Here is a 51,889-nt window from a genome sequence, read left to right as displayed (position 1 = left end):
AGTTCTTCTATAAAATCTATAACGAAATACACTCGACATCTTATTTACCAACGATCGGTTACATCTAACAAGGAAAATGACTTTGACAACAAATATGAATGTTATTTAAGAAAGCAATAATTTGAATAATTTGCTCAAAACTTTATTCGACACAAACATCAGGAGAAAATATGATTGTAACATACACGATTAAAAAAAAAACATTGTTTTACAAGTTAAACAGAAACGTAATAGAAATTAAGATTTTAATTGTTTGATCTGCAGTGGCTTTAAACTTTTCAAGTAGTGCAGTTCACCCTTCGGGTGTTGATGTTCCATTCGACACATCGGTCTTCCATTCATTTTTAAAATTTCCGGATCGTTTCGCATAAAATCTTTGGATGAAGTTGTGCCGGCGTATGACGTAAGCGGCTCGGTACCGCTGCGTTAATCACGCGCCGAGAGCGTGAACACTTATACCGCGCGCTTTGGCGATAGAAATAGAAGCCGCGATAGAATATGACCGAATACGTTTCTTTTCTTTTCTCGCGATCAGCTGATCGTGAATTCGCGTTGTTTTAACGTTAACGAGATTCTCTGCGATGGAAGAGCTCGCGTAGCGGTCCGGTGCACCCCCGAGCCGGTTAGCCTTTGGTTTGTTTGACCGGTGATTCGTGGTCCAGCGTCCTCCTCGCATCCGTAGTCACCTGGGGGATCTTGTACTTGTCGTAGCGCGTGACTTTCGCCTCGCGGGGTGATTGTCCCGAGGTAAACATCGCGATGGAACGCAAGCACGTCTCGCAACGCAGGTGAGAGAATATATGTTTCAATACAGTACATTGCGAATTTCGAGGTTCGCGATGAAGGAACTTTATTTATTTTCGCGAGAATTTCTCCAGCGCAACGGAGGAAGCGGCGCGGCGTTACGCTGATGATGCTCGCCTCTCGCAATTTGCGAGCTCACAATAAATTACAACAAAAATGATGAAATTACAAAGAAAAAGAATTGAAATTTACAAAGAAGGAGGATACTTATTGGGCGTCATCCCAGGGTGCCGCGCACACGAGGAGGACGGTGACTACGCGGACGTGGCCGTCTTCCCCGGGATGCAGCTCCTCGATCCCTAGTGGCTATTTCGTAGGTGGAGTTGTCTCGCTCTCGCAGGAGGCACAATTGTACGGCCTGAATCTCCTCGCCATCGCCAGCCTTCTTGACAATAAAATTAAGAAGTAAAATAAGAGTCTATAAGAGTACACCGCGATTAATAGTGCATGAAAATTAACGTTATAACCTTATATTAATAATTAAAGATTGTTATAATTTACGCACTGCTAACCCCGCGCTGCACTCTCAAAGAGGCCACTTCTTATTTGTAAAAAATGTGTTAATAAGTTTACTGCTGTTTTAAATTTCAAAAATAACGTCCAACAATCAAATGTATACGGATGTCACATTTTAAATTCTTCTATCGTACTATCTACTTTTTTCAAAAAGCAGAAAATTATATCATTATAATTGCGATATAATTATATTATTATAATGCGATATTATTTCAAAAGTAAGAATGTGACGTGAACAAATTACAAATACACATATTCAAATATTGATAAATTTTCTGCTGCTTTAAAATTTAAAAATATTGGAGTTGGATAAGGTAAATTTTAGAAGTTTTACATTAATTTATCTATGTGGTACCGGAAATAGTAACACTATACATTCTGCTGCTGATCATTCTGTTAGTGCCCAAATCCTGCTTCTCGCTAAAAATACAAAGTTAATATCGTTTAATATTTATCATACATATACTTATCTTCTGTTTGAAATGTCGTTCTTTGCAACAATTTAAGTTATTTTTATACCATATTAAATATATTTATGATTTAATTATTACTATTACTATAATGAGAAATACATGTGTAGTATATTTTTATATTTTTATTTTTTGTAGAATTTTTATATTTTCATATTTAATTAAACTGGAATCGCGTTTTGCGATTTACCTTGCACAGTACACCATATCTCAATTTTTAAAAACAAATTTTTGAAATATTTAAATATATACCACAATGCGTAAGTAATCTGTATACACAAATGATTTTATATAATAAAACTTATTGATTATTTGAATTCTGAAAGAGTGACACTCTTTTAGTAAATTTTTATTTAATGACTGAAAACTATGATTGAAAGTATGATTTAAACATTTTACAAAATTAATAGGTTTTATGTATTTCCTATAGTTATTTAAATACTTATAATACACAGATCGGATAGTGTAAATTAAATAGGTAGCAAACGGATTTCGGTACAACTTTGCAAGCGATACGAGAGTCAAGAAGCATCAGCATGATATATTTTTAGTTTTATAAGTTAATTGAGAAACGTTACACGATTATACAGAGACAAAATGCGAAATTATTCAAAAATTAGTTTTTTTCCTTCTTTCCGATTTCTGGCTATACTGCAAGAATGTGGCCAAGAGCAACGAATAGTAAATTCAATCTGACCAGAAGATTGAAGAAAACGATGGTCGAGGTAAGTTTACAATGACCAAATAGAGACAAAGTGTAAATATTTAGAATTTTTATGTAAAATTTTAGTGGTTTCTCTCGAATTTGTCTCCAAAATGCGGCAAACTCCAATATAATATACGCAATCAGGTAACTTTCTTGTAAATGTAACAAAATATACTTTCTGAAATATAGCAATCGTTCTCGTGAAATGATATATTGTCTTAAAATTCAAGAAATTGACATCAGTATGTCAAAGAGTTTTGACTGCGATTAAAATAGTACACTGGTGATATTCGGTACATCTCATAGAAAAGAGCTATGAAAGCAAGGTGAAACATGGAGGATCGTAAACAAGGAAAGTACATCGCGGAAGTAGCATGATGGAATATGAGGACGAGGAAATCTCGTCACTTATGCGCGCCTAATAGAACGTTGTCTTGTCGCTTCGGGTCACCTCTTCAGCCGAGAATTCTTTGCCGAAATGGTCAATCGAAAAAATTAAATCATGAACGTTGGAGGAAAATAGAAACAATAAAGAAAACATACATTTTATTAAATCATTAATTATTACAAGAAGAGAGGGTGGTAGAGGGCGGAAAAAATAGTACCAATTATCAATATTTATATTTTAATAGAAAACAAATTTTCGTATATGACGATACGTCCCTATCTCTCTTTGACCTCCTGTAATCAATGTAAGCACTTATTGTACTGATGTTTATCCAACACCTTAGTACGTGCCCGGCGATCTATAACGACAGTTACAATGGAGAATAAATCGATTTCTTCTGAACAAATCGACGGAGAAATCGACTTATTAGCGGATTGCTAGTAAGTGTACACGCACACACACACGCACACACACACACACACATATATATATATATAATTTAAATAATTTTTGTGTCTAAATGATCTCAATCTATCATTAACAGGTGAAACAATAAGTCTGGAACACCCTGTATATATATATATATATATATATATATATATATATATATATATATATGCGTGTGTGTGTGTGTGCAGACTTATTGTTTCACCTGTTAATGATAGATTGAAATCATTTAGACACAAAAATTTTAATACCAAAATGTCGAGGCTGCGGCTACAGTGTTTGAACGGGAAAAACTTAAAGTTTACCAATGTGCTTGTCGAAATTTTACTCAGGGACATCGCATGTCAAAACGGCTCTTTCACACTTTACTCAACTCGATAGAAATGTGAAATTATTATTCACTTTATTTCTTGTAGACTGTTCGCAAGACCGACAAATATCGGGATATCACAATTTGGCAGCCTCAACATTTTGGCATTAAGATTTTTGTTTCCAAATGATCTCAGGAATTTGCCATACAGAATGTACCAGACCTACCCGTATCATCCGTTAATGTGAGGCTGCCAAATTGTATGTGCCATATGTACGTGTGCTAGCCCGCTAGCCCTAACGTTACGTGATCATAACACATGATTCAATGTAGAATTATTTTTTATTATTCTCTGCTAGCACATCTCCGCAGGACATTACGTATGAGACGTATCCTGAATTAGAATGTTTAGAAACATTAACAACAGGTTCCTTCCAAGACATTCAATTTGTTACGCATCCGCAGCATCTGTCAAGTTGTCCAGAGGAGATAACAAACTATGAGCAAGTGTATATGTACATACATACATACATACATGCATACATACATACATACATACATACATTATATATAACATTGATCTGTTAAAAATTATAAGTTTGGAAATAACGTTTTTTTATCTAATGATAAAAAATATACTTTATTATAACACTTTAAATAAATTTCTCTAATACCGTATTTTCGATTTTTTTAAATCATATTGTAGATGTGCTCCGGGTCCTTCAGGATCAACAAGCCAAGCAGGTTTTCATTCAGATATGGCAGAAGAGCACGTATTACAATCTGGCACGCAAGATCAGATAACTGAATCATCTAAAAAGAAAAGAAAAGCAGGAGCTGATGAGAGGTAATTATTCGTTTTGAATATCTTAAATTCATAGACGTTATTATACAACATTAAAAATTTTTATTAAATATATGTATACTGGATATACTGTTTTGGTCGTATGTGTGTGTGAGGAAATGTGAGAAAATGAAATCTTGGAAAAAGTCTGGCAAAGACGAACGATAATTTATAACACATTAAATAAATTTCTCTAATACCGTATTTTCAATTTTTTAAAATCATATTGCAGATGTGCTCCGGGTCCTTCAGGATCAAGAAGCCAGACAGGTTTTTATTCGGATATGACAGAAGAGCATGTATTACAATGTGGCACGCAAGATCAGACTGAATCATCTAAAAAGAAAAGAAAAGCAGGAGCTGATGAGAGGTAATTATTCGTTTTGAATATCTTCATAGACGTTATTATACAACATTAAAAATTTTTATTAAATATATGTATACTGCATATACCTACTGTTTTGGTCGTATGTGTGTGTGAGGAAAATGTGAGAAAATGAAATCTTGGAAAAAGTCTGGCAAAGACGAACGATAATTTATAACACTTTAAATAAATTTCTCTAATACCGTATTTTCGACTTTTTAAAATTATATTGCAGATGTGCTCCGGGTCCTTCAGGATCAACAAGCCAGGCAGGTTTTTATTCGGATATGACAGAAGAGCATGTATTACAATCTGGCACGCAAGATCAGACCGTATTTTCGACATCTAAAAAGAAAAGAAAAGCAGGAGCTGATAAGAGGTAATTATTCGTTTTGAATATCTTCATAGACATTATTATACACCATTGAAAATTTTTTTCTTATTTCTACTTGTAAAACATATTATATTGGCACAGTTTGGCTGGAAAAACCTGAATCACCCTGTATTTGTACGTTACTCGAATAATCTGAGCAGTTAGATATGTGACAATGCAATCGCTGTATATTCGACGTAGAAAGAAAAAAAATTGACGAAAGATAATAGAAATCTAATAGAAATATTCGCAATTGCTTAATTAACATAAAAATCATTATAATAAAATGATAAAATCAAAGATGACAAAAATATCAACCATCAGTATTTGACAACGATCATTCATTGACGCGTCGATATCAAATCGACGTCGATTCCACTAATCATTTCTAGATAGGTATTAGTTGCTTTCCATTTACACTCAAGTGATCTGAGTCACTCAGTTATGTGAGTATTTTATACTCAGGTAAAATGTGTCATTTTGTATTTACCTGCTTATTTTAGTGACAAAGCTATCGCATAATAATACAGGTCCATAGCCTCACTTTTAATGTGTTTATTAGATTCATTAAAGCACATGATCTCGATTGTGGATAAAAACTCAGTTGAATGAAAACTTGCCAGGATGCAAAAAGAACGTGCATTTAATTGAGTTATGACGTCACAAATGAGAATTATCTGAGTTTAGATGTAAATGGAAAGCAACCATTATATATAATTGTATATAAAAAAAATCATTAAAATTAGTATGTAACATATTTTAGTACTATAGTAATTATCACTGCGTATGTTTGTGCGTATCCTAAGAGAGAAATAGCAAATATATCAGTTAATATTCTTCCTATTTTTATCTGTAGCGCACTGGCATATTTTGGCCATTGAAATCTGAGATATTTTATATAATGGTTATTATGTCACGATCTATAAAATTTATTTCTCAACTGATTAATTAATTATTTGCATATTAACTCAACTCAATCGCAAAATATTTCAATTTTTTTCTAGGTTTCAAAAAATCGAGGAGCTACTGCGGACGCACGAAGCTGTAACATATGATGACATCCGGGATTACTTTATTGAAATGACAGGTGAAGCAAAAATAAAATGTCCCAAATGTAACATGACTTTTAATAATTATGAGCTGAGCCGTTCCTTAAGAGGACATTTAAAGGAACATAAAATATTTCATTCAAACATGGCCATCTCAAATAAAACAGTTCTGGACGAATGTTTTACATTCCATTTAAATATCAATATGGGGGAATGTAAACGTTGTGGTAGATATATTAGTTACACACATTCTACTGAGAGTCTTAACAACCATCGACGAAAATGCGAGCGAAAATGTTATAATATTTGAGATGTTCATGTTTGCATGAAATATTGATAAACCCACGGAAGTGTCCCTCTCTGATTTTGATGAGCTTTTAGTACGTTATTCTCTAGATGAAACAAAAGTTGAATAATTTAAAGAGTACTTTAAAACAATGACAAAAAATTCCTTAAAATTTTATTTTTTAATGAAAATAAAAAGAACATTAAAATAAAACCCTTTATTTTGTTATTATTCTAAAGTGCTCTTTAAACCGTTCAACTTTTGTTTAAAAAATTGTTTATCTATCTTTTATAGTTTCGGAGATATTCGGCTCGAAAAAGAAAAATCGATTCTTTTCCAAGGGGTGTTTCACCCCCTAAACGTACAGGCACGTGTAAAAAATACGTGTCCCTTATTTTCATCTAGAGAACAACATACTAGAAGCTCATCAAAATCGGAGGAATATTTAACAAGGAAAGGCTCAGAACTGAACTCCACCGATTTCGATGAAACTTGGCAGGATTTACAGAGAAAGTTCCACCGAATATAATGTTACCTCTATTTTTGCGTGCAGACAGTCGACCGTTTCATTACATTCTTGGGAACTTTCTTTGTAAATCCTGCAAGTTTCATCGAAATTGGTGGAGTTCAGTTCTGAGCCTTCCCTTATAAGTCTACGACTATACGTTTACACAGCGACTTATACACCGTATGCTATCCGATCCAAAATTTTTCTTTTTATCATAATGATCACTTAAATATGAGCCGTAAAATTTATTTTGTAAATAAACAAACTTGAAATATATATACTTTAGAAATTGTTTAAGTATTAATATTGAGTGTACTCCATACTTGATATCGCAAATCGTTGAATTGACCAATTAGGATAAAGAAATGTTTACTATTTTTGTCCTGTTTTATCAATCAAACGATTTGTAATACCACGTGTGGAATACGCCTATCATTATTAGTATTACAAACATTCTCCTCAATATGTCCTGATCAGTTACCACAATATTCTCTATATATAATATACATACAACATATTGAAATTTATATTCTGTGTGTGTATGTGAACAATATAGTTATAATATATCTAAATGAAATCCTACAAATATATACTTATAAACTAGTGATATCTCTACGTGTTCGTAAGAGTGGACATTAGTGTATTTCTTGAATATTCTGTAGATATCCAGATATATCTTAGACATCTCAATAATATTCTGATTTCTCGGCAAGATATCGTAACGATATTACGCAGATTTATTTTTGCTGTGTCTAAAGATAAACTTAAGACGATCTTATATATATAGATTGATCTGACTATGAATACCGACCTTAGTTCTATTTGCACGATATTATTCCTACATGTTGTCCCTAATGCAATTGGGTGTTATTTTGTATATATAAACTGCAGTATTTTTGTTTAAGCAAATATTGTCGTCAGGTGACAGATGTATGTGCCCAAATTTTTAATTTTTTTTTACGAAAGTACAGGGAATAGGCAGGGGCGGATTTTGGGCTTGTGCCGCCCTAGGCACTAAAATATTTGCCGCCCATGTAAGGCGTGAAAAAAGAAATTTTATTTAAATATTGATTGTACTTATAAATTTTCCCGTCTCGATTTTTTTTCGCAAACTCATTAATTATATCGTCATAATCTAAAGATCTCGATAATTGTGATTCTATGCTGAGTATGGCGAGTGCGTTGAGTCTATCCTCATTCATCGTAGAACGTAAATAGTTTTTAACACGGCGCAACCATGAAAAACTACGTTCTCCCGTACAGTTCGTAACTGGAACACAAGCACATATGCGAAGTGCGATATCGACATTTGGATACACGGTTTGCAGATCTTCTTCTCGAATCCATTTTAATAATTGTTAGTTGATCGACGTGGGATATGTCTGGCGTAGAATCGACAATAATCGAAAAATATTTTCCCGATTTCAATTGAGCAATAATGAGACTTGTCACTTTATCCGCCATTAGATGAATAAATTCTTCGCAAATAGTAGAAGAGAGGTAACTAGTGTGACCACTGCCAGGATTACCATATCGTGAAATGTGATCGGCTAAAAACGGATCAAATTCTGCGATAAGTTCCAAAGACATTAGATAGTTCCCGTTTTTTACAGATCCAAATACTTCATCGTGTCCTCTAAACGAAAGACCACGTGAAGCCAGGGCTTTTACAGTTGCCACCACGCGTTTTAGTACATTCCTCCAGTAATTTATTCTTTCCTCGAGTTGAACTGTCAGTTTGTTATCTAAGCGGCCACAAATATTTCCCCTTCGTTTTAAATTTAGAATGGACAATTTGTGACTTGACGAATTTTCGTGAGATGCTACGCGACTAAAAGCATTTTTCCAGTCGTTAAACCCTTCTTTGCTACCGAATTGAGAACCTCCATTGAATGCAAGACACGGTCCGCAATATACTCTACCAGTACTTTGAGAGTAAATTAGCCACTGACGAAAGGTTTTTTTCGCCATTTAAAAGATTACGTTCGAACAGTGATTTTGATAAGTAACGTGTCACACCGTCCTCATACGTATGTTTACTGTGAGCAAAATCCACATCGACGTTTTGTTCCATACCGTTAATTGCTACGTAATCCCTAGTGCCATCATTAATTGTCCATTCAGCAGGATCTCTACTCACTGAAAATTGGAGCTCAGGTTCAAGTTGTTCTTCAATGATAAACATTGTTTGAGTATCTGCACTTGCACTGCAAGAAGCTTCAGGAGTAGAGATGGGTACTATCTAGTTAAAAATTTTAAACTTCTGTTAAAAAATTAAATAGCTGACTACTAAAGCATTAATAGACCTTTTCATTTCAATTCGGAAATGACACGGACGCCATGATGATTTCCGCGAATTCAAAAGAGTCGGTCCTTTTAGGAAAACTAGTATTAGAAAATGTGAAAAATATATGTTTTAAAATATATGTTGATATGAAAAATTGGTTCATTTTTACAAAATTCATGTAAGTATTGTTTATTCATTATAATTATTTCATCATAATATTTCTCATGACTTTTAATATAGACGTTAATTTTTTTATGTAACTTTACTTATTACAAAACTATGCAAGGAAAAAATGTAATATCTATATTTTGGAATACCTTTAAGTAACTTACCCGACTCTGTTCCGAACTTGAGGGAGGAGGAATAGTTTCATTTTCTTGGTCACTATTTTTATTTTCCTCGCGTTTAACCTCAAAAAACGAGTCAAGTTTACGTGTTTTTTTTAATAGATTATTGTTTCTTTCTAATAATTCCTTAGCACGCTTTCTATACTGAGAGCCACTAAGTTTCTTTCTCCCATCACTCATCTTAGGTTTGAATGTATTGCAGAAGTTCGCAAAAAATCTTCGATATTATTGAAGACAGAATTTTACCGTTACGCTACTGTATATACCATATAAACAAAAGATACGATGCATCGATGTGCGACACAGCGCAAGTGAGTTGTCGAGCTAAACAAATGCAACGCGCTGTTTTATATACAATATCAGAGAGAAAGATGAGAGTGGTCATGCCCGCGTTTTGGCTGTACCCGAATCCTGTCGGTATGTGCACGTTTTTGTGGTTCTCTTCCGTGCTATGTCCACTATTTTGTGGTAATGTCAATGATTTTGGGGTTCTCTTTCATGTTATGTTCATGATTTTTTTATTCTCTTCCGTTAGATTTACGATTTTTTGGTTTTATTTCCAAAGCAAATCAAAAAATCGTGGACATAGCATAGCACGGAAGAGAACCACAAAAACGTGCACATACCGACAGGATTCGGGTACAATCAAAACGCGGGCATGACCACTCTCATCTTTCTCTCTGTATATATCTTGGTAGCAAATCTTGGCAGTTCTTTTGTTTACTTAAAAAAGAAGAAGATATGAATAGAATATTTTTAGATGTATTTAGAAACTTTTTGTACCAAGAAGCAAGAAGTGTTCTATCAATGATAAACAACATTTATGAAAAAATCTTGAAGAAAAAATGTTTTCAGTTGAAATGTCATGTAATGTCATTATAAATTATTAAATTCAAATTTTTTTACGCCCCAAAATTTGCCGCCCCCAAAAATTTGCCGCCCTAGGCAGTTGCCTACTCTGCCTAGTGGTAAATCCGCCCCTGGGAATAGGAACAGAATGCATTGATATACGGCTTCCGATTGGTTGAAAATCTATATTCTGTTGCTATTCCCTATTCCTATTGCCTGTACCTTCGTATTGTGTAGTAGCCTTTAAGCTGGATGCACAATACAAAAGTACAGGTAACAGGAACAGGGAATAACACAGGCAATAGATTTTCAACCTATCGGAAGCCGTGTATCAATGCTACAGTATTGCTGGATGCACAATACAAAGGTACAAGCAACAGTAACAGGGAATAACACAGGCAATAGATTTTCGACCTATCGGAAGTTATGTATCAATACTGTAGCATTGATACACGGCTTCCGATAGATTGGAATCGTCTATCGTCTGTGTTATGTTCCTGTTGCCTGTGTTTTTCATTGTGCATTCAGCTTTAAACGTAGTCAGTGTCAATCATATAACTTTGTCAAATGAGTGAAATCTAATTGGTTAACTACACCCCACTACTTTCGGACGACTGCGCATCCACCGGAATGCTTCACCTTTTATCCTTCCATCAGGAGGTCGATTCTGTATTTTGAGACGAGGTGAAAATTACAAAAGTGAACAGATTTACTAGATTTCGACAAATGAAATTGTAGATTCCCTAGTGAATTTCCTCACTTTTGTAATTTTCACCTCGTCCCAAGATACAGAATCGACCGGCAATTCCACAATGCGCACAACTATCAGCACCAAGTCTGACTCAACACTCAACCTCTTACCTCAATCGGGTTGAATCACTTGAATCGGGTGTGCCAACAGGACAGCCAGGTTCGCAGCAAGCTACGCAAGGACAAATGGCTAGTACTGGTACTCCAACGGGTAAGTGTCTTATATCATTGTAAATCATGTTACTTGTGTAACATCTTTGCTCAATGGAAATTTTATCTAGGCCGTTTAGGTGCAAAACCGACACCTGATCGAGAGACTCAGTATAGAATCATACGGCACGAGTTGTTGCTACTTTTGCATGCACATAAATGTCTACAACGTGAAAGCCAAGCAAACGGCGAGATGAGCCAATGTACCATGCCAAACTGCAAAACCGCCAAAAATGTTTTAAATCACTTGACGAATTGTAAAGTCTTAAGGAATTGCACTGTGCCGCACTGTAATAAGTCGAGAATGATCTTCAGTCATTGGAAACATTGTAATAATCCAAGTGGTTGTCCGGTTTGCTTGCCGATAAAGCAAGAAATTAAGAAAAAGGCAAATTTTGCGCAAGGTAATTGTATAAGAATATATATCTTATATCTTAATGTTTCGGCAATGTATATTTACGTTTACGTGAAAAACAACGAGCAATGAACGTCACATGTGTTTCAGACAATCCTCAAGGTCAAGTCACAGCGACGTCGGTGCAAGGAACAAAGGAGTAACATCTGTCCATGACTCCAGATTAAAAAAAAAAATATTGTTCATAAATTGTTAGTGAGACTTTTATTATACATAATAGCGTTCACTCGTTTGAAACTCGTGTCCCAGCATGCGTGTTTGCTTATTTTCTCAGGGTTCCAACAATATTCCCGACTCCCGATCCACAAGCTATGCTCGATAAAAGAATGCACAAACAAATTCGTCGTGTACGCAAGGAAGGTGGAAGGTAACACGTATGAAATGGCTAACTCTCGGGCGGAATATTATCATCTGCTGGCCGAGAAAATCTTATAACGACATCATAACGAGTTGTATAGAATCGCATTACAGCAGCAATAATAATCGAAACAACAATTCCCAACTGAATTATTGTCAGTTTCTACGCCTAATGATAATGGTATTGTGACATCGACACCACAAACTATATCACCGCCCACTATTTAATGGCCTTATTCACTAATAAAATATGAACCATGACCTATAATGTATACCAATAATACCTCTCCATTCTCGAGCAACATTACTCTGCATATCTGCATTACACGAATTTATTGCTTGACAGATGTAATATTGCAGTTCAGGAAGAGCAACTAAGTTAATATGTATAAATAAGTAGTTTATTTAGAAACAGGGGCTCTCGATTGCGTATCTTGAAACGAGGTAAAAATTACAAAAGTTAGGAAATTCACTAGAGTATCTACGATTTTATTTGTCGAAATCTATAGTAAATCTGTTCACTTTTGTAATTTTCACCTCGTTTCAAGGTACACAATCGACCCCTTGATGAAATAAAAGTTGTGACAAGTTTACGCACATTTCAATCATTCGAAATAAATGTTAACTTCAAGATAACAATAGATTTGTTCCTAATAAATGTTAGCACAGCAAATATTTGTTCGCTCAGGGCTGCGTTCCAAAATTTAATCTCGGTAATTAAAATGCTATAGTCAGAGAGAAGCCTGAAAGAGGTTATCCCGGCCTTTTTTGTGGGACCATCGAAAGCCCCTGCCTGTGCGCTATTGCTAGTATGTATAACATACAACCGATTTGAGAGTGCGTTTAATTTCTTACTAAAATACAGTACAGATATCATTACCAAATAAAATAAATAGATACTTAGGGCCGATATCACAGTCTCCGATTAACGTGATTCTCCGATTAAACTCACTTTTTGTCTCTTTCTAGGGGGACAGTTAGAAAGAGATGCAGAGTGAGTTTAATTACGGAGAATTACGTTAATCGGAGACTGTGATATCGGCCCTATGGGGCCTCCGATTAAACTCACTCTGCATCTCTTTCTAACTGTCCCCCTAGAAAGAGACGAAAAGACAGTTAGAAAGAGATGCAGAGTGAATTTAATCGGAGGATCACGTTAATCGGAGACTGTGATATCGGCCCTTATAGATTATTCTTCGAAATTCGACATAAAAACCAGTAGAAAACGGATGCTATTCAAAATGATACAAATTATTAAAATCTGGTCAGTAAATTTCTTCTTATAACTTATTAATAGGTACCAGCTGATTCTGACTGTTTGATTGAATCTGTTTATATCTAATAGGTAGTTTCTTCTTTGATTATTCTGACTAGACCAACGAAATGTCCTAAAGTCTTTAGAATCTTATTATTGAAACTAATATATGATATATTAATTGGATTTAATCGAGCTCTTTCAGCAGGGTATGTACTATATAATTAATGCACCCCATATATATAGGAAACGATATATCTGATACTCTACTGTACGGGCATCGCACGTACACATTCACTTTAATTGTTTTTTTACACATATTTTTTTTGTTAAGTATCTATAAATAACCAAATTCTGAGAATGGTATATGTTGTTTCTTTATGTAACCCGGCCACTCTTTACGCCCGCGGTCTCATTTCGTAACAACAAATTGTAAATTTTTTTTATATGAAGCAAATATTGTCACGAATTAATGGATTTTATTATTATTCTTAGAGTAAGTAACGAAGATCTGCATTTTTGAAATTATTTTCGTTCTCGGCATAAAATCGATTGGCGTGGAAAGCATTATAGTGCATATGTATATACTTTAACTTTGGAGAAAGATTTTTAAATCCATAAAACCAATAAAAAAATATTCGTATTTTAAAAAAGTCGGTATTAAATCGGTATATCCCAGTGAGAAACCCAAATGTCAACCCGACATCAAATCGACATCGATATACGGGTTCGAAATGGGATCAAAATTGACATCGATATCGATCTCTTTTTGTCTCTCTTGTCGATCTACTATCGACGTCTAGTCGACATCTAGTCGACGTCAAGTCGATATCTATCGGGTCGATCGGGTCAGATAAATGATCAAATAATAATAAATTTAATATACATATATAAATAAAATTTATATAATAATATATATGTATATATATTTATAAATTATATATAATATAATTTATTATCTGGTCCGGTAGAAATCGACTTGGTATATTTTATATAATCAAATAAAATCAATTTTAGAACAATAAAAATAATATCTTTTTATTAGTCTTACATATCTAACATCACAATTGATTTGATCACTAATGGACTAAGTCTAAGTGACGTATAATATGATGGGATCAAACTGTCCTCCCCACAGGTATTATAGGTAAGATAATCTGTCTATAGACGTCGATAGACGTCGATTCGATGGGTCATTTCTCGCTGGGTCTTGCTTCCGCCAGGGGGCATTTCGCAACCAGGACATCACAGAGTTTTTGGCATTTGAGAGATTACTTTCAGGAAATCGCATTTGTATCACACCTAAAAAAAATGATATATAATTATATATTTTCCGCTATATATAGGTCAATTTCTAAAAGTGGATGTATGGCGTTATTGTACGGCCTAGCAATAAAAGCGTGTCCCACGAAAATCGCCGGCAATGCCGGCATTGCGCCTTGCGCCTCTCATTCTTCTCTCTGGTACTGCGTAGCCACGTTCATTTTCCGACACTGCTGATAAAACATCATTCTGGTGCGCGTCCGCGCTACATCTGCAAATGTAATGGTGTTATACATACATATATGTATATGCGTATTTAATATATACGTATCACGTATGTAATATACATATACCAAAAATATATTTTATCTATAGTAGACAAGTTTAAAATTAGAATTAGAACTATTTAGAAATGTACTTAAAATCATGAAAAATAATCTTTATTATAATTAAGATACCTGCTTGACTCCCAGACTTCTCTCTGCTGTCGATGCATTACCAGTTCTTCCATAACAAAATACACTCGACATCTTATTTACCAACGATCGATTACATCAGCTCCGTCTAACAAGGAAAATGACTTTGACAACAAATATGAATTCTATTTAAATCTGCAAAAATAATTGAAAGAATAGAGAACGTATATTATACACATTGATGCCTTTTTTTCTTTTACTTTTGCCGAGGATTCTCCAGTTACGTGTGAGACGAGGACATGTACAGAACGAGAACGAAGCTAGAAATGAAGGACAAGTCTGGTTCCATTATGAGGTGTAGGCATGTCAAAATTATCATACATATTGGCTGGTCAGATGCCGACAGGGAGATACGCTGTACGGCCACTCCGGCCCCGAAAGGTTCGATTATTTAAACAAACCCGAGTGATACGATCGCGGTCACACCCACTACTTTAACGCGTCTTCGTGTAGAGACGATAAGAAATTCTCGTCCAGGTGAGAGGTCTTGTGCGCCAGGACGAGCCCTCGTGCTCCGTGTCGCCTCCTTTTTAATCCTCTCACTCCCGAATTATTTCTAAAATTGACAAAAGCCGCTTAAAGAAATACTTTTTTTTTCAATTACGCATATCTGTTTGCTTCTGCCGATTTAAAAATATAATTTCAACTTTTTTATATTATATTATGAATTTAAAATTTATTGATATATGACTACACTAAATATTGAAAAAGTTGATTATTTATCAGATCACATAAAAACTTACATTACTTTTTAATTGCATACAGTTGTACTTGAAATGAAAAATTAATGTCATCAGACTACATAAAATTTAAATAGCATTTCCAATTTATAGATTTTAAATGTTATAAATTTAAGAATATAAATTGTTAATGTATAAAATTTTATAACACAAGATTAAAGTAGTTAGTCATTTTCTACGAAAGAAATCTCAATATCTTTTTTAATAATATTTATAGAATCTTTTTAAATTATTATATTATGTGCATATTATATTAAACTAATATACAATAAATATTAATTTACATATTGATATATTATTCTTCCAAAGAAATCTCTTTATCAAGTCAAAAATTTTATCTGTTGCTTGAGAAATCAATATTTATCATATCTCTCTCTTTCAGTCTCTCTCTATAATATGCACATAAATTTTCCTCTCTTAATATAAATTGTAGTTTCACTTACATTGAAGTACAATTTCCCGTCAGGCTTCCAACAATCTCATTTAGCGAATATTACTGAGAGCTGCCTACTGGGTGGGCGGGGTGTGCAACCTTACCGCAGGGTGCACAAATGAAACGATTCGACGGGGGGGAGTGAAACGCGTACGTGAGCAACAATTTCCCTGCGTGCACGCGTCGAAACGAAATTCGTGTTGTACGCGCACGGAAATTACGAGTAACATACGCGTGCGCTTAACTCTCACACATGAATAATAAACGAGGCGCTAATGCGCGCCCCTTCGACACCCCTGTTTCTCTTCGTCTTAACCGAGCCGGCGTGTCCGAAAGCACACGGTAATCAGACACCCGCGGTTACATCACTAATTCATTTGCTCATTTATACTCCATCGCCTGATGTATTGATTGCCCAAGTGTCGTGTTCCGGTGTTTCTTTCAACGCATATGACGTGTTAAAACCAAAAATTCTTTATTAAAATATATAAAAATCAAAAATAAAAAACCCAAAATGTACCAAGACAACTTTTGATTTGATTATTGAATAATGAATTGTGAATAAGGATTTCTTTTTTCAAAAAATACGCTTCAGAGGGATTCGATTTTTAGAAATAAAAATATATCTTGCTTTTAAGATTTCATGTACTACTAGTAACATATAAATACGCAGATACGTTGAAACATTTCAATGTTCAGAGGCCATTTAAAAATATTTTTTATATATCTTATATATTAGTTACATATTTTACATCTATCTGTATTTTCATTCACATTTTTATTCACACGTTTGCCATACTATGAAAGTCAGTCAAGAATAAGGACGGAACAAATAATTCAGTTTGACAGGAAACTTACTACTTTAAGAGAGATGAGGGATTTTATTACCGGCTATTTATTTAATATTAAGCATCTGGATATCATATTACGGTAGCTGCGTGCTAAAACCGTGAAGCTCCATTTGACTAAATGGCAAATGGAGAAGCTAAATGGCAAACGAGAGGATATTTGTCCGTGGATCAAAGCGCGGTATCGAGTGGGCGTATCGCCCGGGGGGGGTCAGGCAGTCGATATCTCGGTTTTGCCGCTTAACGAGGATCGCCTCCTCTTTAAATGAGACTCGATGACCGAGCGGAAATCGAAAGCGCGTCGCGATGACACCGTAAGAAAGTTACCGAGTCCGAACGCTCGCCGAACGTTCGCATTTAATCCGCCAATAGATCGTAAGCACTAATAGATTGTGGCGTGTGTCAAGTAAAGATGCGTCTCATCGTAAAAGTGCAACTGAACATGATTTCATGAAACGGACAAGTCATTATCAAATTCTGTTTTTCTTCATACGTTGCGTATTATATCAGTAATTGTTACGTATTAACGTGCTTATACGATTGTCTGGAAGTTTTATTATACATCTTTCAAAATATGCTTAATTCTTTTGACTGTATTACACTTTATATGATTAATATATATGATGATAATATAATATATAATGCATAAATATATTTTTCTTAATATATTTTTAAATAAATCTCTGTACCTTAGAAGTAAAGGATCGTATCTCCAGTTTTTGTCAAAATGGAATTAATACATTTTTCAATATAACAGGAGCTTAAATTATATAATGGTAAAGCGTCTATTATTACTAGTTCCTTAGTTCAATGCATTTTGAATGTTTGCTACATTAAATGGCACTAGTTGAGATCAGAGTCGTATAACGCCAGTCCAGGGATATGTCATCACCGGGGGGCACGCCGGCAATGCGCAAAAAGCCGACAGGGTGGCTTTTCGTGCCACTTCGCCCCCGCGTTCTCGAACGTACTGCCACTAATCGAACGGATGGACCGGACGCGGGATTCCCGTCGCTCAGCGCCTCGCGGGATCCTCTCCTTCGCGTCTTTCTCTCCGCCTGACGAAAGAGGAAACTTCCTGCGGCTGCGGGTCGATCTTTCGGGTGCGGCGGTGCAATAAAAAACAGTCCAGTCAGCGGGGCGTGGATCGCCGATGGCACGGACGGCTACATCGCGCTTGTCGAGTTAGCGATCGCCTCTCGGCCCTATCGCGCGACGCCCGTTTCTTTACCTATTTATTCCCTTGCCGTTCACGTTCTCGGTTTATCGTCACGACTCGTCCGATTGGCATTTGCATCAGCAAGTTTGTCAATTGCCGAGCTTTTTTATACGTGCTACGCAAAATTTACAATGCGTTCTTTTATTTAATAAGACAATTAGGAATCTTTTATTTATAGTAATTTATATATATAAGAGAAAATCTGTTTACACGTGTTCGTTGGATGCTTTATTTATTTCATATATGATCTCGATTAATCAATTTATGTTTGTAATTGATTCAAATTTATGCAGATTGATTTGTATGATGCAGAAATGAATAGAGTGACGTACATGTATCAAAAAGCCACCTGTTATATTATTGACGTCTGTCCTATTTCTTCCGCTACTCTTTGTCTATTATTTTTATTTATATTGCATCAGAAAATTTGAAAAATTGCACGCTTTAATATTTGATCTAATGAAATTAATGTACTTTACTGTTAACTTTTTTAAAATTTGTTTATAACTAATATACGCTTATCGAATTAACAATTTTTTTTACCGTAATAAATAATGTACTTATTAATCTACACTTATCCATCTTTCTGCATGTGTTATTATCTATTTTTTTCGGTATTTTTTATTATCTTTTAAAAGAGAGCACATAATTACTTTCTAAAATTAAAATCAAACAAGCACATACAAACAAAATTCATTTATTCAGTAATTATATTAATACTTTATTTTCTGTCACATAAAATCTTATCCACTAATTTAATTCCAATTAATTCTGTTTTTTTTTTCGTTAAACTCCAAAAATCGAAATTATGTCTGATTGTTCTAATAAGGTCGAGATATTTTAATGTCCTAATAACTCTATCAGTGTAGCCATTGTAGAATGAGCATTGTCAATAATAGCCGTTCAGCATTGCGCAAGAGAAGAGAAGACAGAGAGGAGAAAGTCACCTAAGCCGCGTCGACGAGATTCCGCAGTAGCTGTCATCACGTCGTCGTCGTCGTCGTCGTCGTCGTCGTCGTCGTCTGCGCCAGAACAATCCGGCGCAAGATGCGCGGGGGGAGAGACGGGGTGCCCGAACAGGCTGGATGGAGGAAGTTGGTTAGCCGCTGGTAGCCAGGATATCAGTATCAACGCGGTGTAATCAGCGAACCACGCCCATTGGCGCTATGCTCGCTCCGTTCCGCCCACTACGGCAATTACACCCTCGAGTCACCCACTGGAGGGGAACATTAAACTCTCCCCCGTGCCCCCTCACCGGTATGCCTCACTCGTTTCCCTCCGTTCTGCGTCACCCCTCGACCTCCTTCCTCACCTTCGTTCTCCTTCCCAGCTCTTGTCCCCTCCAAAGTTTCTTTCCTCCTCCTCATCTGTATGATTCTTCTTTTTGTTTTTTATTTCTCTCCTTTCTCTCCTTTGATTTTCTATTTCTAACTGCTGCTTGCCAGAGTGTAGACAAAACAGTATAAAATAATTCCCATTGTCTCATTTTTTTCAATCTTCTTTCAGTTATTTAACAGTGTAGCCGACCTATTAATTATATTTTTGCAGAACAAGTAATCTGGCCTACTTGGGTACCCAGCGAGAAATGACCCATCGAATCGACGTCGATGGGTCATTTCTCGCTAGGTAAAGTAATGTAAAATTCACAGCGTTTAACTTTATACAGGATATTATATTGTACAATTATGCGCAATTATATATTAGTTTCAGGTTTATATTGGTTATCTAATGATTGATTTAGAACGTTATCGATGAGACAAATGAGACTTTGATGGATTTCCAATAATCATGTCTTACTCATCATTCAATTACTTAAAATTAATTTCGGTCTCTGCGATTTGCATCCGTATATTCTCTCACTAATTCACGTATTCTGTAATGCAGCAGTCATCTCATATACAATGCGATATGATAAAACGAGCTAAAGCTGCATGCTCACGATTACTGTGCACCGCATCGCTAAGTGCAGCAAGGTGTAAAGTAATCACGTAAAGTCGTCGTAAACTGCAATAAAATAAAGTTATTCAGCAAGAAATGAGCGCGGAACAAATCATTTTACATCAGCACGTTACGAAAAATATTGAGATTTTTTTCTTCGAAGAAATCTTGAATTATCACGACTAACTGAGATTATTCTAATCATTTGTTTTTACAGACATTTAATTTAAACTTTTCCGCGGTCCTTTTTCACAAATATTGTGAGTTTTTAATTACGTTGATTCTCTTAAGCATACCGTCTTTTTCATATATAAAAATTCAGCTTGATAATAATTTTGCATTGATAATTTGAAACATTATAAAATGCATGAAATGCGGAAATCATTGATTAAGGTCAAGTAAAAAAAACAAACAATAAAAATAGGGGAAAAAGGAAGTACAAATTAATTCAATTTTGAAGAATAAGGATCATATGACTCGTAAGAAAATTTAGATCGGTTTATATTCGATATTGACAGCAAAGTTTGATATTGATAACCTGAACGATTATTGAATATTTAAATATACACCGGAAGATGACTAATTGAGAATGAGCAAAAATAAAAGATAAAAAAAATCATCGGTAACAGAAAGTAAAAAATGTGATTAATGTATTTTATGTTTTAAAATTATTCTGAAACCATATTTAGTTTAATTTTTGTGAAAGCTTGAATATAGTATCGCATGCCTATATTATCATGGAATATCATATGGCCATATATAGTGTCAAATAAATCGTTCAAATATCAGCTCGAGATGCAAATTGAAAATAGAATTCACTGGATTAGAATTTGGCGATTTCAACGCCTGATAAAGTATTTCCTCTATTCGATATGTTTTCTGAGATATATAGAAGGATATATATCGATATAACTTTATTTTTTATTGAGAGAGATTAATTCTAATTAAACTAAATTTAGTTTAATTAAAGTTAGAAATAAAATTTAGTTCACTTAAATTAAATTGAATAAAACTGATCGTTTCTTTGTAAAATTACACAAAATTGTAAATAATAAATTACTTGAATTATAATCAGGATTAACAAAAACTGGTGAAAAATCAGAAATTCATTAATTAATCAGAATTAGCTTAACGTGGCTAAATTTATTGCAATTCCGCGCTTGAAGAATATGAAAAAAAAAAAAACTATACCAAGTATGGATAAAACGACATTCGACAGACGCGTCTGTCTGTTTGCATATAATATCCAAGATATACATACATGTAGTGCTGATATGTAACTGTAAACCGACTAATCTACTTCACAGAAATGCATTTTTATCGTGAGAGCGGAAGAGACGAGCTGTGCGACAATCGCGCCCAGTGAATAATGACAATGGCCGGCCAGTGAAGGTATCAGTTATATGAAGGTGCGCAGATGCTTCTACTATTAATCTTATACCATTTCTGTGAAGTACATTAGTCGGTTTACAGTTACATATCAGCACTACATGTATGTATATCTTGGATATTATATGCTAATGAAATTCGTCCTGTAAGGGAAATCTTAATCTTTCTTGTACTTTAATTACCTTTTTTTTTACTTAGTCATACTTTTCGCGCAAATATGGAAATGTATAAAATGAAACATTCCAAGATTTGCAATATAATATGGGATTCCAATTCAGGTACTACACCGATTAAACACGTCATTGAATACATAAAAAATGCGGAAAATTTAAACGAAAATCATTTACTTCAGATAGAAGAGCAACTTTTAAATAGGTTTTATCCTCTCTACAAGAAAAAATGGAAAATCGTTTATCGAAAAAAAGAGTCATTTCTAGAGAAATTCGCAGATTTTTTAGAACAAGATTTTATAGTAGAGCTACGAGACCACGTTGTATCTGAAAATTTACAAAGAAGTACCTCAACGGATATTGCGACAAAAAGAGGTCGCCCGCTGATATCATACTCTGATGGTTCAGACAGGACGAAAAAGCGACGAACTTGTGAGCTGGCAGGTATGTACAGCAGACAGGAGTTGATTGAAGCTGCTGAATATAGAGACGAAAATTATGAAGAAACCTCAGATTCCGAGATTGACATAGTTTACTCCACTGATGAGAAAAAACGAAGTGATGTGTTAGCTATGTACTTAGACCTACAATTAACATTAAGGACGTATGAGAATATGCGATATCACAACAGAAAAATTAAAGGTACTTCTTATCCAAGCTACCGGACAATCGTAACAGCTAAAGAAGATTGCTATCCCGATCATATACAAGCGTTAGATGTACAGGCAGAAGTCGATTTGATATCTTTATTAGGTCACACCGTTAAACGAATTCTTTTATGTCTTAAAGTGGAGTTGAAAGAATTGTCAACGAAGAAATTACTTTTAATAGGGAAATGGGGCATGGATGGAGCCAGTGGTCAGCAAACTACTCGGCAAAAATGGAAAAATCAATCAGAGGAAGATAAATTTTCAGATAGTGCAGTATTTATAATATCGTTTGCTCCTCTGATGCTAAAAGCAGACGATGATGAAATTTGGAGAAACACATCGCCATCATCTGTACGTTCTTGTCGTGTAATAAAATATGAATTTACTAAGGAAAATAAAATACATGCTCTGAAGGAATTCAACTATTACGAGGACCTTTTACAGAAAGTTCAAACATATTGTTTTGATATCAACGAAATCCCATTTCAGGTAAGCTTTGACATGAAATTCACAATGATTGATGGGAAAATGTGTAATTTTGTCACTAACCAAGATGCCTCAAATCGATGCAATATCTGTAATGTAGGTCCAAAGTTTATAAATGATCTGGATTATGTAAAAAATTTAGAACCGGAATACAACAAAAGTAACTACAGATATGGTCTTTCCACCCTTCATTGCTGGATACGATTCTTGGAATATTCGCTGCATATTGCTTATAACTTAGACTTCAAGGCAAGTGCGTGTGTAACTACCGAGCACAAAATATTGAAGCAAGAGCGAAAACGATCTATTCAGAAGGCATTGCAAGCAAAGCTGTCCTTACCAGTAGACATCGTTAAACAAGGATTCGGTACCTCGAACACTGGAAACGTTGCTCGTACTTTTTTCAGACATGCAAATATCACAGCTGAATGTACAGGCCTTAATATTGACTTCCTCACGAGACTGCACGATATACTACAAGCAATAACTTGTTCGAAATATATCGATTGTGATAAATTTGAGGCATATTGCTTACAAACGGCTGAGATTTGCATTGAGTTGTACGGATGGTATAAGATGCCACCATCAGTCCACAAAGTACTAATACATGGAGCGGACATAGCTAGATCGTTTGAGCTTCCAATCGGTTGGTATTCTGAAGAACCGCAAGAAGGAAATAATAAAACATTTAGAAAGGCAAGAGCAGAACACAGTCGCATGACTGACCGACAATTAACAAACTTAGATACTCTACGACATTTGATAATTTCTTCAGATCCTTTAATAAATCATTCAAGACGCACAGAAAAATCAAAGCCGATCGAACTTACAGAAGGAGCTACAAAATTACTTAAAGAATGATTTTTTGAACATTTAATAACTGTAAGAATTAGAAAAAAACACAGTTAAAAAAATGAAATAAATATAATGTAAAAGTAACGGGAAAAAAATAAATAAAAAGCATAAAAGTAAAAAAAAGGTAAAAAAAAATATAAAAAAATAAAAACATAAAAAGTTAAACAAAAATACAAAAAAAAATAAAAAAACATAAAAGATGTTAAAAAAAAAACTCTTTTCATGGCTGTTACCTTGACGTGGTTAAAGAGCTTAATTATTGTGTTTTAAATTGTATATTACATTAAAATAGAAAAATTAAGTTAAAAATAAAATATTTAATTTGAATTAGATAATTTAAAACATTAATAAAACCAAAGATAGCCGGGCTGCGTACTTGTACATAATTATATCTCATATGAAACGTTCTTTCAATGTTTATTCGATTGGTTTTCAATTTTATGTATACGTTGATTGTGGTATCCCAAGAAATATCGTAATGATTCATGTTTGTGTATTTACTCTTAATCACATAGTTGTACTCTCATGTGGCATTGCTGAAGTAATTTATTGTTTCCGTCTCGGGGTTGTTCTCAATACCAACCTATTTGACGCTCGGAAAATCTCATCACATCAGCACCACATATGATTTTATGGACTGAGAGCAAAATCTTGAATTGTCCATACAATTCCGCACCTTGATAGGGTATGTGCCTTCAATTTAGCACCATCGTTTTATAATTACAACATGCAGTATATCGTTATACTAAGATGAGGTTTCTCAATGTCTATACATCAAAGACCACAAAAACCCCTTCAAAACATTTTCTAAGAAAATGATTCGATTTGTCCACCATATTGGATTTCCCATTTTGAATTTTCAAAATCTGATTTCAGAATCGTTATCAGCGACCAAAGAAATCCCCGATCAACACATTTCAAGCAAAATGCTTCAATTTTTAAAAATTTGTCCGCCATATTGGATTCTCCATTTTGAATTTTCAAAATCTGACTTCAGATTCGTAATCAGCGACCAAAAAAACCCCGAATAGCACATTTTAATCAACATACTTCGATTAATGAAAAAACTTGTCCTCCATATTGGATTCGCCATTTTGTATTTTCAAAATTCGACTACAGATTCGTAATCAGCGACTGAAAAAACTTTTAGATGCCACGTTTCAGTAAAATTAAAAAAAAAATTTTCCGAATTTTTTACCTTCTTTTTTTAAGTATAGCCGCCATTTTGAAAATCTTCTGATACAATTCTCTGCAGTACCTCCGTATTGTTGACGCTTTTACGAGTATTTCTGAGAAAGATTTCTTCAATTCGGTTGAGAATTGCACTGTCCAGAGATTTTTGTCCAAAATGCAGCACTGACAGACGTCCGGAACAGCATGAGAGGGCATTCGCTACGCTCTCTCGTGCCGCGATTTGTCCGCTCAATTTCACGGCCCTTTCGGGAAAAATGGGAAAATCTCTCCTCTCGGCCGCGGCAACGAGTGTGGGAAATAGACCGCGTTATTCTCCCGCGGTTGACTCTGCGACACGCCCATGGCGAACACGCGGATTAAAACGTTCCTTTCAGTCTTACGCTCGTAATGAATGGTTTAATGCCAGCGAATAATCATAGGGGATTGTAGTTTAATTCAATTACGGTATATTTGAGTTGATGGGAAAAACACACAAACAAAATGCGCGCGTATAAAATTAGATACTTAAGTGACGCGTGGTATAAAATGAGATAAGTAATACAAATAATAATGTAAAATTTTTCTGTTTATAGAATTATTAAAAAGGTAACCAGATATCTGGATTTATATTAGATATTCTTATAATATTTTTCGTATTCTTAAATGAGAAAATATTACCATTGTGCCATCACCGATTAATTTGGTGCAGTTAATAATATACATTCATATTCCTGAAATAAATTTTTATCCTTATTTAGGTGACAATTTGATTTTACAATTGTCAGGTTTATATCTGTATTTTCATGTCACGTGTAACTAAATATAGCTGAAGTTTCGATATATACTTAAATTGTTTAATACAGAGATTATATTTGGATAATAAACAAAAAATATAAAACTGTTGAACTCTCTCTTTGTCTAATAAGCTTAGCAAATTAATTAGAAATTACATTATCAATTTCTAAACATTATATACATGTATTATAATATGTCAATAATCAAATTCTAGTAATCTTTCTTTCAGTTTAGTGCCTTCAGCAAATATACAATTATTAAAGCCATCAATTTTTTAACAGCAAAAAGGTGTGTGTGATAGATTCTTTTCTTTATAATAGAATACATAACTATAAGATCAGGAATTTGATTTACCTAAGAAATTAATATTATATGTTTCAAATGGTAACATTTTTTTCATGAATTGTAATTTATTCTATAACATTCTATATCTATTTTATAATTATTTTTTCTTGAGTGACTCTTGTGCGGGCTTTTTAAATGTCTCGAGGATTTGTTAGAGATCTAAGATATAAAAGTTAAAGAAATGTAAGCAGTACATTTAAGTATTAAAGACGTAACGTAAAAAAAACGATTGAGCCCAGAAATTGGTATATCTGTTCCCCTTATCCTCGTTAAACCTGGAGAGTGCCCTCGATCGACTGATTCGTCCTTCGATGGCGGAGATCGCTGTCACCGGCCGCAATCTCGGGGGTCGCCTTCCGGAGCGCGTCCACGGCACGATTATTAGTTTTCCGCCTCTCCCGGAAGCCGTCGGCTCGTTCTCATCGACCGCAAGAGACGCGGTAACATCGCCGTCCACAGCCCGTCGTACGTTACCACGCTCTATAGGGGAGAGTCGCTCTTTCCGCGTCCTCCGGGTAGGCGTGGCAGCGTCGGGAGAGATGATTTATCCCTCGCGCGAGGCGCAGTAACTGCCGAGATCGCCGGCTAAACGACCGCGCTGGTCCTTTTCGTGTATTAACCGTAATGCACTCTGCCTCGCCATTGTGTACACTGTATACGATCCCGATCCCCCCCGTCCCCCTTTGAGCCCCCTTCAACCCCCCCTTTGAACTACCATCTTTCGTTATTTCTCCACCTCTCGTCTCATCTTCTTCTGCATCTTTCTAACACATTCTTGTTGAATATTTCTATTATTTACGAAAAATATTTCTGGCTCTCGAAGAAAGTAGAAAAATGTTACTTTATTGAGATTATCGTTGCCGTAACTTGTTCTATTTTTGCTCCTTGGCGTCAAGGCTAAAATTGGTAGCTAATACACATATATTGTTATTTTATATTGTCGACTCAAATGTGACTTTGTTATTGTTAGAGAATATGTCGCATTGATACAGAAATGGTAAAATAATTTTAATATACATAACGAAATATATTTATACTTGTTTATATTCATTTAATAGTGGTGCATTTTGATAATCATAATATTGTAAAAAAATCCTTGTGTTAAAAAAAAACACGATAATTATTATTGCGCCTTAAAAAATAACGTCGGTGTTTTAACAAGTACAAAACTGGATTATTAAATTTAATAATTGCGTCATTGATGCTACGTATGTACTCGTTACTTACCTAACAGAAGAGATCACCTGTCCTCAATTATCGCGCCGGGAAAAATTCGACGTTCGTGTATTTCCATCGCGCTTCCGCTTCGAAAGTCACGGCTGTTCCGAGTCAAAGGAGGCTAAATCGAATTAGTCGGCTGACACATTGACGTGTTTTGCATCGTGTATCGTCCTACAGTTGCAGCAGCGGCCCGACCGAACCCGGCATATGGGGTCACGCCTACGAGGTGAACGAAGGGGGGCCCCGATTACGGCTGCAGTGGATCCCTTTTAGAGGGCTCGGGGCCCGCACGCGCCGCACAGCCCTTGCGAAAATGCGCAATCCGCCGATTTGGGACGACGGAGGTGATCCCGTGGGAGCACCCGATGACGATGAGTCGACCCGGAACGGCCCCCTCGAGGACCGCGACGAAATTGTCAAAACAAGGCGAACGCGGGAGCCCTCGATTAGCGATCTCTTTCCGAAACTCCGTCGAAAATCGACAAACTAACTTGGAATATGGAATTATTAAAAACCCGTTAGAATAATGCTGGATTTGGGATATAAGACTTTGAGAATCTAACATGGTTTAAGATTTGTTACGTCATCAACGTTGCAACCCTTGATTTCTAAAGATTCTCGTACGCCAAGACGCATCTCCAACAGATCAATTACACAATTTAGCTGTTTGATCCCTTTAAAGCTCAGATATACTTTTCCGATATTTTATTGCAACAATACAATCTGTATAAACTTTTCTTACTGCGTAAACATTTTTAGATGCCGAAGGGCTGCGCAAGTGTCACTCTTCTAACGAGCCGTCTTCTTTGATGGTAGGTCACAGTTGTACCGAGTGGGCATAAGGTATAGAAGGCAAACGATATATATTTCGGATTACACTCGCACGTTTTATTGGCCGACACGATATTACAACGTATGCAAGTCTATAGTCCGACATTTTGTGCGCTTCCGCCTCATTGTGACGTTTCGCCAGTGTAATGCAGCTGCAATGATCGCACGGCTGATCGATACGGGATATCGCTACCACGTAATAGTTGCCCACCGCGCCGAGCTGAAACCCACTGCTTAACGTAAACTATCTACAGCAAGTACAAGCTACGGTTTGTTTATGCGAAGTTACTATCTACGTGTACGTGTATATTTACAACTTCCAGGACTTGTTATTTACAATGCGCGCGACGTGAAGTCTCGGAACCCCTCGGTTTTCGAAGAATCACTCGAGCACTCGAGATACGAGTTGATCGACTTTCGCGTATTTAGAATATCTGGACCGATGCAATAGAAAGCAAATTGAGTAGAGGGGAAACTAACATATCATGGAATAATTACTGAAAATATAAAAAAAGATATTTGTTTCTTATTTTTCACGCACAACGATCTGACTTCAATAAAAAAAACTGTTCAATTCAGTGTCTTTTGTCTCAGCGAGCATTTCAATAGATAAAAGTTATACAAGACAAAGAGAAAGTTTGTGCTTATCTTCTTATAACGTTTCACATTTGTCATTGCTGCTTTTAAACTTTTGATCAACATTATATCCAATTTTACAACGAGAACTCGACTTCGTCTTATCGCGCGCGCGTTTTACACCGGTTATCGATCTACCTCCATTCCTCTCGTGTCCCGCCGTCGCACATCCAAGTTCATCGTCCACGACGTTCACTACCTCCCGGAGGACCCGAGACCGGCCCGATGCGCCGGCACCGCAAAGGCCCTTAAACCACCCCCGACCCCAATTTCTACCCCCATACCGGCGCCCAGAGGTGGCTGTACCTGGCCGGTCAGGTTCACCGATGTATTCACCAGTCCCAAGGTATCGCCCAACACCGACGACGACGCTCCCGAGGACCCACCCTCACCCGAGGACGACGTCGGTCTCGCGCGCGGCGCCCTCGCGCACTTCTCCAGATGATGGTGATGAGATCGAACTGCCAAACGGCTCACGTGCACCGGTATCGGCACTACGATTCTGGTACCGGAAGTATGCTGCCCCGTGGTACCGTTGTGGCGGCCAGAAACGCCGGAGGGCGCCATGGCCGCCGCCGCCGAACCAACGCCGACGCCTCCGCCGCTCAGCCCGGCCTTCACCCGTTTCCACTTGGCACGTCGGTTCTGGAACCAGATCTTCACCTGCGCCAGAGTTGTATCATTGATTTTAAAGTTATGTATGTTATAAGTTCTCTTTAAAAAATTGTACGTACATGATAGTGTAATTGAGATGATGAATAAAGGAACATTAGTGGATTTAAAGAAATCAAAGTCCGTAACATATTGGCCATCTAATTTTAGTACTAGAACTACCAACAATTTCATGTATCTTTATGTATATAAATAAATAAATATATATATATATATATATATAGTGGTAAAGCGCCAGACTCGTAACCACGAAGAATCGGGTTCGAATTCACCTGTGATGACAGGAATTTTCATATTCTAAACTGCACCCCTCCGAACGAGAAATTAATGGGGGAACTCTCGTGGGAGAAACTGAGCTCCGTCTTTCGAAAGAGAGACGTAAAAGCCTCGATCGAGATTAAAGAATTGCACATAAGTGGTGCAACTCGGGGTGTATTGCAGATTCATTTGCTGCAGTGCGCATCAGGTGCTTTATTATATCATCATAATGACGACGCTGGAAATAATTAAGAAATATGAAAAACAATGCTATGTTATGTAACGTGAATTGCGTATGAGTCCGCGGATTCATAGCAATTAGCGATGCATAACAAAGTACCGTTCCTCATATTTTTTTATTATTTATAGTGTATATAGTGATCATAGATCACACTATCTCCATATTGAGTCGCTCTATGTAGCCGATTGAGGCTATATAGATTATATAATATATATTATATGTTATAATAACATATATAATAATACTAAGTATATGTTATATATATATTTATAAATATTTTTTTCGAAGATACATGTATATACTATTAATCCCCCGTGTGCATACATTTTTTCGGTACCTTCTTAGTGCATACGTAAGTCTGTCACGTTTGACGCTATTTTTCCCTATCTTAAAGTATTTTAAAAAGTCCGAAAGAATTCACAAAACATCTGTCTATATTAAAGTTGACGATTTTATAGTCATTTTGATAAACATCGTTTATTTAATATTTTCTGGCAGGCTTGTAAGTTTTACAGTTACAAGCAGATATTATTTTGGCTCGAACGACGTAGACCCACGTGTATAGACGGAGGATTATAAAAAGAGATAAATTTAATCATTTACATATTGCAATAAAAATTTCCTGAAAAAGCATTTTCTAAATTTAAGTAATTAAAAAAACATTAGTAATAAATTATTTTTACTGTTTTGGTAGTTCTAATATTAAAATTGATTGATTATAATAAATTTTAATATTTTTATAAAAATTAAATCTCTTTCGGGATTACAAAATTTGGTTATTTCCAAGATCTGACTTGAATCTTGATTTATCTTACATTCTAACGATTTTAAATTATAATTCATCCCTCGATATTAAGCTCTAACTGTACAGCTCATCGATTATCGCTTTGGTCTGGCACTGACCTGCACCTCCGACAGCTTCAACGCGTGCGCTATGTGCGAGCGTTCTGTTAGGCTCAGGTACTTCTTGGCGTGGAATTCGCGCTCCAGCTCGAGCAGCTGTTCCGAAGTGAACGCGGTACGTCGCCGGCGAGCTTTGTTGCCACCGGCACCCGATGCCGACGAGTTCTGTCCGTTCTCTAAGGGCCTGCTAGGGCTTGGGGCGGCATTGCCGACCCCGCTGACGACACCGTCGGAAACGTCGTGACCCTCGCCGGAACCCGCAGCTCCGCCGACCTCTTCGTCGCTCTCGGCTGATACACGACCGTTTTCAGATCCTGGAACACGTAAAAAACATATAAAAAACCTGTCAAATACAATCTTTCTTTCTATATTTAATAACGAAATAATGTGTTGTTAAATTAATTTACATTACGCTTGCATTCTGTTAGTGAAATTGTTCAGTCGCTCATTACAAGCACAGGTAAAATATAATTCGCTTTCCAATTACAACATTATGTTTGTTAATCCATGACTGATTTTGTCAGCTATAAAAGCAAATAATAATTGTATTCAGTATTTGAAATGTATAGTCGTCAAATAAAGCCGCACAATTCCGAGGATTGAAATCCACGACTAACTTTCGCGACATTAAGTCATCAACGGAGAGTTTGTCGCTATCGAGAGAACATATCGCCGCGGTATGTATAGCCCGGCGGCTATTTAATATGCGGAGCAGATTGGTCGTTCCTTCATAAAAGTTGCGTTCTTCGATCGTCGGCAACGTTTTTCCCGTTCGTAATTTCCCGTACAGTGATGTTTTTTTCCCCCTTCATCCGCGAGACGGTCGAGCGCGGCATGCAATATGCACCGGAGATACGAAACAAAGTTACCCAGAGTTTAATGACTTCGTCGGGTCATTATTTATTGAAAATTATTCCTACATCGCGGTTATAAGTTTCCATTCGAATGGCTCGTGTTCGACTGATTCGACGATCGACTGGATGGGAACGGAAATTTGCGTCAACAAATGTCCACGAGAGAGAGAAACCTTTATCGAGAATTACCTTCGACATCGACATCGACATCGAGGACTTTTATATAAAGGAAACTAAATGGCAATTTTAAACGTTTCGAGCCGAAAATATACCTCGGGAATTTCCAACAGTTTCAAGTAAAGCAGACTAATTTGTTCTCTATAATTTATTAGCCTCGAAATCAATGAGTGAGACACAGTCTGTATTATTTATTTTTATAAATACAGTGATTAATTATTAACTATTAACGCGCTAAAATGACAATTGCAAACATAACAATTGTAAATGCGTTAGTAACTAACGGTTAGTTGAAAAAAAAATATCACAACATAAGATCCAATCAAGATAAATTAACATGAATTAAAATCTATGAAAGGTTATACACGTTTCTCTTAGAAAATTGTATAAATATAGAATGGTAAGTTTCTCCTTGCGCGCTGGATTTTCTCGAGTCGGCAACCGCACAACTTTTCCCACATCGCAACGTGGCCGGGTCGCATGATCAAGAGCCGGTCGTTATTTGCGGGGTGCATTATTTCCTGTTAGAGTTCGTTGTCAACGGTCAACTCGGCTATGGTCAGCCTGACTTATTCATCGGCCGCGATTCACGTCTTTCTTATCCCGAAGTTCGCGGGCTGCGACCGATCGCGCTCGCGCTGCTTATGGCAGCGCGTAACTTTCCTCCACGCCGGCCGGTTTGATGCACTCTCCGGTCGTTGATTTATTCAGAAGGTTTCGATTAGGCGAACGAAACGCTTCCGCGAGCGTATACACGGGCGTTGTCCCCTGCTCTGTGCCGTCTTTACACTTCGCGACGGAATCGAGCGTGCGGATCGATCCGCGAGAATGATATCGTTACATCCTCGTTTAGCGAGCCACAGCGCGGCGAGGCTTTTCCAGCGAATATAGTTATTGGAGCGTGGCTATAACCCGAAACTTAAACACGACATTGTATCGACGGTGTTTTGTTTGCTTGAAGCTAGCAATTCGACTCTTACGTGAATACAGGTTGAACGAGGCGACAAAGAATTGCGCATATATATGACATGAATCGTAAGGAAAGTTAACTTTTCACAATCGAAGAAGAAACCTTCGATATAAATATAACAAATCAAGTACACCAAGGAGAATTTAGTAAAACACGAATCCTAATTCAATATAAAACTTTAATTGCATCAAAATTGATTTGTTTCTCATTTAAATGGTTAATTATATGGACAATATTATGAAAAGAATATTAACTTTTAATTCAGTACGTTAAAAGCGACTTATGCAGTATTAAATAATTTTTTGTTAAATATTTTAACAAATACGAAAAATATCTGTTAATCCACGTAATAGGTAATTAGAAGAATAATAACAGTCGTTCAACATTCAAAAAGTAGAGTAATTTGCTCACTAATCGATTAGTACAAATTTACCCGTCAATTACACGAACACGCAACAGATTAATTGGGTCGCGGCATCTTTATTGATTTCACCTCAAGAAAGCTGCTGGTATCTGTGTCCAAAGTAATATTAAAATGTTATCGATTCGCCGTGCATAATAATAATCGGTGAAAATAGTTTGGCATGGCTCCGGAGCTCATGTTTTATTTAATCGCTGGCAAATGGCAATTATTGAAATCTGTCAATGACGGAGCCAGCCGGAAATCAAATCATTTAACGATCTTCATCACCGATTCACCGGTCATTCATGTCTAATTAATTTTCGCAATCTATTCCATTCTACCGTTTCCATTCTATCAATTGCTTTTGTTCGTCAGCTGACTTCCGACATTTTCTTTTTATTTGGGAAAGAGAGAGAGAGAAAGAGAGAGAGAGAGAGAGAAAGATTTGAATCTTTAACATATATTGAATATCTCTGAACAATTAGAATTGTGTGTATATTATTATAACAATTTTTGGAATTCTTAAATTTTTAAAGTTTTATAATTTTTCAATTATAAGAATTTAAAACTCATAAATTCTTAAATTCCTGAATAGGTAAGTATCTTCTTAGCTTCGTACTCTTAAGAATTCTGAGATTTTTAATTTTTATATTCCCAATTCTTTGTGAAAGTTAACAATCTTCCAATTTTAGGCTTCTTTTCATACTTGACTATTTTAATTCAAAGTTTACTTTAGATACATTGATTCTTAATCTCTTTTATTTCAAGAATGTTGATTCTTTTAATACATAAAAAAGTTTTAGAATGTAGTTCATAATAGTAAGTACAACGAACACGTAATAGTGAAATTAAACGAATTATCCTGCGGCCGTAACATTTCGCATAATGACATTCGGGGTTTCGATCGATCGGCGGAATCGTGCCAATCTCGGTATCGTTGTTACCAAGAGGCACTGTTTCTTTTTTTTCGCGACAAGTACGGTGCGGTCCTTCACGGAGCAAGATGCGATCCTCCCATATCGTGTCGGACGCGCCGCAGGATCTCCGTACTCGGGCAATGAATAACCAAAATTCACCGGCCGGGGAAACTGCGGGAAAAGCGAAAAAAAGCTCGGGGGGGTCGAGTGCTATCGGGTTCGACTGCAAGTACGGGTAGCAATAGTGTATAATAGTGGGGAAGCGATTTATGCATCTACGGTTTTCGTCAAGTGCAATGACTCGCATTAGTTCGCATTGTAATCAATTGCAACTGTATATTTTCCTTTAACGATAATCAAACTGTGACGTAAGTTGTAAATTGTAAATTAGAGAGCTTTCATTAAAAAGTTAAAATTTGAAAAAATTGTGAAAGATGCGAGAGACTTTATATAATGTCACATGAATTATATAGTTTCGTCGTTGTACAGCCTTAATTATATCTCTCTCTCCACACTTTTCTACGCTATTTTCATAACATGGTGATAAGGTTTCAATAGCCACGTGCACTTCTAGCCGTGCGGGAAAATACGTCCGGCTTATTAAACGTTAAGAAGGCAGGCGAGATTCGCGACCTCGTTCCGGAATAATTTGCTCGATCGCGCGGCCCGATATAGCGCCCGGCGGCGATCGATCGGCGAACCTCGCCGGAAGCAATTATCGGGATCGGGACGGAGGAAACGCTCATTCGTCGCTCCGCGTATCACTCCGTGAGTGTATTTTTGGATGTGCGACATGAAATTTCAATCGGGCTTATTAACGGGTCGCTCTGTCAGTTTGTGCTGTACGATGATGTTACCGGGCATCGCGACGATCGATATAGCTAAGCGCCAGTTCAACCGCTTCTTTATTCTCTCTCTCTCTCTCTCTCTCTCTCTCTCTCTCTCTCTCTCTCTCTCTCTCTCTCTCTCTCTCTCTCTCTCTCTCTCTCTCTCTCTCTCTCTCTCTTTTTCTCTCGTCTCTCTCTCTCTCTCTCTCTCTCTCTCTCTCTCTCTCTCTCTCTCTCTCTCTCTCTCTCTCTCTCTCTCTCTCTCTCTCTCTCTCTCTCTCTCTCTCTCTCTCTCTCTCTCTCTCTCTCTCTCTCTCTCTCTCTCTCTCTCCCTCTCTCTCTCTTCGCATATGTATTGCATGCTGCGAATAAAATATTATCTGTCTGTATTCTCACGTAATAGAAGAATAAAACACAGGAAGAGAATAATAAGCTGTAAGAGCAAAATAATGATATTTCACATATATGGAATTTTCTTGACTTTAGTAACAGAATAATAATTCTTTCTATAATCTCACGTTAACAATTTTTAAAGACTCTCAAGTCTCAGATAAAGCCCGAGCCAGAAAATGTTATAGAAAGTATTTTTTTCTTCGATTCTACATAATATATAATTATATGAAATAAATATGTATAATTGAAAAAAAGTTATTTTGTGAGATACAAGAAACAAGAAATAAAGTACTTTTTATAAAAACTTCTCAAGGAATTATGTGTACGTGTGTTCTTGTCTTAATTACAAAGACTTATATGTATGAATAATAACTTTGTAATTAAAAGAGAATACAAAATATTAGGTATGATCAATTAAAAATTCCTATTCAAGTATATTTTATCAAGTATATTAACAGCTTCTCTGCACGGAAGGACAATTAGTAATTCGTAAATTTATGGGCAAATGCGTATTCTCATTGTTTACGTTTAATCGTCAGACTATATATTATTGCAAATATTTCCAATATTCTGATTTTTAAAAGCAACGCTTTTTGCTATTTTGAGAATTTTCAATCCACGCGTGATATAACATTCATTAACGAACTTTCTTTATAAGTGTGTCCTCAATGTACGTGATTATGCTAATTGCTATATCGTCCAGCCGCTGGCAGTTATAGCCCAGGTTATACCGGTTGTATCATTAATTTTGCAACGCCGGCATTATAAATATCGCACGATCCTCAACGTCGCGCGACGGTGCTGGAAGGAATTGACGGTTTCCATTCACGGCAACAGTGACAGTTACTTTGTTACACGTTTCTGGCTTGAGAAGACCCGTCCTTCATACAATCGCCTTCATCTCGGTCGTCGTCCTGATGGCTATGAATGACGAATGACGTGGTCTAAAAGATCCTTTCGTCTCGTATGCCAAATCGAAATATGATTCTTCCGCTCGTCCGACGTGCGATACGCTAATCGGCTTCCCGCCGCAGAATCGGTGAGCTCGATTAAAATTCAAGTGGCATCCGATGATTATCTTTCCGTTTGTCGTTTTGATGTCATCGAATTAGATTCGAGTACGGCGCGGAAATAAGTAATTACAGTAATTACTTCATAATTTGTTTGTTTGTTCGTGCTGTAAGTAGAAATTAATAATACAAATATGAAATTATTTCTGTCAATACAAATAACATTTAAATAATTTTACAATTAATATAATAATTTCGTGTATTATTTAATAATCGGAATAGATCACGATTGTTTTGCGTTACTTACTTTAAATTAAATTAAATTAAATTATTGATTTTTCAGATAAATCACAGAAGTTAATATCAATTTATTATAACAGTTCCAAACGGAATCGTCATCAGAATATTAGAATCGTGAAGATAACGGCGTGTATATTTTGCAAACATATAAAAATAAAAAAATCGTTGAATTTCTATTCAGTATCAAAAAATATCTCATTGTTGTAAATGGTTTACAATTATTTATAAATAATTTTATTCTGTCCGGCGTAAATGTCACTTACGCTCCATATCATGTAAACCACAATTTAATTCACGGTTTAAAAGTATTATTCTATCTATCGGCGAATTCGTTATTTTCGAGATGAAACAAGATTTTATGAACGATTATTTGATTACCCGAAGCGACGGCGGATCGAATCGTTCCGCGTCGCCGTGAATGGAACTCTAAATTTTGCATAGGCACTCAAAAGCTCCGTTCGAGTCTTCCACATATCCAATTCATGTAGCCAGCTTTCGTGTTCTCATGATGAAAATGCCGTTAACACACTTTCCGCCGTGTCACATCTGGGCCATTGATTAATAATTCGCTGTTGAATATCGCGAGACTCGTTCTCATTTCAAAGTACTTATCATGTTACTAATCTAATCTTCAATGTATCTATATGATACTCTCATGGATTTGACATTTTCGTTCTCTTCAGTAATGAGGTCCAAAATGGCACATTTATGGTTCTGAGAATTAGATATATATATACCTTAAAAATTTAATCTACTTATTAAATATATTATTTAGACTATATGAAACGATTATATTTCCTCTCATGGAGAAAACTTTAAAAGTGTTTTTGAATTAATGAGTTACAGCTTTAATTTTGATACTTGAAAATATATTATACAACTTTATTAAAATGAATTAAACCGTTTATATTAAATACATTACTCTCTAATGTGTTATTTTTGTAAAGAACTCAATACCTTTTTAGCCTGTAGTTGCAAAAATTGTACAATCGGAAATTTCGAAGGATTGAGACATTGCAAAAGCAGAAGTTATTTTTAACTTCCCGTCGTTGGATAATAGTTTCGGCGATAAGATCTAAGCTATACGGCGTTGTGTATTTATGACGCATCGTCTCGATCGACGATCGCATTAAAATAACTGTTCGTTCGTGCTTGTGTAAAAATTTACCGGTGATCGAGAATAAAAACGATATCATTCAAAAATAGCGCGATGTGCAATTGATCGCATTGAACAATATATTAACTCTGTCATTTAGTTTCTTACATGCCGATTTGTTTCTAAAGAACCATCTAACAGTTTAACGGTCGATATGCGACAACTATTTTGAGTTAAATAATGTTATTTTATTTTATACATTACGATATATTATAGATTCACACAAATTATCCAGGGTCTTCACAAAAAGACGCAACACTTTTGAATTACTATATATTTATAGCACCAAACTTCCAGCTGTCTAGAATTGTTCAACGCCAAAATCATCAATGTATGTAATGCAGTAGCATAAATATAAAGTAATAATTATGTATTTACATAATAATTTATATGAAACTGCTGTAAAAAGACATGTACAAGAAAGATAAATACGTATAGTGAAGTGTTTCACTATACGTATTTATTTCATGTTAGAAAATCTGACAGCGATTAAATATATATATACTCATTAAAACATTAAAATTCCTGAACGTTACAGGAACGCTTGGTTTTTCAAAGTACACTATTTGACTTGTACACGGAAAGAACGGTTTTGCTGAAGTATCTAAAAATTTAGCTAGATACAGATCTGAAAATAATTTTATTGCACCATCAAAATAATTATAGTAGGTCGCTGAAGTTTCATGATAATGCTGTAAAAAATTTTAACATTTTAGCAATTAATTTAAGTGTTCTACATAATTATTTTGATGGTGGAACAAAATTATTTTCAGATTTGTATCTAGCTAAATTTTTAGATACTTCAGCAAAACCGTTCTTTTCGTGTGTAATTCAGTTCTTCATTTTTTTAAATATTTCCATTATTTATTACTTAACAAAAAGCTAAAAATTTTAATTTTTAAAATATATATACGATCTATATTTTATCAATTTCAAGAATCTCAAGATTTCTATTTCTAAAAAAAAATATAAGTTGGAGATAGTTCATATTTTCGGCCCATTCAACTCTCGCATCTACGTTGCTATTCAAGTTTAGAATCTCGATTCGTTTTTGGCATCGTTGAAGCGCAAATCGAATCAAAGTCGATATTTCAGAGTCTTCAAGCTCCCCTTGGCCTTCTTCCTTTTCCCCGATTTCTGTTGACAGGACCAGGATCAGTAATCTACGCATTGCGCGAGGACGCAATGCCCGCACGTAGGTGGATCGCGATGAATTCGTGGAACGTCGTGATCGCACCTCGCCGTGCCGTGACGATCGACGCACCGGTTCGGCGCGGTGCGTCATAAATGACCGATGACAGATTCCCCGAAGCCATTTCGTCTCGCATACGAAATCGCCGCCGGTCGGCGGTACATCAATAAAAAGTGTGTCCGGCCACGAATAAATGCGCGCGTCAGAGTACACCATCGGAATTGTCCCCACGGAAATACGTGATCGGCGATCGACGGTCATGTACATATCCTTTGGCTTTCGGCGGTCAAACGGCGACGCGCGTTCGGGGCCTTCCGTGAAATATCGTAAAAGTCCTTGAAAAAAGTGGATTTCCCGTTTGTCTTCATTTATTACTGTCTTAATAAAAGCGATAAGTATTCTATTCATATTTTACTTCTGTTACTCACACATCCTTACGTTGATCTATCGAAAAGTATACTAAATTTCTTCAAAGTAATTTTCTCTTCACTATCTTAACTTGGCACTACTTTTAGGGCCGGTTGTTCCAACCTTTTAGTAAACTAAATAACAGTTAAATCATATATATGTCTTTGTTTATCTTTTACATTAGACAAAGATAGACATATGATTTAACTATTAGTTAGATTACCAACAGGTTGGAACAACCGGCCCTTAATGTATTATAGTATTATACTGAACGTGTACAAAGAAACTTTCTTTTGGAAAAGTGAGATCGTGAAGGATTGTAGGAAGATAGAGCTATTTTCTCGAAAACGCATTATAGAAATTCGACCAGAACATACTTTGAGATCGAATAAGTAACATTTACTTCGCCAGTAAATAATTAATCTGATTAACAGTAAGGACTTCTTTAATCGACCTAACTGGTTGTCATTATACCTCGAGATATCACGAATATCATATCGTCTATCGCATCATATTGTTTCACGCACCTATACACATACAAGATGAGATCGGGCCACGAGAGCGCGATAATTTATGCACGCTACCATGTATCTCGATCCTTTGCGGTCGATCGTGGCGACTGCGATCGTGACCAAAGACACGCCACCGGAATTCGTAAACGCTCGGCAATCGGACCCACCGATTTCTCCCGTTTCGCGATTGGATTCATAGATCATTCTGTGTTCCTCTTTAGAGACTACCGATTTAGCGACAATATCTATTTCTGCGTTTTATGTTTAATGATTTAATGTTTAATTATTTTATACATGTAATCTCATTACAGCCTAATAATCTCTTCCTGAAGTATCTAAAATTGTGCTGTAATGAAGATATATATTGCCACAAGCACAGGATGAACTTATCTATTATGCACTAACAATCGAATAAAGATCGGAGAGATTACACATCAGACTAGAATTAACCCTTTCGCTCCTAACGCCAGCTATAGCCGGGATCCATGTGACGACCCGTACGTACGAGCTATAGCCGACATAGCCGTACTATTGGTACTAACTCCGCTTGTAGCGTATTAAATACAAGGTTTAAAATAAGGATAAAATATAATTTTAAAATAATTATTGTGCTTATGTAAATTCTGTTTTATTTTTATGCTTGGAAAATTATATCTTTACTGCAACGAGTTAAGACAGTGGAGTCACTCGTCGCTCCAAAGCGAACGCTGGCGATCGACGTTGCACTAGCAAAAGGGTTAAAGAATCTATTCGTCGACTGACTTTTATTCATTTCAAATTACTATACTATCAAAAGATTTAAGACTATATAATATGTAGTTATCATATCATGATCTATCACTCAAGACAAAGTATTCGTTTTGAGTGTCATATTGTATATGCTCTAAAAAACTGAAATTGTTCCATAACTTTTATAAGCGCTTGATGTAGTTGTTTTACTAACTTGTGACAAGTTATATTTTATCAATGTGCGTTATTTTCCATACATATATATATATATATATATGATATGTTTTTTTTTCATATATTTTCTTATTTACTTTCGAAGGCTGTAACGATATAATGGAAAGGCGGCGCGGAATGGTGAACACAGTAGGCGATCGTAGCACAGAGAGACGTGGTCTAGTGAGCCGGAAGATCCGAGTTCAAATCCGATCAAAAATTGTCGGTTTTTATTCGATCGCCACTTCTTCTCGGAAGCAGGGATGGTAACCCACCGAGAGTATAACTACAACATGACTTTCCAAAATATGTTGCATTCGGGTATGCAATGTCCGAAAGTGTCTCCGTGATTTTGTTGTTCAACGATTCCTCAAGTTGTCCTAATGTTCGCTAACAGTCTAGATCTTTCTGTATTAAATTCAGCTCGCAATTCCTTCAATTTGTTTTGAAAAGCCACGTTCGCTTCATGCTCGTCGGCTAATCCTTTCTCTTTTTATATACATATATATATGTATACGATTTTTTTACATATATTTTTTTATTTACTTTCGAAGACTATAACGATATAACGTACTTTTAATAATATATGTAATAATATTTCGTTCAAATTATTTAAATTGTGCATTTAATCATAAAATTTAGACAGTTACTTTAAAAAAGACTAACATGTTATAATATACCAAACTTTTTTCATTAAAAAAAATTGTGTATAAATCAATCCTGACAACACTGCGATAATAATTCGTAAATTTGACTGTTATTTATTTCTTCTGCACGCTATTATATCTTCAATGTAGTTTAGGAAGATTTCTTCCCAAATTTTTCATTTTTCGTCAATATACGGTGTCTTTTTTTTTATATTGCTTTAAAGAATGTTAAAGAGACATTAAACTCACCGTGCCGGGATTTAGAAAGATCGTGAGCCGGCGACGCCGGCGAACCGACGCTGCCGTCCTCGTCCTCGCTGTCGGTGAAGCTACTCGGCGCACGCTGATTCGTGATACGACGGCAACTATCCAGTGGATAGTATCCCTGCGGATGACTGGACGGCGGTGCGGAGGGCTGCGACAGTCGGCTCTGATGCAGTTCCGGGTGACCCGGGTAGCCGGCGGACGGATGTTGCGGCGGCAGCATCGAAATGCTGGATGCACCGCTGCCACCGTACATTCGCATCGGTAGCCAAGCGCTGTACAAACCAAGCGGCACGCCGAAACCTGCATAGACCAATTTATAATTGATAGATTTAGATAAACAGTCAGCAGATTTAGGTAAATAGGTGGATATCCATTAATAGATTTAAGAGTTGTGTATATATATAAACGCAACATAAGATTGTAATATATATATATATGTCAAGATGTAATGATATATGTAAATATATATGTAATGTAATGATATATGTATATATGTAAAGATTGTAATATATATATATATGTATATATGTCAAGATGTATGTATAAAAGCGATTGACCTAGATTTTGGCAAAATGCTTTTAATATAATGTTGTTTACTTAATCCTAAAATACCTACTTAGCTACTGATTTAACCAATTAAGCCAATTAATTATTCTGATTTAGTGATTAACATGTAATTATAAATATTTGAGACTAATTTAATTCAACTATATTGAATGACGTTAAAAATATATCTTCAAATTTGAAATAATACCTATAAATTTTTTATTAGACAAATATTCTTCATAAACACATATTCCATGTTTTTCATCTTTTGAAGATAATAACAAGGTATATTTTAGATCACAAAATGTAAAAAAATCCGGCTTCTTAATATATAAAACGCAGTAGATATTTACTAACGATAAATCCGCTCGCTAATGATAAACGAATAGAATCACAAGATAAATCAAATTTTATGTTTCATTTCCATTCATTCAGTCTTATAATATAATGCCCCTTTTTTAATTGCTAAACATTTATTTTTGCGACTAATCCATTTTTTTTAAGCTGACGTGTTCTTAATATTAATTCCATTTTTGTTCATTGTCGCTATATTACAATCTTCATTTTGTTACTTAAATTCTAGTATTACTGGCGCTCACGTTTATCCTTCTTTACTCAATTTATAGCATGAATCAATTTTCTTTTGTGGCGATGAAATCTGTGTCTGAATGTATCAATACGCAACATATTGCGATTACAAATGTGTAACGACAAAACTTAAAGCTAACTGCATCTTACTGCACCATACTGCATAAACTGAATGTGAGATACATAAGAAAAAACGGTAGGCTCTGAAGGTTTCAATTATGCACATATCCGTGATCGCAAATTATAGTCTGCGAAACGTCGCCAGCACCTGCTATCTGTTCACGTTTCGGGGCATCGCTTAGACACTACGGCGCCTTTAACTCGATGGAATAATATTTCACAATAATTATGTTATAATGTCTTACAACAATCTTGTATATGAACGATTGTTCATATTGTATCTCAATTGTAAATAAGAAAGACACATCGGAAATTGCGCGCGGTCTCCAATTAATAATTTTAAAGCTCAACACTGTTGTATGTCCAATGTTATGCAAACAAATATGATTTATTCTTTCGCAGAATGTAAATTTCAAGGACAATAGACAAGCAATTCAGGATATTAATAGCTTAAATTATGATTTATGGAAACACAAGCCTGATCTTAGTTTATTATTTTATTCTTTTGTTTAATTCGTTTACGTATATGTGACTCTATATAAATGTAATTATTCACATTTTTTATGTACATATATATAAAATATAGTCAGTCATTATGACAGTTATCGATGATCAGCCGGATTAACGCGCGCCATAATTCCTCCGACGGAAGATGCTATTCACAAACTTACCAGAGCACGTGCACATATATAGAAAAAGAGATTATATAAGATTATATATTTAATAATCTTAGCGTCATCTAACGTTTAAAAATTACATACTAAATAAGGAATTTTTCTTTTATTAATTGAAAGTTCCTAAAGTAGCTATCAATCTAATATGCATATGAAAGATTGGCAAAAATGCGACTATTAAAAAATTAGCTTCATATAGATTAATAAGAATTCTACTACTAAAATCTACTACAAAAAATCTACTAGAAAAATCTACTACAAAAAATTGTTTTAATAAAGAATCACAGATTCATAATTTCATATTTTTTATCAATTTTATCACGTTTACTATGGAAGATTAGAGAAAACGCTGAATGAACTTCAAATACTAGAAATACAGCAGACATGTAGATGTAACGCGGTCTCTCCTCGCTGCAGTTATCGATTCGCTCATTTTTATGTATTTGTAGCCATCGTATTTTAAGCCGCAGTCGCGACGCTACTCACATCCGCATCTTTTCCGTCCGAAGAGCCTTTATAAAGTCATTTATCACACTCAATATGAATTTTCTTTAACCGGCTCCATAAATGTAATAATAACTAGAATGCTTCACATACATATAACGAAAACAAAAAAGATCTCAATTTTAAGATCTTACACTTAGATAGAAATTTCCAATTCCAACAACGCTGCTTCTATACCTTCATATTCCGATATTTATAATAAGAAAACATTTTGCCGCGTTGGAAACTATAAATTAATCAAATACATATATTACTTCTACCCGTCGAAGATGTCTTGAAGGGAACAAAATTTTAACTAGCTCGCCACTCGCCATATTTCGGACCGCTAAACGTTTTTTGGCTTTCTAGTTTTCACGTAATAACATAATAATAATTTTCAAGTTTCTTTATAATATGTTCAGTTTAAACTCAAATCATTTTCTTGACCTGATATTATCATTAACATCTGTATTTCCAATTCCTACATTACAATCTTAAAAAGTATTAATTAGAATGAAAATGACGATGCGACAAAGTCGATCGGTCTCACGAACCGGAGTGTGGCGAATTAAGGACTCGAAAATAAGTGTGGCTGGTTAAGATTAAATAAAAAGAATCACACAAAGTTTTTTCCCCCAAAATTTAACTTTCCAGCGTCGCCGACTCAATTGTACCGATTGTGAGCAGGAAAAACGTGCTCACCGGAGGGTAGCGTGCTCGCCGCCGCGGTCGCCAGGTAGTGCCTCTGATAGAGCTGGTATTCCCGATCCCGGTGTTCTTCCTCTTCGCTGCCGTTCGTCCGGTCGTCCCGCGTAACACCGCCGCCACCGGTATCGTGATCCTCGCGCGCGCTACCGATCAAGCTCTCGATCGTGAAGGGCCGCGGCGTCGGGCGTCGCGCGTGTTTCGGCTCCGCGACCGACGACTCCAGCTCGTCGCTCGCCGAGCCGACGTCGAGCTCGGTCTCCTCCACGCTCACGTCCATGACTCCTTGGGCTCGATGGGATTAAAAATCGAGCGGAACCGATCTCTCCGGTACTACGTGCGGAACATAATCTTTCCCTTTCGCGCACAATAGCCGTTTTCTCGCGCGGTTCAAGGCGTCGCGAGATTAAAAAATAATGTCTTGCGGGAGTACTTCAAGAAAGTAAATTGCAGATTTAATTGCTGTTGTGCACTGGATAAGAGTGATATCGGAGTGGGTTTATTCAAATTGTCAGCATTGAATCAAATTGCAACGTTAGTTTAAAGTTGTTGATCAGTGTTGAGGTGCCTTATGTTTATTAACGATTGTTTTATAATACTTTGCATTATTTCCTCTCCAGTATTGTGTATTTTGCATTACAACAGCTATGGCACGTTTTACGATGAGCTTTAACACTTTAAATAATCGTTACTATCTGTTTATCAATCGTCTTCTTTTCTTCTATTCGACTTTTTTTACACAATATTGAAATATAATATGTAAAAATTATTGTTAATATCTATTATCACACTATTAAATCTTAGTCTTTTAATTCGGTATGGCAGTCGACGCGTTTAAGGTAATTCCTTTGCATTTCATTGACAATAACTTCTGTAGTCGTCACTATAATTTCCGGTGTGTAGTTGCATTTTACATATAAATCAATGTACTTTTGGCACTGGTCACAATCTTCTTTAATACCGTCGAACAAGTTTAAGAAAGCTTATCAGCTTATCACGTTTCGTCATCATCAATCCTTTCTTGAGTTTCTTGATTTGTAGGAACATCAACATTACTGGTTGTTGTAGCTATAGCACAGGTTTACGAAAATTATGACATCTAGGGATATAAAATCTGTGTCTTGTGAAAAATCGTATTTAATTATTGAAATGTAGTGTTCGGCTCTTCCGTGTATTATAACAGCGATAAATAAGACTGATTGAAGTCATAAATAGTTAAATATGTCTGGATCACCAATGTAATATGAAACTCCATCGGACATTTGCGAAATTCTCATGGCCGCACGTTATGTCGTCATTAATTATGACGTGAAGATCGTTGCAGAATATTGTTAATCATACAGAGAATCCGACAGGTCCCAATCATCAATCTTGCAGAGTTTTAAAAAGAATAAATTATTGTAAGCACACTCAATGACAATTTTTGCAGGAATTGTTCACGTCCACCTTTGTAAACCTTTCTTCTTTTTCTTCAACTTGACAAGTTGTTCAATTATGAACATTTCTGCACTATACGTTGACGATGACGATGACAATATATCGCCGGACTATAACACCGCGCACGCTATACGAGATATCGGAAGGCGACCGTATGACGCACGGGTCGACGAGCGACTGCCGAGGGTATAGGGCAAGGTATTTTAATTCGTGATTCCTCGGCATGCGCCGTGTCCCGACGTGGTGGATGGCGTGGCATCGTCGTGCCGACTTTTGTCCGATCCTGATTGGTCGCATTCGGACCAACAGCGTCGTCCGGCCGCGCCTATCGTCCGCGGATCCACCATCTTGGTGGCAAGGCTTTAATCCGAGGTACTTGCATTCGGATGCTTCGAGATTGGAAACGGTGGACAGTTCGGAAACGATCGTGGCAGTAAGGTCCATTTTTAAATATCACCTCGCGCTTAGACAGCGTGACGGTGCAATTAACTAAATAAGGCTTCTGAAAGATGAATGACGACGAGCTATCGGGAGTAGCTTTCAGAAACTAAAACTGGAGCAACTTTGAAAATCAACTTTAATAGAGGAAAATTTTGACAGCTTATTCTCTGAAAGTGAAACTATAATTATATGCGTAGGAATGTACAATAAAAATTATTACGTATTTACATAAATTGTAAAACTATACTTCTTACACTTGACATGATAATATTAATTAAATTTTATATAATATATTAATAAAATCGTTTTTTCCTCGGACTAATTAATAGTTTTCTACCAATAACTCATAAGAGATATTAGATTACTGCCATTTTAATAATTATTATATAATATGTTGTTCTCTAGTGTGTAAACAAAACAAAGTCCGACAAATCTCACACATTGAGATTACGACGGGGAACTAACGAGTAATTTGTAAGGTCCGAAAAAGTTTTGACAGGTAATTGACCAATTATGCTGTTTCTGAAACGTGAAGCGATCGACGTTAACGAGCTTGCTTCTTCCGCGGTCTATTTTGTATCCTCAACGTAGTGTTCCCCATTAAGTTATCCTTCACGCCACCCCCGCAGGGTGCCTCCTAACGAGCACACTTATCAAGACTGTTGTCTTACTTGATTCATCCGTGAAGATATTGACACGCGCTTATTCTTAGCATGGTTGCTTGTTGTTTGTCTCGTCATCTAATGGTCGTGTTCCGTTGTTTGTAGAATTATTGATTTCTTCTGTTGCGCTTTAACGTCATGGAAGAAAAACATTTTAATCATTTGTGTTTCATATGCCATATTTTCTGGAATTAATTATTCCAGCAAAAAACAAGCTAATTTTTTAATCAGAGAAAAAATATTATCCGGCGAAGATTTTGGATAATAAATTTTTAGTATGTTAACATTGCTATATAAAATAATTAATATTAATGTTAAATAGCTATTAAACACAAATGTATTTTTTTCATTGATATGTTCTTTTAATGCTACAAAAATAAATTGTTGTATCTGAGAAAAAATTTAGTTATTAAATTATAAATTATTATGTGGCAACGTCATTAGAAACATTACACGTTATTTCACGCGTCTCTCGTGCACGTCGAATTTTAAAATGGATTACGCCCAAGCATCGTTTACATCGTAGATGACTCCGAGGCGGCTATAATCGATGCATCACTATAGTAACGATACTATTTCGATACTCGTTAGCACGCCGTCACTTTAATTGGATCCTAAAGTTACCCAATATACATCGCCCACTCCTTAGGAAACACTACTCCAATGCTCTAATCTATATTTACAGCTTTAGTTATGTTGACTTAATGTTCGTTGATTGCATGCATAATCCGTCTTATATGTTATTGTTATACCAATTAGCGCAGTGTCATTCTAATCACAATTTAATGCAAAACGATCTTTTCAATTCAATTGCGAATTATATTTATTTTAATATTTATACATTATGTATTATATATTATATGATTTAATTGTGTTATTTGTTATTAACATAGATATATTGTAATTTCCCTAATTATCTAAAGAGAGATTATAATTCTATAAGAATTTTGTTTAAATTAATAAACTAATAATATTGATTATTGATGCTCTTTCATGAATTTGAATACAACGGATGTAGTTTTACGAGCTGTCGTCAGAGCGGTTTATGGCAAACGCTTGCGCTCATTTGCGCGACAGAAAGGCGGAAATAAGTATCGGCGGAGCTGAGAAATCGAGCACAAAGTGGCACTTAACGCCTTGTAAAATTAGAGAAGAAGCACAAAGGCGCAGGAAGAAAGGTAGAGATATTGCTCGCCGCGCGATGAAAAGTGTTAAACGCGATTCGTTCCGGTAGTCGAGTCCTCCTCTCTGTCAAGTTGGGAGCAAAGTTTCTCGTTCGAAATAGCAAATTTGACAAGCACTTTCTGAGAATTGATCACAACGTAAAGTAGACAAATGCCACCGCCTAAGATTTATGAGAATTCCAAGAACAGCGTTCGATGTAATTAACGATATATTCCGTTATATTTTTACATTAACGTAATATCGGGCCGCAGCGAGTTGGTTCTAGACGCACTTTGTCCGATACGTCGTACCCGAGAAAGGACCAATGACTATAAATTCCGGCTGTGTACCGAGGAGTGGCAATCGGCCAGACGAGTTTCACCCTACAAGTAGTCACTGACAAATTGGGGCAGGCCATGTCGAAAATGCGAGGCACGCGCCAGGTCGGCGCTGCAGAATGCAAAGAATAACTTTATCCGATCCTTCAATGAACAATAATGACTAAATAAACATTCTATCCGTTTGTTATTAAAATATATGTATATAAAAAAGTCTCACAGACTTTTCGGTACTGATGTTTCTAATTCAAGAAGACTTTAATACAATTTCAATTGCATTATGTAATCGCGATCGTCATTCCTTCATAAGGTTTAAAATTAAAATGTAACAGTTTTTTATCTCTGCAGATAGAAAAGGGCTTCTAATCCCTTCGCGAAACTTGAATAACCGAAGTTTCAGTTGCATTAAATCCGAGTGCAATTTCCGTCATATTCGGTAGCGGTAAAATAAAAGATTCCTGAACATTGTGCGACTGTCGTATATCACGAGAATGAAGAAAAACGTTCACAACCCACCGAGTTCTGCCGAGCCGCCATGTGCGTGCAGGCTGCTGGTCGCGCAGAACGCAGAACACGGAGAGTTCCGACCGTGAATGCTCAGACGGCCTTAAATCTCGCCTCGCTGCTCCGCTTCGCGAAGCGGAGCGGAGCGACCGCGACGCGGCCGGCGCGGCGCGCGGCGTCATCGTCGACGTCTTTTTGCGCGGCGGAGGCGTCGATGCGCGGCCCGCTCGACTCGTTACGCACGTGTGAACGGAAATGTCGACGCTTAAACGCTCGCGGCAGGCCGAGTTTTAATTGCCTGCCGTTAGTTACGTGGACCGAGAAAGAACGGAAGAAGGAAGAGGAGGAGGAGGAGGAGGAGGACGATGTATGCGCGCACTCTTTTTGAGAGTGCTCGCCTCGCTTTTTACTCCCGCCGCCACACAATCGTATCTGACGGCCAATTTGTCCTAGCATGCATCTTCCGCCTGATCCCCTTGCAGTCGAAATCGATCTTCGCGTCCTTTTTCGCTTTCCGCTGACTTTCTTTTCTTGAAATCGCGAGATGTTAAATAGCTTGATTTGTATCACTTACTCTGATCTATTCGAGTACACTGTTAAATAAAAGGATGAAATTTAAACCAATACTTTAAGTCGAATAACATTTTGTTATTTTTAACTACCATGTGTGTAAAAATATATTATTTTTACACAAAACAATGTTATTTTAACAGTTTTAGTTAAATTATCATTGCTTTAGTTAAATTAACGATATTTGAGTAGGAGCAGTGGCGATCTATAAAAATGGTTAAAAATGACTCAAATTGAGTATAATTTGATACTACAAATTTAAACAGTTTAAATTTAAAGTTGAGGCTTGCAAATCTTTATTTTATTTAGAATGTATTTGAAGTTGAATAGATGACATTTTTTAAAGTTCGAAAATTAAAGTAATAAAGCATGAGATAAAACGATAAAAGTTTAGCTTCTTATAGAAACTTATTAAATTCTTAATTATAGATGGTTTTATTTAATTATTATACATTGAATATTTATTATTGTATTTGTATTTATTATTGTAACTTAAGCAATTATTTATTTAATTACTATTATTTAGCTTCATCTGTTTTACAAAGTTGCAGATAAGAGTAAGTAAATTCAAAGAATTTTTTAAAAGAAAATTCCGTATGTAGAATTTTCATTAACATTTACAAAAAAGCTTCGTAATCGTAATAATAATTCTACATGCGAGTGCATGCTACGCGGAAAATTCGCGCTTCCCCGAAAACCATAGGAGCTTCCCGCGAATGACCGGCTCTGCTGCTACGTTCGCCGCGCGGCGTAGGTCGGCGATGATTATTAAGCGCCAAAGAGTGTTCCGCGCGTGCGTTTCTAAACATAGCAACGCGAAATGAGAGAGAGGGGCCGGATTCGCGATTGGCGGCGGTGGGCGCGGGTGTGCGTGCTGGTCGAAATCGATGGTTAGCAAATTAGTGGGCGTCGCGGAAACCGAGAGCTGGCTCGCCGCGCACCCCCTCCCCCCCCCCCGGTAATGGATTAACCACCGGGGTCACCGATGAGGGGAGCAAAGAGTAAAGGGACCCGACGCGACGTTCGCCGAGTCTACACACGAATAGCTGTCTACTCTGCGCGTCCACGCAATTCACGCGTGTCGAAAGCGAAAAATTGTTATTTCGATAATCTACTTCTAATCACCAAAATCTCAAAATTTATTGTTACACCGTGAATTTGAGACAAAGAGAAGAATCGAGCTTCTCTCTGAGCGTTCGGACATCTGCGAGTGTCGCGCAGAAAGGTTGCGTGTTTGTTATACATGTACGCACGCACGCACGCACGCACGATGGCTGCATGCATCGCCGCGTTCATTTCACGCGTAATTGCGAGCGCGTCCCATTTTACGTCGGGGATGTTCATGTTTCTTTGCACGTTGCATGTCTCAATATAGCACTCCGTTTAGTTGCGCCCCGTACGATTAACTTGATTTAGGCATACGCCGTTTAGCGTCTCAACTACGAGACCGCCTCCGGTGATTTAAAGACGTCGCTCTTTGTCGCCGGTCTCTTTTTTGTCATATTAGGGGAATAAGATGATTAACACGTCCGACACGCTGGCGGAATGTAGCATTGAAGCGTTGAGAACGATATAATGCCTAAACGGCATTTACTTAAACTTCGT

General features: G+C 36.3%; 2 protein-coding genes and 1 long non-coding RNA gene across 4 annotated transcripts; 2 read left to right on the top strand and 1 right to left on the bottom strand.

Moving 5' to 3' along the window:
* Positions 1-4,351: 4,351 nt before the first annotated feature.
* Positions 4,352-7,298, top strand: LOC139771497 (uncharacterized). The gene is made up of 3 exons (XR_011717917.1): positions 4,352-4,488; positions 4,718-4,855; positions 6,227-7,298. It is a non-coding gene; the product is annotated as an uncharacterized lncRNA (long non-coding RNA).
* A 3,964-nt stretch (positions 7,299-11,262) lies between these two features.
* Positions 11,263-12,541, top strand: LOC139771495 (histone lysine acetyltransferase CREBBP-like). 2 transcript variants are annotated; one of them, XM_071704311.1, is made up of 4 exons: positions 11,263-11,509; positions 11,589-11,912; positions 12,014-12,114; positions 12,198-12,541. In XM_071704311.1, the coding sequence occupies exons 1-3, from the start codon at positions 11,485-11,487 to the stop codon at positions 12,064-12,066; spliced, it is 402 nt and encodes a 133-aa protein (XP_071560412.1). In that variant the 5' UTR covers positions 11,263-11,484; the 3' UTR covers positions 12,067-12,114; positions 12,198-12,541. The 2 variants fall into 2 exon arrangements, with proteins under 2 accessions (XP_071560412.1, XP_071560411.1); XM_071704310.1 differs by having other exon boundaries at positions 11,267-11,509; positions 11,580-11,912.
* Positions 12,542-28,226: 15,685 nt separating this feature from the next.
* On the bottom strand, positions 28,227-46,764 carry Unpg (homeobox protein unplugged). The gene is made up of 4 exons (XM_071704281.1): positions 45,166-46,764; positions 42,035-42,352; positions 31,078-31,391; positions 28,227-29,666 (listed from the first exon to the last, which is right to left on the bottom strand). The coding sequence occupies exons 1-4, from the start codon at positions 45,446-45,448 to the stop codon at positions 29,199-29,201; spliced, it is 1,383 nt and encodes a 460-aa protein (XP_071560382.1). The 5' UTR covers positions 45,449-46,764; the 3' UTR covers positions 28,227-29,198.
* Between the last annotated feature and the right edge of the window lie 5,125 nt (positions 46,765-51,889).

The sequence above is a fragment of the Temnothorax nylanderi genome, unplaced genomic scaffold, assembly GCF_030848795.1.
Source record: "Temnothorax nylanderi isolate EJ_2023f unplaced genomic scaffold, tnyl_v1.0 TNYL_tig0040_pilon, whole genome shotgun sequence".
Taxonomy (NCBI): domain Eukaryota; kingdom Metazoa; phylum Arthropoda; class Insecta; order Hymenoptera; family Formicidae; genus Temnothorax; species Temnothorax nylanderi.
Note: the sequence above shows the minus strand (reverse complement) of the source record. Positions and strands in the feature narration are given on the sequence as shown.

Bases quoted from the DNA above. Each gene is read 5' to 3' on its own strand.
- LOC139771495 (XM_071704310.1), top strand. From the start codon at position 11,485: ATGGCTAGTACTGGTACTCCAACGG. The intron at 11,510-11,579 runs GTAAGTGTCTTA...AATTTTATCTAG, and splicing joins TAGTACTGGTACTCCAACGG to GCCGTTTAGGTGCAAAACCG. The intron at 11,913-12,013 runs GTAATTGTATAA...CATGTGTTTCAG, and splicing joins AAAGGCAAATTTTGCGCAAG to ACAATCCTCAAGGTCAAGTC.
- Unpg (XM_071704281.1), bottom strand. From the start codon at position 45,448: ATGGACGTGAGCGTGGAGGAGACCGAGCTCGACGTCGGCTCGGCGAGC. The intron at 31,392-42,034 runs GTGAGTTTAATG...TACGTGTTCCAG, and splicing joins TCTTTCTAAATCCCGGCACG to GATCTGAAAACGGTCGTGTA. The intron at 29,667-31,077 runs GTCAGTGCCAGA...ACTCTGGCGCAG, and splicing joins TGAAGCTGTCGGAGGTGCAG to GTGAAGATCTGGTTCCAGAA.